General features: G+C 40.4%; 1 protein-coding gene across 1 annotated transcript; it reads right to left on the minus strand.

Annotated features, from left to right (window-relative positions):
• Positions 1 to 39,615: 39,615 nt before the first annotated feature.
• Positions 39,616 to 60,655, minus strand: PKDCC (protein kinase domain containing, cytoplasmic; the record flags this gene model as incomplete). Its single annotated transcript, XM_009869159.1, has 6 exons — positions 39,616 to 40,217; positions 42,457 to 42,630; positions 52,286 to 52,393; positions 53,266 to 53,345; positions 56,981 to 57,252; positions 60,533 to 60,655. Coding segments are annotated over 6 exons (843 nt in total), but the record flags the coding sequence as incomplete, so codon positions are not given.
• Positions 60,656 to 66,768: the final 6,113 nt, after the last annotated feature.

Raw genomic sequence — 66,768 nt, forward strand, 5'->3', positions numbered from 1 at the left:
GACTGCTTTTTTTTATTTCTACTTCACTTTTGTTTTTCTTTCACAGGGAAAAAAATCTTACCAGCAGCTTCTGACATGTTTCAAATGAGCCATTCCACCCCACTACATCACCACTACATCATTATCTTCTACTCTGTAACAACCATTTGGAGACTTTTGTACTGCTGGTGTGGAACTGCTCCTGATGGACACAGGATTACAGGGTTCGCTGTCAAAGAGATTGCAGTTTCAATAGATCATGGCTACTGCATGGGCATGGGCTTCTGCTGTCTTTAGTGTAACTAATGATATGAATTATGTGAATAAAAGTTCACAGAATCTGATTCATGAGGAATACACAAGGGGTTTTGGTAGTTAATTCCAGCTTTGCAGGGACTGAGTCATAGCTCAGCAATCAGCAATTAGTTTGGATACAGTACGAAACTCATAAAGCTACTATGTTTTGGTCACTAGAAGGGACAGCAATCGACGTAGTCACCACCTACCAGCTTCAGGATAGCATCAATGCTCTCAAACTGATGGAGTTGGAGGCAGAAAGACCAAGATTAAAACTCACAGATTTTAACCTGCGTTAGATCGGTTTACAACTGGTACAGACTTAAGATATGGCCAGTAAGCAACATTTACTGCAGCACTGCTGCCAAGCAGTAACTTATTAAGTTGCTCTAACTCAGCTGTCTGTCTGAACCTTAGCACATTCAGTTAATGAGCACTCGTTAATTTTTTTTTTAACCATGCTGAGATTTCTATTAGAAGCATGCAATTTGGTTTTTGAACACAGCTGCGGGGCTTTGGAAAAAGAGAAGGAAATTATTTTACTTTTTCTCATGCATAGAGAAAAAGCAGAGTTGAGAGTTTCTTCTTTTTTTCCTGATTACTATCAAATGGCTCCCATAGCCACTTTCCCAAAGGCATTTATCCTCAGTTCATTGCAGATACTATTTAGCAACGAAAGAAAGGAGTTCCATGAGCACCTTGACTCTGTGTTCTAGCCACCCAATATTGCTAAACTACTAAGTGCAAAATAAAGGGGTTTAGAACATTTGACATTTGGCAACAGAACTGAATATTTGCAAGTATATTCGTGCACTGCAAGAACATCAACAGCAATAGGATAAGCTATATCTCTGCTCGTTGGGCCAAACTCTGCTGCCTGTTTTCAATGCAGTTACCCCAACAAAATCAGCTGAGTGACTTCAGATTTATATTCATGTAATGGAAAGCAGAATCTGACTCACCATATGGAATCCATTTGGAAGAAGTCTAGTTGTGAGTTTTATCTACAACTTATTGAATTGTTCATTTTTCTTATTTCTATTTTTCTTGGTTTCGTTGCAGGCTGATAAGCAATCTGAATGCCTGCTGAGGACTAACGTTATTAAACATCTGAAAGTAAAGGTATCTAGAGAAATGGATGAGCTATCCTATTTCCAAAACACCATCCGAGTTTCTTTTTGTTGTTACCACACAGAACTCTGACCCAAATCATCACCAGCCTGAAGGGAAAGTGTGAGAGTAAAAATAAGTTATAGAAGAGTATTCACCTCTTGAATAACCTATTGAAGACCTGCTGTATGTTTATACAATCACGGTTGTTGTAGAAGGGGAGGAATTCTGCTCCTTGGGCTGAACACTCCGCAGCCCTCAAACAATGGGCTCAGCAGCTCCCGAGCGCCACAGCCCTTGCTCCTGGGGGTTTTCCACACGTCTGGATTTCTTCCACAGCTACAACGCCGGGTTCACCGCAGACCCCAGGCCCACCGCACAGGTTACAATAGGCACAACAGGCTGACAGACCGATGTGGTTCCCATCTTACCGAGGATGCTCTCAAGCATCCAAATAGAAACCTCACGACACCAAGTGCCGGCTGGGTTGCCGTGTCGTGAGTGTCTTTACTGGGGTCCTCTGTTTGGACAGCTTTGGGAACAGAGGACAAAACAAAGATCTATGATACTCCAGCCAAATCAACGAGCATGAGATTTCTGCTGCCTATGCCAGAGGATGCCTGAGATGAAGCTCATGTCAGTATTGCAGCCCTAACTGTATTTTTATCCAGAAAAAGAGAATGCGTATTTGAAAAATAATTTTGAACCTGTGCACTTAAGATACAATTAAAAAGTTCATTAATTCCTTCTTAAAAGCCACAGATATATTAATTTGAAAAGTGAGATCCTAAACCATGTTTTTTTGCCATATAATCTTCAGGTATGTAGAGGTTTTGTACAAAATAAAAGAACAGACAAAATCAGTAATACAAACTATTGGCCCATTACTAAATGGTCAGTAAGGTTATATTTGGAAAGTGCTGATTTAGAGTTTGATAAACCTGTGTCCTAGTTTGAGACCACCTGGACAAAAGTTCTTTAGTGCTCCTGGCACAGGTGGCAAAGAGGATGGGGAGGAGGGGCAGCTGTGGATGGAGGAGAGGATGGACCAATAGTGGTGTTCCTTCCAACAGTGACCTTGTTGTCATCTGGAAAGCCCAAGTCCTGTATTAACATATTCTTTTGTAATTTTTTAGCATATTTTCATACTTGTATCATTGTTATTGTTAGTATTCTTTTTTATTCATTAAGCTGGTTCAAGGGGTTTTTTTTCAAACTCAGAGTCTCTCTCTCTGATTCCCCTGTTATCCTTCCCTGGGAGGGTGGTAGGGGGATGACAGAGTGTGTCTGTCAAAGTTTATCGGTTCGCCCAGCTGTTATCATTCAATGAAAGCAAAATAATCTTCCTTACACAAGTAAACAAGGAACATGACAAATGCCAGTTACAACAGTTAGGCATTTTTTAGCAGTGCAACCTCCTACAAGATTAAAAAGAGAAAAGGTAAGTGACTTTTCTTCAGCACAATTGTAGATTTTCATGAAACTGCACAACTTTTGAGAAATTACTTGGAGATAGACAAAGCCAGTCCTATGTAAATATTTAAATATGATGAATGAGACACAGTAGAAATAGGCCTGAACAATTAGCATTGTACTTTACAGATAAAGAAGTAAAAGAAAGTTATGTAATTAGTGTCAACTAGTTAAAGGAAAAGCCAAAGTCTAATATCCTTTTCTAAACATAGAGGCAAGAAGCAACAAGTTTGATAAAAGTTGTATCAGTGTAATATAACAAGATTTGTAAAAGGCATTTTATGTCAATACCCAGTAACATTTTGAATAAGAAATGAGCGCTCCTTTAAATTTATACAACCTTATGAAAGAGCCTGAAGCCAGACAACTAAGTAGGTATCCAAAGAGAAGCGAGAGAAAAAAAAATTATTAGTTCTACAGAGCTGAAATAAACTTGAACAGTCATATCCCTGACTGCTTACTTGATAAGAAAATTGCAGGTAAGGCAGACAGCAAATATTTAGGAAACCAGTTCATAGATACTGGCACCTGGACCTCTGTGTGAAAAAGAGTTGACTATAAATCTGAATTCCAGTACAGCCAAGTGCAGGACACCCAGCTATGAAAAGTGAACGCTGCCAAGACAGCAGACTACCTCTGGCAAGTTGTAGCTCTGGAAATACTTGGGATTTGGAGGTGTCCTGAATATCATGCTACAGCTAAATTTAGCTGAGGGTTAGATGAGGAAATACAATACTAATAAACAAGACAAAGAAAAGTCACCATACATTTACTTTTGGAATTGGTATCCAACTCTGTATTGAGGAACCCTGAAGAATGCAGAAAAGATATAGAAACATTTAACAGATTTTTACCTTATACTAAACCACTCAGATTCAAGGAGAATATAAAAGGGTGCCAAGGAGAATATAAAAGGGTGAGGTTTTTGGCAACACAAATGTAATTCTTCAGAGGTGCAAAAGATCAAATTATAAGAAGCTTAACTGTCTGAGCACTGGAGCTGGACAAATTCTGTACAGTGACTGATTAGCCGCTAGGACAGCTTAATAAGCTTATAGTGAATTCCCGTCATAGACCATTTTAAATCAGGACTAGAATGTTTTCTAAATCAGATGCTTTTTTTGGGAATGAGAAATAACTTATGAAAGACCTATGTCTAAGTTATGCTGGAGGTCAGACTAAATGATTATACTCTCTTCATCTGGTTTTGTTATCTCCAAGCAGAAGCTTCCAAAGGGAAGGAGCTGGCCTCCTAACATGTCTAGCTAGCATTCTAGCATTTGTTTAAAAAACGTTTAGTTCTGATTGACAAAATGCATCCTTCAATGTTAGTCTGCAGCATTTTTATTTTTTAAAAAAAACCCAACTTACTACTAAATTTTAACAACCAGTCTTTATTAATTTTGATTGTCTTGTGCAGGAATACCGCACTTGTTAGGAAGAAGCTGTCCTCTGAGCAGCTGGTAAATTAGACAAATTTCCTTATAAAAGAAGTTTAAGACTGAGAGGAAGAGACTTTGTGCAAGATTAGATTAACATAACTGTTTACTTCCAAGAGGAAAGACCAAAAGGACAATGCCATAACATGTGTATCAAGTCACTTGTCTCAGTTCCAAAACTAATTGCTATTACAAATATTGACTCTGTGCATCCTGCCAGCAATCCAACAAGATGTCTCTTACTAAATTTTCTGTTGAATCAGTCCCAGCCTCAGATCTGTGTGAGACTGTCCTACTGATGTTTATATAGACCCTGAGCCAAAGCAAGTGATTAACTCCTGCTGCTTTGACTGCTTTAGCAACACAGGATATCTATAAACTGGACCCAGTGACTACATTTACTGAGTTTATTGTTTGTCTCATTGGTGTGTTTGCTGTAGGTGAAGATGTACAGAGGTGTTTATTCTACAATTAATTTTCTAGCTCTTAGAGTTTTCCAATTTATCTTCTCTTAGTACAAATGAAAGGGGGAAAATAGTGAATAATGGAGTGATGTTTTTCCTTCTAGCAACCTTCTTCCACAGGGCAAGTCCTTCCTAAAAAGTTTAGCAAAGCAAAAAGAAACTGTTAGAAAATAATTCTGTCAGAGGATGAAACTCTTCTTCCCTGCCCTTTATGACCTAGACTCCTCTGACGAAATCCGAAATTCTCTTTTTTGACTGGAAAATTTGAAGAATTATATCACTTATTATCATTTGGCAATAGTGTCAACACACTTTTTAGCCTCTGTTGTTATTTTACATTTCTCCATCTTCTGGATAACACTGGATGAAAACAAAATTGTGTGCTATCAATATATAGACTGAAAATGTAGCCTAAGGAATACAAAATGTAGGTCAGATTTGACAACATCGCAGGGGAAAAAAAAAGAAAAAAAAACACAAACAAACAGAAAACCCCATCAAACTATGAAAAAATATCCATAAAAGTCAAAACAATCAGGGCATTTCTAAAATCACGTGCTTTGGCTTTTCTTTGTAAAATGATATTTTGTTTTTCAATTAGACTGACCTAAATCTTTTAAATAGAGTGAAAAAGAGTTAAGTAACACCTCAGGCAGGGTTTCTACATATTAAAATTTAACTCCATTCCTTTTTCTTTTCATTCCTTTTTTTTCATAGTGCAGCTAGGAAATGGAAAAATCCACTGTTCATATGCAAGGCTAGAATTCCTTCACTAAACCAGTGAGAGTATTTTTTTTAGAATAATTTAAATATAGATTCAAACGGATGGGGAAGGTTCATGCTTTCAGTTAAGCGCACATTCCTAAAACTGTCAGTAACAATTGCAGTGGAATGTGGGGTGTACTACATGGCGAAAAAGCATCAGACAAGATTCCTTCTGAAAGACTGAGTTTACCAGTTTAACTTTGGGAAAAGAATTTGTCGGTGTCTAAACCCTGTGAATCTATTTGCCCTGGTACGTATTATCCACCATTAAAAACACTTTAGTTTAAAAAACAGCACATCAGCATGGAGTATATCTAATATTGCATCTGAAGCACTGCTTTTCTTTGCTCAACAAATAATATATATTAGACTATTTAAAACTGCCTACTTCCAGAGGCATCAATTGCTGTGTTATGCTGATTCAGAAGTGTTTAGAAATGTCAGCCTTCTCTGAAAGTGAGTTCTATAATGATGCGTTAGACACAAATACTTAATTTTGCCTAAGCTCAACTTGGAGAAAGTAAATGGAAATTCTAATTTTGGCTTAATTTATTTTATTTCTTTTTTTTTATGGGAGAAATCTTTTCTTTCCATAGGTACTATAGGATCATCTTAACTGTCATTTTTAATAAAATAATGTTTAATTATCCATCAACTAGAGTACTGATTATTTTGGTGATAGGAACTCATTAACTGGGCTCATATGGGCATGTGAATTTTACGCTGACTTCATACTCTGTGAAAAAAATACTTTTACTTTTTTTGAAATCTGCTGCTAACCAGATTTTTAAGACTTCATTTAAACAAAATAATAATATCTGTGAAAAATGCTTGTTAATTAATTTTCTTGAAGGATGGAACAGAAAGTCTAGTCTAGTACTCTTCCTAACGCAAAAATAAGATGAGAAGGGAATAACATGTTTTATCCTAGATACCAAACCTGGTGATGAACCTGCTGGATGGTCTTGCTTTGGATGTGAATTCAGGAGAGGAGAAGCATAATGGTCTGCAGCAAAGACATTGTTGGGAAGGTAGTGTATGCTACCTCTTTGAAAGGGTTAAAAATTACTATTTTTCAAGTAGTTATGTACACCAATTGGGAGCAGAACACTACTCTGCATTGTGTCTGAGACCCAGGAATCAGACTGTAGGGCATGTAGGTAAAAAGGAGTTCATGCTCTTTGTACTGGCAATAGAGAGTTTGAACTTGACTCATCTTTTCATCAAATTAATAGTGGAGCAGACAGCAGATAATTTATCATACAGACTGTCTTACATCTGACACCTAAAATTCACATTGTCCAAATTCAGCACTTTGTTTTGGCAAGCAGATATGCAGTTAGGTCTTTACTTCTTGGACGTTTCGAAGTACAGTAACCCAGGATGTAATATTTTAAATCATCCAGTACAAGAAATGAGGCCACTTTCTCATATGCTATTTGAACCATCCAAAGCTATTCCTTTCATGGTTTAAAAGGAAGGGGAAGGGATAGAAAAATGTTTGAAGAGAACTGCCAGCAAATGCCATACATTTTGTATTTCATTTTTCAGTCTTAAAGAGTGTTCAACTGTCCCAAGGTCTAAAGCATTACATTTAATAAGATGTTATTAATTTTGGAAACCACACCAGATCCAAACTTCTTGCCAAGTAGATAGGCCTGTTTTGGTATCTTAGTAATGAATAGCACCTTCAGCCCTGTCTATTACTAGCTCTTGTAATGCTAAGTTGGCACCATTATAATGTTTGTAGGTATTTTCTTTCCAGACCAAAAGAATGAGAAGATTTTATCAAAGCGTGAAGTACATTCCAGCAGTATGGACAATTTCTTTATTGCTTAAAATATAGTTTTAAAAATCTATAGATCCTACTTACGAATAAAGAATTCCTTGTACAGCTGTATTGTGTTGTTTCCACATTTGTTCAAATACAGGACTCTGGCTAAGGAATATACAAATGATTCATAAAAACATGCCTATGTTACACATGTGTGAACCACATGGAGAGTAGCATGTGGATTTCAAACTTGGGGCATGGGCTTCCTTTTTTATAACTGTCAGAGGTAAGAATATTCTAAGTAGGGACATTTTTCCAATTACATTTTTGAAACCTCAACCTCAGAGGGTATCAAAAATGTCTCTCATGAGATATGGGGCCACACATATTGCAGACAGCTGTTTGGAGAATTTAACACCCGCCTGAAAAAGCAAAAGAGATGAAGTCTCCACAGCTCATTTCTTTCAGTAAGCAAGAACCATACCTGTGAAAAGGTATCCTCCATTCATCTCCATATCTGTTAACTGCACTTTAAATTCCTGATCCAAATGTAAAAGCTTATTCTGTTGACAGTGTACTCTATAAAAAATCAACTAGAAGATTGTAGTTCCCATCGTCACTGGTAGTAATGAGGATCCTCATTTTCATATATGGAAACATTGGGTTTGAGCCTCAGTTCTGTGAAATCAGTGCAGGACTTGCCACCATCTTTGGAAATCATTGGGCCATCCTGTCTAGCAAGATTTTGTACCGATGTTACATGTTTGAAAAACCCAACCTTTCAGACTGGTTGGACTAGACAATCTTTCGAGGTCCTTTCCAGCCCCTAACTTTCTGTGATATAAGAAAAATGGTTATTATTGCCCAAAGAGGTAACATACAGTTGCTGACTCATAATCTAGGAGGTAAGATTGCTCTAACATTATCTCCAACACAGCTACACTCAACGCTCAGCAAAAAGAGAGGTCAAATGAAGTTCTGTCCTGTTTCACTTGTAGTCTCCATTGATGCTTTCCTCAAGCCACTTGACTTTCAGCTTAACATAAACTGTAAATCATCCCAATTTCTTAATTTGTGTGTGTGTGAACTGAATTACTCTGGGTATCTGTGTTTGTGTGTTTCACAGAGCAGTAACAATAGGGACCTGGATATTAGCTGTGGCTCAGATAGGAGTCCTGTGTCCACTTTTGGGACCTGACAAGAAGGTCCTGCACAAGCAGGCATCCAATGAGCACTGGAAGGCTGTTGCTTGTGCTGCAGTATTTTCTCCAGTGTTTCGTTATAGAGCATTACATCTAAGAGTGAATCATTATTTTAATGACTATCCAAGCTATCTTCCAAAATGCTTCCTGACTTTGCCCTCTGCTTTTGCTCTTTTGAAAATGCTTTACCACAGAACAATACCAAGAAAGCTCATTCTGGAGTAGGTAGAAACATAAATTCGGAGAGCATTAACAGTAAATTTGTTTCAGTTATTTCAAAGGCAGTAAACCAAGCCTCCACAGGTTCAGATACTGTGTTAATGAGCACAGCAAAGAGCCTATAGAAAAAAAAAAAACGATGGGAAAGAAGGCAGCAAAGTTAGAAGGAAAAAGAGCAAGAACAGGTTTTGATAAACAAGGAAACAGAAAAGCTCCACTGTCTTAGGTAGCATAAATGAAGTTAGAGTCATTCCCATTTGTCTCAATATTTTTGTTATAAACAAAAAAATTAAGATTATTTTAAGGTATCAGCAATGTAAGCTCCAGCCCCAAGTCCACTCCATTGTTGATGGAAGGCCAAGGAGAGCAATACGGATGGACATGACGTGGGGATCATCACACAAAAATGAAGACTGAAATAATGTCTAATATTTCCTTACAGGAAACTCACAGCACGTTGCAAAAAAAGTAAAGATATGCTGTAACAGTCAGAATAGTGACAAGTGGTAATCCTGATGGCTTCTGCTATTGCTCCTGTTTGGGACTGAGAACTGTGATAACTCTTGACAAAAAAAAAAAAGATTTATGTGGAGACCAATAGGCGCAGCTGTGGAAAACAATCATCCTAAGAGAGAGCCTTAAATCACCTGGCACTTTGAGGCCAGGATAGCTGAAGTCATGGCTGATCCCATGTGCCAGAGCTGCCCTGCCCTGCGTCAGCAGACAGGAGACTTGAGTGTGTTCCCATGGAGACATCGAAAGCTCAAGCCATGTACGTAACTGTTATCATGGAAAGTATATATTCCCATTGGCTCCACTGTCAGATACTCTGAAGCCATGGAAAATGCCGCAAAAGATAAGCCATACACGTCTTTGTTCATTCCACTTGTTTAAATCACTGTCTGCTCTACAAGGTCTTTATCAGAGCCATTCCTGCAAAAGGCATCAGAGGGCTTCTGATAAGTATTGCTGATATTACTGCTGAAGGACTGCTGGGGCATTTAATTCTGAACAATTAACAATGGACCACTGACAGCCTGTAATCAGTGATTTGTCCACTTATCTATTAAGATACTTTAGTTAAATTTGGGGATCCTGCTGCCTGTTTGTGTTTGAATCACAACTCCATCTGGTCATAAGAACACAAGAGCTTGGTGTGGTGGAGTCCTCTGGATCCCACTGCCTCCAACACAGGAGGTCTCAGGACTCAGGGGAGCTTAGCAAGCTGGGAAAGCTCTGATTTACCTTTTCAGGTTTGGCACCGCTTGCAGTGGAGAGCTAAGCAGCAGAGGGAATCCTGGGATCATTATTAATTTTTTAACGGTGTGAAATTTTTATAGCACAAATTGATGAATCAGCAATGTCAGCGCATATATGATAGCAGATTTACCTTTTTGACTTGAATGTTAGCAGAAGAAACAGCAAGAATTTCCTTGGCCTCAGAGGAGACGGGAGAAGAGGAAGCAGATCAGATCCTGTGTTTGTCAAGACAATTAAAGAGAAAGCATCTCTGCCAGGCTTGGTGGACAAGTATGATGTTACCTCAAATACACCAAAGTCACAGACGTGCTGTGAGATTCACAAAAGTCAGACTTTTGTGCTGTCCTTCTGAATGCTTCTGAAAATTGTAACCACAGTGTCATCAAAGGGAGAATATTTTTGTCTGTTCTTTACTAGCTGGTGTAATTTTGGAAAAAATTAAATTGTACTGAAAATTCCCACTGGGCCAAATCTCATTTTAAGACGATGTGCCACTTGGGTTTCCTAGAGTTACATTAGAAACTTCTAGCAGAAAAGTTTACTTCTTGATCTGTATTTTAAAAAAAAATTCTTTCTCAACCCTTTACATTAATCTTCGGAGACATTAATATTAACAATATTTTGTTTAATGTATTTAAAAAATAAAAGTTGAAGGATGATTGGTGGGAGATTATTTTGTTCATAATCACACACTGTCAATAATAGCTCTGTAGCTAAAGGTGTTGTAATAAACCTGGGTTTTAACCCTTTTTAATTATCCAGAGTAACACAGCTGACTAAGCATGTCACTTGGCATAACTCCTTGTAAAGCAGGATTTTCCTGAAAGGTCTGTTTATAAAGGAGGGAGGGAAAAAAGGGGATCTGAAAGTGAAAAACACAAAGCTGGCAAACACCCATTGACGCTCAGGCCCTAATCTTAATGCTGAGCAGCTGAGGTATTGCTGGATGAAGCCATCCAGTTTAGAACCAGGAGACTCAGCCCAGCATAATGGTAGGGCATAAAGTATTCCCACAGAGCTGGGCAGCCGTAAGGGACAATTGCAACTTGGAACTACAGCATTTTACAGAGGTCTTGAGGGTGTCCAAGATAATTTCCTTGTAGTCAGACCGTACTTTAACACCAGGCAATATAAAAATGCCCAATCCATCCTGAAAGCACTCTGAATATTTTTGAGTTCGCTGAGTTTTGAACCTGAACCATTAAATATGATTAAAAGGAGCCTGTTTTCACCTGTGATAACTCAGTTTAAAAAAACAACCAGTTTTACTTTTCTTATTTGCCATTGCTGTGCTTACCAAGATACTCACTGCATGAACAGGTGTAAGAGCAAAGAAAACCTTTAAACTTTCCCTTTGCTATCAAAAGACCATCTAGTACCTCCCACACTCAGAGATGTTTAATTAAAAAAAAATGCATCAGTGTTTAACAGAATAGAGCTAGCTGCATGGGATTTAAGATTGATTTAAATGCATCCTCCTTCTAAAAGGTTTTTAGTTCTTTTTTCTGATGTTAAATTTTAATATGGCCTTAACTGCATGATGCACCAGAGGTTTATAAAGGCCATCAGTTTGTCTGAATAGCAAAAAATCTTTAGGAACAAAAAAAAATCAGGAGCATTGTAAGAATATTTGTGAACTTCACCTTTAATTTTTACATGGGACATTTTCAAATTTGAACAGCTTCAACCACTCTACCCAGGTGAATTTTGAATGTGAAATTTTACTGTTGCAAAAATGTTAAAAAATGGGTTTATTGAGTTTGCTATTTAATTAATTTATTTAATTTATAAGCATTAAATGAGTCCTAGCAACAGGTAAATTCATTGAAATTAGAGTTTCTACTCAGAACCAAAGATGTGCATCTGATTCTTGTTTTCTTAAAATCCAAACAGTTTGAAGTAATATGCAGTTAGCAATGAAAGTGCAGCTATTTCTAATTATTACTGTGTCTGACAGGATGCATATTTTTATGGAATAATCTATGCATAACATGAAAAAGCTCTTTTTACTGTTTTTGAAACAGTGTTTACATCAAAGTAAAACATATGTGTGATAAAAGAACAAAGCAGAAATCCCTAGTTGCTAGTCCTATTTGAGAACTATATATAGGATATTTACAACATTTTTTGGTGTGGTAAGACTCTGTGTGTCAGGATGATTAATTAACAGACATGAAAAGTTAAAGGACCGTGAAGGGCTGAGGAAGATATAACGTCTCCTAAACTACCAGAATAGGTAGGAAGAAACAGCAAGTTTGTCAGGGGCTTGCTGCAAAGTTTTATTATTACTCGGAAGGCACCTGGACCCAAAGCGTCAAGTGGAAGCAATTTTACAAATCAAAGGAGATAAACTATGTGAAAAAAAATATGAGTAACTATTTTACTCAAAGGACTTGTAACAGGATCTGGAGCTTTCATCTTAGCCCAATTAACAGTGACGAAGACTAAGTCTCGTCAGGAATAAATTGGGCAGATGTTCCCATCACGAAATCACCACTACAGCTGACACCAATTGACTTTCTTATTGGTCATGTCAACAAAGAGCCAATGATTACATGATTATGAAATATTGTCCTTCCAGAAAGGCTTTGGGATAGCTGAAGAATGATGTCTAGACTGTGTCTAAACTGGGAACAGACATTGCTTAGGCTCCTGTTCGAAGAACTGTAACTGACCTGACTCTTTTATTGGACACAGATATTGTAAATCAGGATTGCTGATTTACAGCAGCTTCAGTGATCTCCAAGGAAACAGTTCAACATAAAATTTGTGGATGGACAGACTGATTTGGGTTACTGGATAGAGGGGGATCTTCACCATTTTTCCCACCCAATAAGTTGCTTGAAGTGTCTCCTGAGGAAGAAGAAGCTTCCCCGGTGTGTATCCGTCCCATTAAGAGCTCAGCTGTTAAAGCTGTTGAGCAACAGAAGAGAAGTCTGACCAGAGAATTTTGTTGGCAGGTGGGAAATGCTTTGCTCATGAGCCTTTCAGTTCCTTCATGAGATAAGACAGACAATGATGATCATGCCCACTCTAGCTCTCTCATGACTGGGTTTTACCCATTCAGATATAAAAAGGTGATTTTCGAATTATCCTAATTTTCCTTCATATTTTATTTCATGTTTTCCAAAGCTTCCATTAGTTCAATAATCAGAATAATATTTAGTTAGCTAAAATGACATAGTTTAAGTGTGACTACTGTGTCTGGAGATAATGTGAGCAAACGCTGACTTAAAATTTATAGGTACAGAGACATAAATAATTCTTTAATGAGTCCTTTCAATCTTAACATAATCAGTGGGAAACTAAACCAATTGGTCCCCTCCAATCATGGAAATATAAACTCACAGCAGGGTTGGTTGATCGCTGAAAAACTTTGTTTTGGATAAGAGCCATTTTTAAGCAAAGAGTTGTTTACTTAGCCCAGGAAGTTTGGCTGTAGTGAGTAGACATCACAATTGTTTATTATTGGAACCCAGAAGCACATTCATTATGTGATTTGAGTGACTGGGTAGCATCAGCCCTGCAGGTTTTGCATGTCAAGTGCCCTCGTCTCGCGTGGCATAAACTGACCCCTGAAACGTGTGTCTGTGTGCTAGAGGTTAAAGGAGGACCCTCCTCCATCCCCACCCAGGGTCTGCCAGGGTGGCTGTGATGCAAATTTATGGTTTTGGGGAGATCAGAGTGCTTTGATATAGTGCACGGGCAGCAGTGTAGCTTCAATTTCACTTACATGTTGTGGTTTCCTATGAAAGATCATCTGTCATTGAAGGTTCTCGTAACACATTTGCAAATAAGGTCAAACAATTTGTTCAGAGGTGAACACAGTAAGTATAAACACATTGTAAATATTTGAGTATGAGTTTAATGGTGTTTGAGAGGCTTGCACAAAAAAGTCACAAATAAAATCGCTATATTTAAAAACAAATTAGAAACCTGCACATTATTGTAGCCTTTGGTGGGCATTCATCATCATTATGGACACTTCTGTTTATTTGGGTTTGCGTTGGAGGGGCAAAAAAGAAGGTTTAGAAAGGCCCAGCTGGGGCAGGCGATGGGGCTCCAGCCAGCCTCTGCAGTCAGGGATCCAGTGCGCCCTCCCACATGAAAAACCCATTAGGCTTGTCCCAAAAAAGAAAATTTTTGGAGAGAGATTGTGGCATATGGGAGCTTTGGTTTAGCAAGACCCTTGGTGGGGAAGGGCCCAGGGACCGGCAGGCTCGGTGGGCAGTGCGGGCTATGCACCACTCCCTGGCCCTCTTTATATGTATATATACGTATAAAATACATATGCATACATATATTTTTATATATATATATAAAGCACTTATCACTATATTGATAAACATTCTTTAGAACCACTCTGATGGTGTTTTGTGGGAGGCGCTTGATGCTCCAGGGAAGATGAAGTGAAGCTGACTCTTCCAAAACTGCCTCAGTATTACTATTCTTAGGGCTGGAGAAACTCCTGATTTACCTCAGACATACCAATTTGCCAATTTCTGGTAAAGCCTGCTCTGATGTGCCATCCCCAGTCCTGCCACAGCCTTTGTAGAGAAGTCTTCTTGCAGAAACACTGATGGCCATGTTCCAGCATGCTCCTGATGAGCAAATTTTTACAAGGGCTTTCAGGTACCCTTCATAGCATTGCATTTCGAAATGGCTTTTGGAGAGAAGAATTAAGATTATTTCCAGAGTACCTTCCCCAAATTTACATTCCTGAGTAGTCTCCAAGCAAAGCTAGATTTGAAGAGTATTGAACCTATTGATTTCTGATTCTAAAATGGTAAAAAACTATGTCTGAAGTCTAAGAGTCATGATTTTCAGGTCTTTGGTGTCCATCCTCCAGTTGTTTGTATAGGGCCCAACCCTGCAAACACTTTGGCACGTCATGTGAGGAAATCCGCGCCTGAATGTAGACATTTCCACATTCTCCACATATGTCTCCAGCTACTAAAATCACTGAAACAGAGAACTGTTTGTATGTAGAACAGTTTCTAAAGCATCTGGCACTTTTGGGGGGCACTGTAATAAATCATTATATTAACTGTGTATAAAGATGAAAATTGCATTATATTAAAAATGTAAAAACCAGTGTGTTAAAATATAAATATATAGATGGGACTCGTAGCATTGAAAGTGACCTCTCTGTCCAGTTAAATACTATAAATGGTGTAGGTAAAGAATTCCAGTTCATTAATCTTACTTTGATCTTCTTGAGTGATATTCACCCCAGGGTTTCATTTGGTCTCTCCTGAAGCCATACTATAAATCATATGATGCATAGCACAAAAAAAAAATTATTTTACTAAGGTTTAAGCAAACTATTCCACTGCCACGTTTCCATTGTAATTTTTTAAAATTTCTTTTTCTTCTGTGGCATTATAAATAGCAATGCCTGGATAGACTTCGTACCTGCCACAGGATACTGTGTCAAAAAAACCAAAAAAAACCAAACAAACATGGATTCTAGGTGCCAAAATATCAGCGAGCACCAGCAGCTGCTTTGGGATCCCTGTGCTGGTGAGCCTGCATGTGGAAAGCCCCCTTGCCATCCCAGCTGCGGCTGGAGGAGCGAGCGCCGCGTGGCCTTTCGCAGCTCCTCAGGGCAGGGCGAACTGTTGACTGACCTCCCTGTCAGCCCCTGAGACACCGTAAACCCAAACTGGTGGAGGACTGGGCTTCAAACTGCTGCTTCTCAGCCAAGATCACACCCTTCAGGAGATTGCTTTGTCCCAGCACCGAAGTGTGAGTTGCTGCGGTAATTCTGCCATGAATGAGAGCCTTTCTTTTGAGTCGTATGCTTTTGTTTCCAGTCTACAATGTCTTGGCTTACTACTGTGCTGGGGATTATGCCTGCGAAGAGCCAGAGTCTGGAAATTGAGCCATTCTCAGCAGTTATGAAACTAGGTTTCTAAAAAGTGTTTCCCTCTTTATATACATAAATGTACATATATATCTATATCTATATATATATAAAGAATTGGTTTCACTAAGCTGAAACTAAGTACACTACTGTAATAGTAAAAATCATATGATAACATTTTAATACTATAATGTAATAGGAAAATGTCATATCAATACCAATTATCGTTAGTAGCAGTAGCATAATACTTTTATAGTTAAAGCTTCAGTTTTCTGAGTGCTGTCAAACACAATGTATTATACCGTCTTTTTTCCAAATAGCAAATGCCCCAACCTCACAGGAAACTCTAAATCCCAAATGAGCATGGAGGAGTACTCAGCAGTTTAGGGATGCAGTGACTCCAGCAGGACTGGGACCAAGCAATGTCCTTAGGAGAAGAGATGAAGAAGAAAAGGTGGGAACCACTACACAAGTACAAGGAGACATTTATATCAACAATCTGGATTTAGTTCTCTCCTCTCCTACCCTAAAAATCCTACCAAAGCCACATCAGGCAGGAGCAGTCATAAAGGTAAATTTTATGGCAGAATTTGGCACAGGCAGGCAGTGTGTTTCTCCATTCCACTGGGCTCAGATCTCTTAAAAGTCTGATTAACTAATTCATAAATGCTTTGTGTAGTTATATTGCCTTGTATTAATTTTAGTGAGATAATACATTGTGATTATTTCATAAGATCTAATACAAAGTTGGTGAAAAAAAAAAATCCTTGGCACTGAAGCTGTGAAACAATACACACTTAAAAGAAAATACTGTAACACAGAGCAGCTCTGAACTCTTTAATGTTTTTAAAATATTCCTTCAGTTCTGGATAGTCTCTGGAATTTATTTCATACTGGATCACTCCAAAACATTGCGTGTCACATACTGGAGGCTAGGCTGAAATCGTGTCCTTTTCTCATCATTTTAGTGCCTTACTTTTGAGTCTCCCGTGGTTGTACTTTTTTCCCCTCAGGTCCCCTAAAAGAGAATTGTCTATGGCACAAACAAATCTACCTCTGGCTACATCAAATGTTATGTTCCAGCCTTTCATCAGAACCAGACCTTTCAGGGTGTACATTGAAGTCACTCTGTGTCCTGGCTTGCAGACATTAGCCCTCCCTCCTCCCAGATGCCTTCTAGCAGCACCCTGAAGTGCATGTCAGGCTTGGGGCTCTGTAAATGCTCATGTAACTCACTATTGGCTACAGAAATCCTTAAATCCTGCAAGAATATGAATTTTATACTGATGAATCAGACTGAGCAAGGCAACAGGGCTGGAGTGTGCCAGCAGAGAGAGCAGAGTTAACATCCATAAAGAATTTGTTTTGCCTCCTTTCCCAGATTTGTTTCAAGGATACCTGGGGGGATGGCCCAGAAGACATGAGTCAGTAGGATATGCAATTTAAAAGGGGGAAAGTAGGGAAATCTTGATGGGAAAGCCAACTGGAAATAAGAAGGAAAGACAAACAGGGAAAGACCACAGGGCAGGGAGAGCGAGGCTGGAAGAAAGACATGAGGAAAACCTGAAGTTGGAAAGCAGGAAGTATGGTTATACTGTGGTAGGTGCAAAACAGTCAAACTAAACCTCTGGAGCTATTATTGCTCCAACTGTTTCCCATGAAATGAGAGTCAGCTTAAACAACCAGGCCTGAAAACTGCAACAGGTAGGCAGCTGAGTCATAAACTGGTTGTACTGGCTTCATGACACAGAGCTGGAGTGATTGGTATATCTTCATCCATCCAAATTCAATCTGATGCTGTACCACTGTCCAAAATCTAATCTGCACTGAAGGAGAAGGATTCTGCCTTTTTCAGGATGAAAATGAACTTAGGAGAATTAGCTGTCTCACGTGAAAAGAAACCCTGCTTGCCAGAGTCTTATTATTTAAAGCTTTAGTTTGACCTGGGAGGCTTCCTAAATTTTCTTTCCTCTGCCTCCCACTCCCAACACTGTAAGTTTCTATTTAAATTTTAGATATATCATGACAGTAAATTTAGAACCCCTGGATCTCTCAGCTCACTCTTCCTGGTTGGCGCCTCATTTGAGTAATGGGTCATGAAGCTGACATTCCTCCAGTGATGTATTGCGTTCTAGAGTGGCACTGACCAGGGAAGGCAGGTCAAATAGTCTTTTAATTTAATCTTTTACTGCTAGAGATGAGAATGCTATGAAAAATGCAAAAGAGGATATCCATGTGATACTCTCGCTGGAGAGGGTATCCATGGGGGAGAGAGAGAGAGACTAAATCAAGAGCCATGGAGAGCTATATCTCAGGAAACATGGCTTGTTTTGGGGATGAGCCAAAGACAAAATAATAAGTGAGAGTAAAATGATGGAGAGGTTCTGGGGAATTTTTCACTAGCTGATTACCTTTTGTTTAAAGGTTTGGTTCCAACTTCTTTTTAGGTGGCTTCAACCAGAATATGCTGCACAGCAGAGGAAAACTGTTACTTCTGGAAAGTTAAAGATGAGTACGTTAAACTTGGGTTTCTGTCCACGATTTTGATTAATAGTGTTTCTTAAAATATGTGTTGTTTCTGTTAGGCCATTACTCTCAATGGCATGGTCCTGAAGTTTCTTAAATTGCTGCAATTTATTACACAGTAACTTAAAGTTTAGTGTGTCCTCTTAACTTCATGAGGAACTGGAGTCCACAAAAACAAAAGAAAAAGAGTGGTAAATTGTTTAGCAAGGCACTACCACATTACATAGAATTGTGAGGCTATGTTAACCATTAAAATAGCCAAATTCAGGGTAACATGATTGGGGGTTTTTTAATTTCCACTCTACTCAATGAAGTTTGTCTGATGCAATTTTGTTTGTCATACAACTTGAGTAGACATTCCCCAAAACCAAAGAACAGAAAATGTTCCTTCTGAAAGTCCTGAATCCATTTTCCCATCAGTGCTTTGCCGTTTTTTGATTTCTCAGGCTGCATGCAAGGTATGTCCTTTTTTTTTAGCTTCTTTTGGCTTTTCAGCTTTTTTGTCTTGTCAGGAAGCACATGCACCAACACTTGTCTTGAATGAGCAGAGATATATGTGCTTGTACCTGCTAAGGATACTGCTGTAGTTTCAGCAATCTAGTTCCAGAAAGGAGGTTAATAGTTCTGATAATTGTCACAGATGAAGGGCCATATTTCTGTTCAATCCATAACAATACTTTCCCATTTCATTTCAGTCTCACATAGCACTTATGCTGATCCATCTCTTCATGCAGAAAACCAAATGTCTGTATTTCATCTTTGCTGAAGTCACCCTATAGCATTTTAAAATTGAGGAAGAAATTCTGATACTGCTATTCATTCATCACTGACACTGGAAAATTATGAGATATTGTGAGAATGTCTCAAGAAAGAAAAATGTTTATATTTGACTTCTCATTTCTTGACCCTCTGAGGTTATTTGCTTCATATTTTCAACTGTTAGCCACATCCTGGAAGGCTGGCAAGTCGCTCTATTTAATGGAATCTTAGATTCTCACGAACTTCCCATATTCCAGCAGCTAGGGCAAAGAAAAAAACAAATATCACAAGACTTTGTGATAAAATTGAAAAACTTGGCAGCACTTTTGCCTCCTGCTGTTTAGCTCTTTACTCCGTAAGTAATCTGATATAAACCAACAGAGTAAGTCACCAGTAGATAGTATTCACTGTGAGTAAAGCTGGCAGAAACGTATCCTGTTTGGAACAAAACATGCTGAGGAAATCTCCCAATCTGATAGTCTTAGTTACAGGATATACACTGTATAAAATGTATGCACATATATATATATATATATACACGCACATATATCTATATACACAGGTACATGCACTCTTAAAAATACTGCACCAGGTCCTGAACTAAGTAGAACTACTTGGGTTTTCGTTCCAGTATGACCACACCTTGTTAAATAAAACACCTTATTAACTATTTCCTTATTAACCTTAAATCAAGTGAACTGCATCTGTACAAAAAGAAATCAATTTGTTTATGTCTTACCTCTTAAATGCCAAGCTGCCACAGAAAGAGCATAACTGTGTGATCGCAAGATGATGCAACATGAATTGAAGCAAATATGCCAGGATGGCTAGAGAAATCACTACTTGCATCTTACAATTACAAAACCCCATTTTTCGGAGCATTTAGATTTCTTGGTTGTACAGATTCCTTGATGTGTAATAAATACACATGGCAGCCTCTCCTTTAGACAGGACACTTGAAAAAACTCTCTCTCTTCTACTGATTTTGACACTACTTGTAAGAACTTAATCACGTTTTAAATATCAGCTGCTTCTGTCAAATTGACTTGAAATCAGCCAGTGTTGTGAAGAAGAAAATTGTGGGGAAAACTGTGTGACTGGGAAATAAGGGAAAAAAAGGCCTATATTCAGCTAATAGAAGAAATTTGGGCTTCTTTCTGCATTCTATCACAAATCCCCATGAGAAGCACTGGCTGGCATTTGTAAATGGCAGCTGCAGCCCATGAGTTAGCGCAATCAATCTTCATGCTGCTGCAGCTATCCACGTAAGGATAATCAGTGACTGAGAGTCAACAGGCTGAAGCAGGCACCATTTATTCCTAACCACTTAGAAGTATCAAAATAACAGCTCACCGAGGCAGAAAAGAAAGTAGCAGCTTCTTAGTTTCATGTCATATCTAATATGAATACAGTAGTTTAATACAGGGCATTTATGAAGTCTTACCTTACACACTCGTCTCACTTTATTGGTTTGATATACTCACAGACTAATGAAACCAGCCCAGTAGGTGATATCGCATTAATGTCTTAGTCATCCTGAACTTTGATATCAGCTACACTCCAGAAAAACAGTAATTTATAAAGTAATACTTGGTTCCAAACATATGATTTTATTTATCAGTAAAGATTGGGGTATGAATTCCCAAGAGCATTTATACTACTAACTATAGGACAAAGTTCTGCTAAACTGTGGATTTTTACACATACATAGATTTGGAGAAGATGCCATTCTAGGGATAAAAGACAAAAAATAAAGGAAAATAGATGGTAGAATCCTAACCAATCAAAATATTATTGAATTTTATTAGGAAAAATTAAGGAATTTTCCTAAAACTGAAAAGTTGTTATGTAGTTTTGAAAAGCTGAATCAATTCAAACCTTTTTCTATTTGAGTATCACAGAGGAACCATATTCAATTTTTAATGTTACTTCTGTGTTCTAGCCATTACACGTGCCAATGAATCACAAACTGGCTACTATTAATACAAGATACAGTCATATTATCTTTAATTTAAATGTCCTAAATGTATTGCATCTGAGTTCAGTCAGATGCCTTGCTATGTTCATAGGGTAGGGCTAAGAAGAAAGAAATGGATGGTTACTCTTCTCGTTGACATTCATTATCTTGTGTTTGAAATCACATTTTTGTGTTCCTTAACCCACTCATTTTCAACTTATGGGCTGTGGATGAAGGGATCCATGGACTACTTTGTAAAAAGTTTGCAGAAGGTAGCTGCAAAAAGCAGTGTCAATGGCTCTCATGAAAATGAGATCCCATCTATCATGCTGAAAAGGACTGACAGTGCATCTGGCAAGCACATGCTTGTTTCAAGCACATAAGAAGCCCACAAATTTGAATGTAGTCCCTCCAAAGCTTGCACTTAAGAAAGTATATTTTACCTGATATTTTGTTAACCTTGTCTTTTGGATGTCAAATTCCCATCTTTTGGATGTCAAATTCCCATAGTGGAAGTAATCTTTCATGTGAATCTTCATGTAACTTTGACTAGTTTTGTTATTCTTCTCCAAATGCTCTCTGTGCACAGCAAGTCAATTTATACTGAGGAATTCAAAACTGAACAGTGACGCAACTGGAAATGTATCATTCATAGTTTTCTATTAAAGCATTATTACAGTGAGATATTACTTCTGTAAAGTATTTCTCTAATCCCTCTCTTTGTTAGTTTATTTTGGAAAGACATATTCAGTAAGCTGTAACACAATGATTCATATCTGTTTTCTCAGGGAATCATGTTAGATCAAAGTCCATTATGATAATGAGAAGTTTATTATATTTTCTAACTTATACTACTTTTTGTTCAAGCTGCCAGAATGCTGATAGATGGATGGAATAACGAACGCTTTGGGCAAATACAAGTATTTCTAGGGGTGTCTAATGGTCCTCTTGAGTTGTTACTGATCCAGAATCGTTTGTCAACAAATTGCATTAAATCTTTTTTTCCAAAATAATTCAAATAATAAACAGCAGTCCAACATGTTTTCTCATTGTTCTCTTAATTTAAAATTGGCTATCTACTATGAATTCCAAGCATCCTATAGGTTGGCAACATAACTTGCTATTTATTTTGTTTTAAAACCTCTCACAAAGGAAGGGTCCTGTCAGAAGCCTTTGGAAAATTCAATGTAAATTATGTTCAAAAGATACATTTCATCTCTTACTTTGTGCACTTTTTCAAGGAATTCCTGAAAGACAGAGCAGCATAATTTGCCCTTACAGAAGCTGTGTCAGTTGGTCCTTATCATATTGTGCTTATCTTAATGTGTAATCTAGTCTTGAAGTAGATTCCATTTGAGGTCTTATCTTTCCCAACTACAGCAGATTAGAGAGGAAAGTCTTTGTTCATTGAAGTGCTGTGACTTACTTGCTCTCAAATCTTTGGAACTCAGAGACAGAGCCCTGCAAGACCACTGTCTAGCAAAAGGCTTTATGCACTTGCTTAACCCTGAATGCAGTCTCCTTGCAGTGAGCAGCCCCTCTCTCTTGCTTCACATCATAAGTGTGGTTAAATACCTTCCAAGCTCTACCGAGCAAGCAAAAAAGCTGAACCTTGGGTGAAGAAAAACAGCGGAATGCAACTATCTCAGGCAATCGGGACTTTTTTGCCCCTTTCATTATAGTTTTCATAAATCATGTGCAACACTTGGGTCATTCAGAAACTTTCTCTTTTAAATACCCTATTTCATTACTTTCAACTTCCTCAAACACAGTTTCTGTCATACCTAAGGAACTGCCACATGTTTCCAAAAAGAAGGTCATGATGAGAACATTTCTCGGTGAGAAAAATGAAAAGAAAACATGTGCCTGACTTTTCCAAAGCCTGTTAGGAGTTCTGTCTGAATTTTGGGTTTCCTCACATGTGCAGCCTTGAAAAGAACCCTACGCCTAACACCAAACTGACAAAATTAGCCTTTTCGACATTTTTCCAGCAACTAGCGGAAAATATGCCCCCTTTACTTCACCTTCTGCTATATCTCTTACTGTGAGGTTGTTTAGTTTCGCTCCGTTAGCATCCAATGCAAGTCATTTTTGCTGCGTGTAACTGGGTCTTTTAGCTGTTGTAAACCCTTTGAAGTTTCCTCTTTCTGCAAAGAGGTCAACGCGGTCTTTCTTTTGCCCTTTCAAAAGGACCTTTCATTCATTCCTGTGTTTGGTCAAGTTGTTGTGGGTTCTGCTCTGGCCTGGCACCGTGAGTCCCTCCCCCTACATGAGCAATTGCTGCTTTCGTTGCTACTGCTGTTTGTACTCCTTATTGCTTCTTTCATTTATCTTCACTGACACACCAAAGGAAAGAGGGGGCTGAAAGGGGAGAATTTGGCTGTAAGCTAAATTGATTGCATGTTATATTTCATGGAAGTCTGGCAGGAAGAGTTGAGTGATCTCAAGAGTTTCGGGAATATTTTTGTTCCTATTGTGCAAATCAATCAAAGCGCAGCTCGGCCCCGGCTGCCCGCCCCCCCGGCAGCCCGTAGCAGAGCTTGCCGTGTTGTCAACAAAGGTTTGAATAGAACAAAAGTCTCCCAAGTGGACACTGCATTCACTTGATGGGGTCACATATTATCCAACATTTAATAAAACTCACATGAGTTTGAAAAGGATTACCAGATAGATCAATGACAGAGAAAGTAGTAAATTTAGCCAGTAGAAGGGATGCCCAATAATCAAGGTGATGCTGTTACATGCGGCAGTTACTCTTCTGTTTAAATATCATGGGTGTCTTGGGACTATTATAATGAATTCTTGCCAAATAAAAGTATCTAATACTTTCCTGTGATGCTTTTACGCACCCCAGACCTGTCATGGAGAAATTCCTTTAGAATGGGTTGCTTTTTCCTGAGCCTTCATCCCAAGCAGGCTGGGTTAGATCCTCTACAGCTTTACATGCCTCTGTGTGGTACAAGCATAAACCTGGCAGTACCAGCAGCTTCGAAAACGGTGAGGGTCAAGCAACACCTAAGCGATTGCCCCTGAAGTGCTTGTGAAGAGACGTCTCCAGCTGTTCCCACACCCTCCTTTTGCTCCAGAGCACTGTCTCAACCTTTTCTGAAAAACAAAACAACCACCGTCCTGTCCCTCTCACCCTACATTCTCCTTTTAAGCCCAGGAGATCCCCAGGCTCTCCTGGAAGTTATAGCCGTTCTGCTAAAACAGTCTTCCACCAGCCCCTGATGAAAAGGTGACCTCAGTAATCCTGATTGCTGGTGAAGTAATGAACTCCTAAATTCTGGCACAACATGTGAGATTTCAATTTCATGCCTGAAAACAGAGAGTGAGAAATAATGACTGTGCATTCTTTCTTAGCGAATGCACGGCCTTAGGCTATCTAAAGAACATAAGGCCATATGGTGTGTCACTGTTCAAAAATTCAAAAGGAATCCGAAGCAGTACTTTGTGCTTGTTCCTTCCACCTTATCTGGTTCACCACTAGCTTTGGCAATCACTGTCACAAGTGAGAGCTGACGGAATGCTGAGTCTGGAGTCATCACTCAGCCAACAAGTTAGTCCTTCTGCAAGATACACGGCAACTTGCTGACTGCCAGCACCTTATTTTGGACACAAGTCAGACTGGAAAGAGAGGACAGAGGCAAGAGCTCACAAAACCCCATGGCTCTGGGCAGGCCTCCGTTTTGCAAAAAACTTTTGCGCCCAGTCTGAGTTTTGAAGGGCAAAGCTTGTAATCCTATTTGCCAGAACCTCTTGCATCTGGGGACCATGTTAATCGCCCTTCTCTGCGGCATGCCACAAAATGGACCATTCATTTAGAGTGTTTGCTTTTTTAGAAACTCTTTTTCTCAGTACAGATGTATGTCCCATTAACATATTTATGAGAAAAGGAATAAGCAGGTACAATTTTTAATCAACGTAATTATGGGGATATGGGGAATCTTAAGATGGGAAGAAAATCCCTGAAAAGGTACATGTAGGGACATGCTTTGAACATAAGAACTATTACTGCACTGTTTGCTTCTTTATCTTTGAATAGCAAATATTTATTTTTAATAAAATATTCAGGATTCCAGCTGGCTGCTCAAATTCTTTTCACCAGTGCCATGTATCTGCAGCCAGAAGAGCAATAGTGCACAAAATGTGCATAAACTTGCCCTTTACCCATTGTTATGCACAGTAATTCCATCTGGACAGTTCAGAACCCCAAATTTTGATTTTATTGGAAATGCTGAGATTTTCAAAAGGGTTTAGGGACTGACCTGCTAAGTATAGGTGACAGTTACTATCTGGCTGCAATAATTACTTCAAAAATCTCGGCCCAAAAAGCCAACGTGACAACTATCAGTTCAAGGATCTCGCAGGAAAATTGTATTCTTGCTGGGAATTTGCAGAGGCAGTCAGAAACCCACAGTTAAGGAACATTTAAAAGCAGAACAAAATGTTACCGTCTTGCAAAGCGAGTTCTCTGATGCCCAGCCAGTGTATTTCATAAACACTGAATGAAAACACAATCTCCGAGCAACGTGCATTTCCCAACAGAACGCTCTCACGCCACCACAGGGCAGCCCCTGTTTGAAGCCACTCGATTCATTCCAGCCGTGAGCATTAACACTGTAAAAAACAAAACCCCAAACCAACACTGTTACCTAGTACACTTCTGCATTCCAGCAAGGATGCTAGCTGTTGAGTGCACAGATGCTAAGCTAAATGTTACTAGCCAAAAGTAAATAATCTGCCTAAAGTGCACAGCTGTTTTCAACCTCTTGGATCTATAGGTAGAAGAACAGGCATACAGGATATATTTTTACTGTTAACCTGAGTCAATTGTTGGATTCTCTGCCTACACCACCAGTTATCAAACCAGCTTTGTTGACTAATACTGAATGAGCTGCTGCGTACCAGAGTTCAAAACAGAGGTATGCCGATGAGAAAAAATGTGTGCCTAAAACCCATCTGCTGTTCAAAAACTTCACAGCATAAGGTAAACATTTCTTTCATTGTGTCTTAAAAGCAATTTATGAGAGAAATAAAGAAACAAATAATGAACAAACAAATAATGAAATCATAAAAAACACATTAATATTGCCATTAATGCATTTAATGTTTAAACCTGTTTCTGATTATCTTACATGCCTTCCGTTTGGCATTTACTGCTCCTGATTATCTTACAAGTTTTCTGTTTAGCATGTAACAAACCATCTTGAGTCTGATTAAATGTAAGCTAAAATTAAATACTTCCTACTTCCACCAAATACAGTTTTGATCTGTATTGGTTTGTTCCTTGGTTAGTTTGGTAAAGGAGGTTGGTGGATATTTAGCAATCCGTTCTCATCAAGAGCTGGCACACCTGTCCAGGGGCAGGAGCAGGGCGAGGGAGTGCAGGAACGGGATTAATGAAGACATGCGTGGGACACGCACCACATCCCAGGTTGCAAAATCCCACAGGAGAAATTACCTTCAGACTCAGTCAGGGCTGCAGTAAGCCCCTGAGACTTTGATGAAATTTGCCTCTCTTCTCAATACACGCAACCTGATCATAACTCAGTTCACTTAATCAGTCACTAATAGGCGTGTTTTGCTTTGAGGAGGTTGGCTTAAAGGCCTTGGTTCAATCTGCATCAGCTGTTTCTGCACTGAATGTGTGAAAAAATACACCCGGAAGGAATCTTTTCATGTTTGCGTTGAACTGTGTTTCCTCAAGTTTTCCAGTAATCTACTTTCCGGAAATATTTTAGCCAGTAAAGTCAGATCACAAAAACATTAGGGAAAGCAAACACCAAGCAGCTGGGAGCCAAATAAATTCATTTAAAATCTGGGGAGGATATCTGCAGAATTCAGCTGATACCACAATCTATAGTTGCTGAGAAAAAGAGATCTCAGTTCCTCTTCCTGAATGTGCACTGTTTGGTGTAAGTAACTAAGAAGTTGGATCAAGGATTTGAGCCCTAGGTCAGATATAATGTGAGGGGTGAGTGGTGAGGAATATTTACGTCTACTTAAGCTTGGGCTTAGCCTGCAGTGCAACTGTAGTCTCACAGGGCTTTTTTGTGTAGGTGCTGTGCTAAATCTAGACTGTGCAATTATAAAATATCATTAAGCAGCCATTTAAATGTGAGTAATTTAAACTAGGCCTTCTGCATTGGTGGTTACTACAATTTTCCCTTTCTCTTTTTTTTTTTTTTGAACTTTATCAATTTATTTATTTTCTATTCAGATTCTGGAATGTAATGAGCTGGAAAACCAGACACACAGAAAAGAGCGTTGTGGGGCTTCCAGCCAGGTCCAGCACTGCCCCAGGAAACGCTGGGGCACCTTGGCTTTTCCTGGTATCAGGAGGCACTCAGCACCTTAGCATGACTGGCCAATGTAAATGAACACTGGCAGGAGACTGATCCACTGCGATTAAAGGTGATATATAATTAGTCCATGTGACTTTTGTTGATAATAATTGCAGGTAACTGGCTAATCCAAATGACTGTCACCATGAGCTGAGGGCGTACGTTATCTGCAAAGGTTTCACATTTCATTTCAGACGAGGAGTTACCCATTAATATAACCGAAAGCGACTACATTAATGTGCTTTCTGCCAAGGCTGCCTAGCAAAGGACGTGGAGGGCTTTTTGGCCAGCGCTTCCCTGCAGAGCAAGGCTGCTCCTGCACCTCCCCTCCACAGCAGAGCCAGGCATGGGAGGGCTTCCAGGGAGTGGTAGAAACGCCTGAGTAATTCACTGCGGGGAAACGCAACAAGTAAATACTTGAACTATGTTGTCCAGTGAAAAGGGAACAAGACCATCTTGCGGTGGGAGAAGGGGCATGAAAAGATGTTAATCGCATGAGCAGTAATCTCTTTGGCTGTTCAGTGTGCCACACTTGGCTTTGTTTGCCTTGACTTATCTGGCTTACTTATCCCAATCCGTGTGATCACGGAGGTGGTGGAGGGCCTCTTTAAGTGCGCACAAGATCAGCTACTGGAAAAGGGCAATGAAACGTTAAGGAGGAAAGGTGGTATCATAAAAAAAAAGCAACCTTCAAGGCCACCTATCTAGACCAAAGGGCTCAGACAGGCAATAAAAGCAGAAAATCATCGAGACAGCAATGAATTATGAAGGCTATTAAAACCCACAACTGAATTTACAGAACCGGCTTCCCCTGATGTATTATAAAAATGCTTTTCCCCAGGAACTGGAGATACCCAAATTTGTACTGCAGATTAATTACAGCTTTATTTCACAGAACCAGGGAGGGGGAGTTCACCTCAGTCAATATAGCATGGATATTAATGGTATTAAACTTGCTGAATCTCAAATACCTCCAGGAAATCATTAACATTACAGTTAACAATTTCAGGTACTCTGGTTTTGAACTTCAATTTTATTATTTATGGAATCTTGATCACAGAAAAAACATACCCAGCACTCGTATTTATATTCTGTTTACAAAGGAGCTCTGTGTTCTCCCTGGAAATTGCATAAGAACAGAAAAGTAGATTATGTGGTTTCTTAATAGTTCTTCACAAAGAGTCTTCTGTTTCTGACAAATGGTTTATGCAAATGTATTCTCTGTACTGCTTCAAGCAGTACTCGTGGAAAAATGACATTTTGCAATAGGGGAGAATGAATATTCAATGCATCATTTCTTAGGTGAGCTAATGGACAGCTTGAATTCCATGGCCATTGCTGTTCCCTATTTTTGAAATTTTGACAGAGGGCAGGAAAGCATCAACTGGAGGTGGGAACTCAAAAGCACTGGTTTTCAGCCCTTCCGAGACTATTCCAAGAAAAGCAGTTTGGGACTTTAAATTGCAGACTGGAAGAAAATTTTTAGTTTCTGCAATCTCGACTAAAGGGCTGTTTTACAAAGGGCAGTACAGACACAAAAAATAAAAAAAATTCTAGCTGCATCCTTGAAGTCATAGCCACTGCTAGACTGTGGAAGGGCAAGGGGGCAAAGGCTCCACAAAAGCCTCCCACAAGATATTAATCCCTGGTGTGAAAGGCACAGAAAGGAGGCAATTTGGAATGTACAGGCTGTATCTTACAGGCCTTATTCATACAAGAAGGCACACTGAAGTCAATGGCTTTGTTTGTGTTGGACCAGGATTCGCCTGAGAGCCAAGGCTGCATGAGGAGCCCTCATTTTGCAGTCCAGTGCAGAAAGGATGGGCTGGCAGTGGGAATTTGACCTTTTCATGACAAAACCGACTGAAACCATCCATTCACATACAACTGCTATATATAAGTGATAATTTTAATTTGACAGGGAGCAAGAAACTGAAAGGAATAAGAAAGGCAAGGTAAACTAGCTGTAACATAAATTTTTTAAGCCTCTCATGCACCTCACGTGAGACCAGTAAGCTTTCTGAGTTTGAGTCCCGTGAGAGAACAGTTTAGGGAAAATAGGCAAGCTTCACCCTCTCTGCCTCACTGTTCTCCACTCCTGCAGTTTTCCACAAGCATTTTTTTCTGGTTAGGAGATAGAATGTGACTTGTTCTCAAGAGTAAGAGAATCTCAGCTTGTCCAATTCCTAAGCCATTTGTATTTTGTTCTTAGTAGTCTTCTACAGTTACCAGAAAGATGGATAACTGTATCTTTGAAACTTAGACATTTGGAGATAAAGAATTGTTCATAAAATCTTCATGCAGATTGAAAAGAGGATCAGATCTCTTATGTTCTTTTACAGCTAAAGTATGCAGTGTATGAAGCAGAGTAATTAATATGTTTGATCACTGGGCTTTTCAAGTTTATCACATTAAGTGCAATTGGAGATTGGAAAACAAATTCATGCATTAAATGTCTTCTAGTAGGTACATTTAATTATCAGGTGACCTCAAAAGAGAGATTTTGCGCATGTGTTAAAACTTGCATTCCAAACAGTGAATTTAATAGTAATGTTGAAAAAAAACTGAATAGATACATTAGATATTTCATTTCCACATATTCATCTGAAGATAATAGGCCCAAATTCAGTGTTCAGTTACCTTATTATAATTCCTGAATTAGTTCAACCTATAATAAATTCATTCAGTATGGTAATTGTGGACCAGAACTCAGCATCTGCTTCAGTTGTTTTCACAAACCATGTCCGGAAGAATCAGAAACTTCTTGCTTAGTCCAGATCAATATAACAGCAATATATATCAAAAAGATCGCAGTATTGCACATTTTTCTAGTTCTATCAGCATAGGTGCTTCAAGAAACTTTCCTAAGTAATTGCTGAAGAAGTGAGTAGTAAAAATTCCAATGTCCATGTACCAATATTGTCCACTGCTACAAGTTTAAACTAATCTTCAAGGATGGTGAAAAGCCCTATCTTCTTTGGTGGAGGTTGAGGTTTTGCAAAATATGTGTTTTTAATGACCTTATGTGGACTGTATGTGCTAATATCAAGATTCTTAGCTGAGCATTGTTTAAAACTTCCCTTGGACCATATTTCTGGCTGATGAACAAACAAATATTGAAAGTAATTCATAGAGGGAAAAAAATACTGAAAACACCGAAGACGCATTCCATTTGTAGATTTAATTAAGATATCATGTCAATAGAAAAGCACTCAGTCACAGAATAATGATTTCCTGCTGCTTTATATGCACCAAGCCAAAGCTGAGAAGTTTACTTTCAAAGTAGGAGATTCTAGTAGTGCCACAACTGCCAAGACAAGTGATACAACGCTCTTGTAGATAATGACTGGAGTTGGTTTAATAAGTTAACCTCGTGTAAGTCCTGAGCTCCTGTGTGACAGAGAGGGGGAGAGTGTCAGAAGAAAGATTGTGTCTTGGGTTCAATTGCTGGTCACTGCCAGACGTCACAGCCGGGGTGACTGGTTTTTTTGGTCAGACTGATCAGGGTCATTCTGGAGCAGATGAAAGTTGCCTGGGTGACAGACTCTCAGTGTCACCACAGTTATGGGGACCTGACTTCATGTGATCCTTTGAAAGCCAACAGAACCTTTCTAATTGCTGCCTAGTGTGGGGGAAGGTACTAGAGTTTGTGTCATCTCCCCACTTTGTTTACCTGGCACCATTCAGGAGAAGTCCATTATGTTTAGAAGTCTAAACATAATTCACATGGTGAAGCTGGGGTGTTCTCACAGTGTAAAAACAGAACTGAGAAGCTTCAATGTTCACAATGGGTCACAGCTGTGAAAGAGAAGGAAATTAGAGAGGACGGAGTAGGTGGAGCACTCCAACTACTCCCCAGAGAGGAGTATGGTCCTCTGAGACTTGTAAAGAGCTTAAACAGGTAAGGAAAACCTTTTGCAACATGTGTCTAGGGCCAGAGTGGAAAGAGATTTGGGATGCCAAATCCAGTCCCGATCACTTTTTCCCTCACTGGTACATTCAGCTCAGGCTACACATGGCAGAGGCTTGAGACCAGCTAACATATTTTTAGCAAGTAAAAGGCCAGCTAGGTTATTTTCAACAAATAAAAAGGAGTTGCTATTTTGATTTATGATTTCCAGGGACTATTCCCTTCTGACAAATAAATAAAAACATATATGAACATTTAAACAGTAAATTAAAATCTTTACTTTGCCCAAATTATTGCATGTCAAGTTGCAGCTAAAAAACCAGTATTCTCACCTCTCCATTGGGCTACTTCATATGTTATAAGGAAAACCTTGCTGCAGACAAAGCCAGAAAACACTACATGCCAATAACTTTCCCCAGACAGGCACAGATAGGTGCTATGATGTTTCAAATCACATTTCCAATACTGAGCCTAACATGAAGAGAAAATGGCTTAAAACTTGACCAGAATTAATACCAAGACTGTAACAAAAATTGGAGTGCAAACTCAAGCTCCTGTTATTGTAACCTCAAAGTTTCTCTCAAAGTTGCTCTCAAATTCCATCTTGGAAGTCATGCTTGCCCTACTTAGAAAGATACTGAAATGTTTTTTAAATAACTACTCAGGAAAAGCTGTACATGGGGAATAAACTACTGAGCTGGCATTAATTTCATTTTACTCTAGTGTTCTGCAATATGACATATTTTACATTAGCTCCACTGCGTAAGGTTCTTCTATCTTTCAACTTAAAGAGAAATGTTTGACATTAAATTTATTTCTTGGATAATATACTGGATGCTTCTGAAGTCTACAGTGAAGCATGAAGTGATAGTGTCTGTTGAAGCCATCAGCTCTTATTGACAAGTCTGGTTAAATTATCAGGTTGTATGTAATTTTATTTGAGCGTAGGAAAATGAAGGTTATAGCCAAGAGCTTGGTGGGGTTTTCTTTCCTGAGATGATGATTTATTCATTTTGGCTTCAATAGCTACGGTGTCAGGCGTATTTTATTTTTTTCCAACTTTGACACTTCAAACATTTGATTTCCCTTTGCAACTTCCAACCTAAAACATGTTTCCCATTACAGATATTCAAGTGACTGCCTTGCACACACTGACTCATGAGGCTGGTTTTTATTTTCACAAAATATATAACCCTATTTGAATAAAATACAGATGGTGTCCAATACATTAAACACAGCAAATTTGCCATTCCCTCCTTCATCCCCTCTGTGTTCCGTTCCCCAGATATTTTGTGGCTGTATGAAATCTTACCAGCCTCAACAGCTCCAAGAGGACATGGCAACAGAAATTTGATGCCATTCATGTATGCTTTGCTACAATAAATAATGTGCAGTGTTTTAATTATCAGTGTTTTTCTGTAGAATTCTGCATTTGGAGCTCTGCTTTAAAGTCAGCTGTGTGCCCTTTGGAAGGTACTGAGCAGCCAGCTTCACACAGTCCTGTGGTGGAGTTTGAATTAAGGGCAATCAACAAGGAATATGGCACCAAATAACTTTCCTTCTCAGGTGACAGCTGGAGCAGAGTCAGCGGCCTTTTACATTGCCAAACAATTCACAAGGGGGAAAATAAAGAATGCACTAATAGTATAGTAAATTAACTGAGTATATTAGTAAAAACTGCTGAAATGAGGGGAAGAAAAATTGCTCCGGGTTTGCTATGAAAGTGGAAGTATACACCGTAGTATACACACACATAAAGTTTACTTGGGATGCACAAGATCTAGGTTTTTGAATAAGATTCTACCAGCATCACTAGATGGCATTGGAGGGTGCTTTATCTCATCACAGGAAAAAGGTAGCTTTTGTCAGCAGCCCAGTCGGTTTTACTAGGAACACTAGTAGTTAAGGAATTTATTCCAAGCAAGCTGCAGGCATACTCGATCCATCTTTGGTGAGGGAACTGCAACATGAAGCAAGAACCAAGGCTGGCTGAGCAGACACTGCGTTGCTGCAGTTTACTTCTGTCACACACAAGGAGTCCACCATCTCTGAGCTAGAATGTGAAGACTGAAATTCAGACAGAAATAAATTGCAAAAGGTACCGAAGAAACCAAGAACCAATACTAGATGGACTGGTGACTTCAGAGAGGTAAGTTAATCTGTTCCTGAGATTTAGGGTGGAATTTTTGGCACTGCATATTTATTCCCCTCCCCAGCAAATTATACAAATATTATTATATAAATGGTATCTGTTTTTCTTGCACCTTTTTAACTGTGTGCTTCTCATGTCCCTTTCCTATTACCTTTAGAATATGTTTGCCATCCTGGGCTATTTTTGTTTAGCATCAACATTCACTTTGGAATTACTGCTGATTTTAGTCACCTACTCTGATCCATTGATTGTTACTGCAAAGAATCCATGCAGAATCAGTTGCACCACAGATACAGTGGTTTTTGAATTGCAGGCTTATTATTACACTTTTAGAGTTCTCTTTTATTCATAATTCTCAATAGTTCATAATTCTCAATAGTTAGTTAAAAGAAGCAAAGAGGACTTTGTTCCCATATGAACACAAGCTTCTAGGAGCTTGGTCTTTAAGAAATGGACTGTATAGCAGAATAATTATAGGTCATGGAACATATGTTGCAATATAAAGCAGCAAAAAGGTGATTTCTTTTCACATCTGCCACCTTCACCCACACGCTAAGTCATTAAACTTCTCAGTTTTCCAGGTAGACTTTGCAGAGTCTGTCTGCAAATTCATTACATGTACGACAAAACAAGCATTATTTTTTGCCTCTGTAATTTTCTCTCTGCTTAAGACCTGTCTTTGATAAAAGTTCTGTAATGAATCAGAAATCGGAGCTGCACACAGATGAAAACCTGGCATTCAAATGAAGTTCTTCAAACAGGCTTTAGGTTTGTTGCTCTTGGGAACTAAAGGACAGGATTATAAAACATGTAGGAACAGTAGTCTTCATGCTGCTCAACAGCTTGTGTCCCAGAGTGAGGTAACACCTGCTGGTAAGTCATATAAGGCTTATAATAGGTCATGAACCTGCAGAAAGCCAAGGTCTTGTATAAAACATGAAGTACATCAGCTTTTAAAAGTGCCGCTGGGCCTCTGGTCATCTATTTGTCTGACTGGCTGCTCCACATGCCTTCCAGTGTATTTATAGAAAGCTGCAATTCATAAATACCAATTTGCACCATTATCTCCATACATGTCAAGTACTTGTAATATCAAAAACTGGAGATTGTTCTTAGGGCATTCCTGAAGTCAGCAGAAGGGTGACAAATAGGAATGGCATTATACCTGGTAAAGACTGAGCGTATATGTGGAGAACTCATTGCTTTCCTGAGATTAAACAGTATGTCTTTACCTTGCTGTGTCTTGCTAAACCTTCCACTTTACAGTAAGATATATCTTCATGTTGTCATTGTTTAGCTCTCACAGGAACCTACACATGTGCTCATACACACGTATATATGGAAAAATCAGTGTATTTTGTCCTCATTTATATGGTCCAAGATAAAGGTTTTATTAAGTTCCTACTCCACAGACACTTTAAAATCTGATTCTGTTTTGTGTGAACATAAATCAAGGATTAACTGAGTTATACTGGTAAAGTCAAGCTAAGTAAGATCAGATTCTGGCTTTATCTTTTCAAGTAGCCAAGTTTAGTCTTCCTTCTCAGCTTCACAGTCACTTGCTGAAAAAACTGTGGTTAGCAGGGATTTTTTGTTTAAAAGCCACAATTTCTAATAAATGTGTTTTTCGCCCTCTGGCTTGACATCAAACACAGTTTCATAATGAAAGTGGCTCCTACTGAATTATATTTCCTTCGGTTTGCATGAGGAAGTGGGGCACCTATAACACAAAGGCAATTCTTGACTGCGTGCAACTACAAAGGGAAGAGGTACAACGTTTTATTTCTTTTGCGTTTTTAAAATGCAGCTCTTAAAAGCATCCATGACAACTTAAAAAAAAAATTAAAAATCACTTGTACTTTCCTGTAAACAACTTACCCAAAAGGGTTAAAATGCCAAGGTCCGTGTCTGCGCTGAAGGAAGGTTGTGGAGCTCTGTGAGCTCTCAGAGGCAGTCAGCTCTAGTCAGCCCAGTGTGTCTCCCTCCTGCTCAAAACTCGGAGGGGGAGAAAAACATGTTTTCTTATGAAAAAAAAAAAAAGGATCAAATGATCAGCTCGAGAAACATTAAGCAGAGTATGATTGTAAAGTTTTTATAAACTGCCTGTTTTTCACGGATCTTCCTCTTCTTTTTTGAGTCTCATTTTCTTCTTCCTGCAGCTGATTGATGAAAACTTGAGTCTTTTCAACTTAAATCTGTTTGACTTCTTTCAACACTGTTTCACATTTTGACCAAAAGGTTAGGGATATGCTTTCCTGGAAAAACTTGTGAATGGTCTTGCCACTCAATTTTTCTCTTTTTTTTTTTTTCCCCCCCCCTAGTAGCAGGTTTTAGTTAGTCTTCACAGAATTTAGTGCTAAAGAATACAAGATAAAGCCCTCCCTACTAAAGTTTGAACATCCCTGTATTCATATATTTCTTCCTGACAGGAAACATGGCATGAGCTCTAGATGTTCACTATCACCTTCCATATGCTTTGAGTTACAAGTCCTCTAAATCATTTGCTTAATCTAAATTATTATCAACAAGAGTGTCTTCTTTGCTCTAAATAGCAACAGTGCATGAAGGCACCCGGGCCTTCTAAACATTAATAGGGTCAGCACCAGCAGAAGTGGAATAAGGGTACAGATTTTCACCTTCTGTATGTCCCTGGGTGTCTGTTAAAGTGGGGCCATGGAAGAGCAGCCGTGCAGGGCAGCCCTGTCAGGAGCTGCCGGGGCTCTGCCAGGGCTCTGCCCTCCATAACCATCGTAGAGAGAGCCACACAGGTACCTACATTTTTTCAGGATGCTTGTCTGTGACTGACTAATCAGTCACCAAGTCTACTCCTCTGCTCACCTGGTATGAACACAAGGCTGCATTGACTTATCACAAGCTGTGGTACAAGCTGGTAAGGTGAATTTAAGAGGCAGGGACAAAGTCTTCACCATGCATACACCATGGTCAGGTCCTGCTCCAGGGCAGGTGTCGCCAGCAGTTACCACACCACATACAGAACTGGCAACAGCCTTCACCCTGAGCTGCTGTCCTCACCACTCTGCCATCCTTCACACAAATCTTACGTGAAACTTGACGGTCACGGCTGGCAGAAGTACTAAGCGAAACACCTCAGTGAAGCAGGGAGACACAGGGCAAAGCACCTTAGGGATAGTCATGCCTGCACTCCATTATTTCATTTTGGAAGAATAGCCCTCTGTGATTTTTCTCCAGCATCTTGATGCCCATCCAACTCCCTTCACTCTCTATATAAGCTTATCTGAGCTCCTCAGATGGCACCAGGGCTCACTTCTTCTCATGCTTTCTCTCAGAGTGATGAATGCTAGTGGTGATATCACTAATTTAGAGACTTCTCTTTGACATGTTGCAAGTTGTAATAACCTTTTTCTGGAGCTGAACACGCGAGACCTCAGCTTTTCACTTAAAAAGATGCATTGAAGTTGGGGAGAAAGCTTTGAAAAATGACCAGAGAGAAAACAGTAGACTCAGACAAGATACAGAAAAATAGAAGACGACATTTTTATTTTCATCTAAGCTCTCACCAAGTCTCCACTACAATCCTGAGGATATCAGGCCAGAGGAGATGCCAAGTCTGGAGTCTATTCCCAGTGGTGGGGCTACTGTCACCCCTTCACCAAAGCACCACAGAGATTGGGGGAAGCTCTTGGAGGTGTTCTGAGCCGCATCCCTGGCTGGGGCAACAGGGTGCTGGGCTGGACCCAACATTCAGCACCCACGACTTCACACAGCCCTAACTTCTCCAGATGAATGCAACATCCTGCTTAGCACTTCATTTTGTGCACAGCCAATGGGTTTTTCGCTGAGGAAATAAGCTCTCCCTGTTCAGCGTGACACGTACATAAATATGTACACACATAGGCACATGTGCACGCACACACGCGGACATCAGCCGTTTAAAACCCTGTGGGTGTCTTCTTTCATATTTCTACCTTGCAGCTTGAGGAAGCCAGGAAATGTAAAAAGCAGTCAAAATGCTAGGGAGGGGGGGAAACCAGAAATAAATGCCTTTTCCGCAGAAAATGTGGAGCAGCTCCCCAGGCTGGCTGGCCCAGACCTGCCAGCTCACTCTGTGCCTGCCTGCCTTCCTCCTCCTCTGGGGCTTCCCAGGGGTTTCCATGCCACAGGTGCCAGCCAGGCACTTTGCTGAATCAGACCCACCACTGCCAAAGACACTTCCACCCCATAAATTCAGAATTTTAGCAGTGCTTATTGCTGCTGTTAAAATCACTTATTGTAGCATCATGGCTCTCTTATTAAGATTTTAATCAGCATTTCCACTGGAAAGCCTTACACTCAAAGAGTTATAAAACTGCCTGTGTAAAGTTGATTACCACTGAAACGCAGAATCCAGCTTCTTGGCTCATGGCTGCATTTCTTTCCTGCTTGCTTGATCTCTGTTTGCAAAAGCTGATGTAAATCGCATTGGCAAGTTTGTTTAATTCCAGGGAGAAACAATTCCTGACTTAAGAGGCATTTTTTCCAGCATGCGGAAAGTGATGGAATTAAACTATCCCAAGTTACCTGACTACATTAATGAATTACTCCAGATCGTTTCTTTTTTTTCTCTTTCACATGTTGATATTTTTTATGTAGGAATGCAAGTAAAGAATTTAACCATTCGTATTGTTTTTAAACACGGAGTATTTTTGGAAGGATGTACAGCACTTAATGGGAAGGAAATCACAGGAGGTTAAAGACTTTCAAAACACATACCAGCACCTCAGCGCCAACAACCCATATCACTTCAATGAACTGTGCAGTACGTGTTGGCATGATTTATGTAGCAATTTTAAAAGAATCTGTAGTGTTTGTTTATTAGCACAGCATGACTGATGGGTTCCTAAGTGCATGGCGACACAATCAGCTGAGCTATTACGGACAGGAGTCTGATAATTTGTGAGTTACAGCCATGACACAGCACATCATTTCAGTCCATGGCCAGAAGCCGTTACAGGGTATCAGTGACCTCAGAGAAACCGTGGTGAGACAAGATCCGCTGTCAACGGTGTCACTGCCGGAACATCTCTCCTGCACGGTTCACGCTGCTGCCCAGCTACCCTGGCTCTCTCTTTCCTTTCCTGACCCTCCTTGGTAAAGAAAATACACCATTTAGCCCAGCGTGCAATTCCTTCAGGAACTTCCTCTCATCCTCCACCCCTCCAAATGTTAAAGGGCTGGTACCACTGTGATTCAAGCCACAGAGCGGGAATGGCTGCTCAAGCGTTTTCTTCTACATCACTCACTTCATCACTGGCAACCACATAGACAAAGCCACCACGTACCCCGCAAAGACACCCTTCACTGGGAGCCACTGGAACAACATCAGTTCCTTCCTGGAAAAAATATCCCAGGATTAAATTTACATAACATATTTACGTCTAAGTCTTGACTGGATTTGAGTATTTATTTGCAACATAAAAAAATCAAGTATGAAAAAATTGTGTTTATCTTTTATTTTATTTTTTTACAAAAATAAACAATTTGAGAAACAAAAGCACATTTTTTTTCCTGACTGTACAAACTACAAAACAGTATGACATTGGTCACTTTAGCATTTACTTTATTGCTTTCACTGAAAGCAAATTCTTTAGACACACCATGCCTGTGAAATGCATTTTATATAGAATTAAGGCTAGCATTCATTTGACTTTATTAAGGTCATTTACTTCATTCACTCTAAGAATTAGCAAGCGGTGCCTTAGAAAACCAAGGGTTTGATGTTAAAAATACAAACAACTGCAAGATAGTCATTAAATTAGTACTGTTCCACCAGCTGGATGGCTCCGCCAGTCTGTCAAAGATGTGGCTTCCTGAACAATTCAAACTCAATTCAACAGAAGTCTTAAGCACAGGCTTAATTGTAAGCATATGCTTAGGCCTATCCCTATTCAGCAAAGCACTCGGCACTTGGGTAAGTCCCTACCCTTTCAGCGGGCCTATTCATATGCTTATGTGATTTGCTAGACCTACAAAAATGGTCCTTTTAAATTAAAAATGAAATTTTATGATAACATTGGAAGCAACAAGGAAAATTACCTACAGCCTTGCAATTCTAAACATAACCAATTCCTTTCTTTTGACAAACACGCCGGCATTGAATATTTGATAGCTTTAACACAAATGCTGATTGTCTTCAGTAACGTTTGCTATTCAGCTTACAAACTGATATGCTTCGGTTACTCTGTTGTGATTGTACGTGCCCAAATAAATATCAGTGAGGAGGATACAAGCTTCTCGTAGAAATGATCAACTCTCAACCCTGAACACACATGTACAGGTCAGAAACATTATGCTAACCTTGGCTAGAAAAGCCAGAGCTGTCAGCTGACTTACAACTAAAAATTATGCCCTAACAGTGTATCATATCCTGTATTTTGCTTTGTTTTGGTTTTTTTTAAAAAAAAAAAAATCACATTTTCAAAATGTTGTTCTATTGCACATTCATCCTGGTCACGCAGGTTATTTCTTTAAAGTTTTGTTTGGCACTCTATAGATTAGAATGAGTAATAGTGCAATTATCTCTCCAGCCACAACCGCCTTCTACCTAACAGCTGCCTATATTTATACACAAACAGCTCTTGTCACTCACATGCCAGACTGAGGCACTTTAGGTGTCAGTCTGTCACCTTCACATATGTTATCTTGTCAGGATCAGGCACGATATGATTTGAGGCCATCTTGAAGAAGACAAGCTGCCGACCTGCACCGAACAGGAAAAGGAGGGGGGAAGGAAAAAAAAGGAAATACATGAGAAGTAATGAGTAAAAGGCTGCCCACCTGAAAACATTGACATTTCATATTCATAACGCAACCAAGACTGAACTCTCTCTTAACTTCAACTGGTATAAACCTGAAATGCTTTTGTCTAAAACGACACCGAACCTCCCCTGCTTTCAGTATGTTTACTCTTACCTAATTATTGTCAAGACAGGGCTGTGCACAGCTAACATAGTACATGAAGGAAAAGTCTGAAGATTTTAACACAAATTTCACACAAACTTCAAACAGGTATTTAAAGACTCTCACACTGATAAAAATAGGCCTGAGTTCAGGGCTTAAATGAAGGATATTCATTTGATGGTACAGGAGTAGAATCACCTTTGCGTGTCTGAATCTTCGCAAAACAGATCAGCGTAATGTACATTAAACACGACCTTCTCTGAAATAGCTCTCGCTGGTCACTGCGTAGCTCTGGGTTTTAAATAAAGCTGGAACAAGCCTTCTACTCCTCAAAAAAAAAGGCACCAAAAAGTGATGGCAGCCTGGGTGGTGTAAGGCACCTGCCATACATACACCTGAGGACAGTGGGGGCTGAATTTGGTGAGGGTTCACTCACCATAATTTGTGGGAGTGGGAGCACAGTTCTTCTGTCTCCCCATGCTTACTGACCTGGCACCACACTCACAGCCCTGCCCTGCAATCAGTACCTGCCACCACGGAGATACTTTCCACATGTGTTCAACCTCTGCCTTCCACCTCTCTAAAACTTCATGAAATCAAACCCTATCTACTTCCAGCTGCCTCTCTAGGGGGCTCCCAGCATGCTGTTTCCTTAAAAAATATCACATGGCAAACAGAATGCCTCCAACACTTAGCAATTTTCCGTGCTGCGAGTTTTGGGGACTTACGTGCTCATGAGTCAAGAATGACAAGGTAAAGGAATGATAAATAACACTAGAAATATTGCGACTATGTCTCACTTGCTTTTAATATTGTAACCTGAGATAGGAGCTGAACCTCCTATGAATTTCCCCGTGCCACAATAATTACTTCTTTAGTATATTAATTAACTTCAATAGTCCGACTATAGATAGTCTGACATGGTGACCTAGTAGTCACCGGTTAGCCACAGGCAAGGTTAATATAAATTACTCTTTCCTAGGTTCCATGGAAGTCTCTGTTCACACCTCCCAGAAGCCATAGCAGTACACTGCCTAAAACACTGAAATGTTTGAACTATCTAAGGTTTCCACTCATTTGTGATGCTTTCAGAGCTGGGCACCTGCTAGGCACATATATAAGCCTGGCTGTGGTGTGGATTTACATTGCTCAGCTAAGCACAGCTAAAGCACCCAAACCCACACAGGGTAGGTTTGTAGATTTTTCACTTCAGCGTTAAGACATGTTGCGATCACAGAAGCACAGACAGAAAGCCGAGCCCCTGAGCCTAAGTAACTTGCAGTCTGTGGCACAGTGAGGACTTCAGTCAGCTTTCCCAAGGTGAGGTTAGCATCATCACAGGAACCACACTGGGACTGCCAGGCCCAGAGACCTTTTGGAAAATATATTTCTGTTTTCAACAAGTGTATTCTGTTAGACAAGAAAACTCCTTGTAACAAACGTGATTTTCCCCTGGAAGCTCTGCTTCTACTACTTCTGCTTCCACCTCCACTTCTACCTGGTTTCAAACCCTCCCTTCTCACTGTCCTTTTGGCAAAGCCCAACTGCTGGAAGCACAGCATTCCCACCAGCAGCAGGGCATCTCTGGCACCAGCCAGGAAGTCCCAGCTAGATGCAGGGGAAAACCTGTTTGGTTTTGTGTCAAACTCCAACAATCATATGGATCAGAAAGATTTATTTAAACCCAGATATTGGACCTTGTCCCACACGTTTAACTGCGGAAGCAAGTCACAGGCTTTTGTTGCTGTTTCTGCTGCTGTGTTTTAAAATAAAACTTCAGACCCTGTGGTTGGGAGACCTATGGTCTATGGGCTGTATCGCTTTGATGCCAGCTCCTCTGAGTCTGTCCACAGGTCCCCACTCCCCTGACAGCTGGCAAAGAGAAGCCCCATCAAAAACAAAACTGCCTCAGCTGGAACTTCAGAAACTATCCCACTTCTGGCTGCTGCTGATGGCTCCCACAGCTGTATTAAAACAATTAAAGCAGACAGAATACGTGACTCAGCTGCTGCTTCTGCTCCACAGTATCTGCGACCTACCTGTCCAAGTCGTCTGATTAGTTAGAACAAAAGCTTTGCACTGGGAGTAGCTGTCACAGATCTCAATTGCTTCACCGATGTCAAACACGGAGAGGAGGCAGCCCTTATGATGGTAAGATGGCCAGCATCTGTAGTTCTCATCAGGAATAAAAGCTTCAGGCACCCGTCTGTATTCTGCAAATAACCAGAGCAAAGCGATCGTTTTGAAACCTCCAGTAAACCGCTTGTTTTTAAAAGGCAAGGTTTATTATAACTGCTTAGGAGTGGGATATATGACGGAAAAGGTGACAGGCTAGACTGTACCAGCCCTGGTTTACTCCCAAACGTGTTTATAGCTCCGCACCTTACTTTCCTTTTCCTTTCCTTCTTTCTTCTTCTCACCTTTTTCTCCAGAAAGTGCTCATAAATAAACAGTCTGTGCACAAAACCCTTTCCCCTTCCCCACTGCATAGGCGAGGCTTTGGTTTTATTAGGAGTTTTACAGGAAGAATGTCCCATTGAATAAACAGCATCCACTTGAATGAACTGACTCACTGTCCTACTTCTTAACAGTGAGCAGGATTGTCGGGGTGAGACCTGACCAGGCGTTCCCAGCCCTCCCTCTCCCTCAGAAGAGCATGCTATTTTCCACCGGCTCCTTTAGAGAAAGAAGAAAAGACAGGCTTTTAATTAAGCAAACTTTTTTTTTTTTGCTTGCACAAAAGGGGAGTTGCTTGATGGGCCTCCGAAGAGAAGGAAAAAAAAAAAAAAAAAGGAGCAGAAGCATGTCAGCGTGGTCCTCGCCACGCTGTCCTGCCCATTACTCCTCTCCCTTGGCTGCCGTTCAGTCTCTCTTGCCTTTATGAGCTGCCTCTTGTTCTCTGTTCACAGCTCCTCTCACTTTCCCAGCCGCTGACGGGGTGGGTTTCCTCTAATGAATGCATCAGCAAATTCAGCTAATCATTTATAAACATTTCTATTTAGCGTCCAGACACACAAATTGATGGGTCCCTCCCTGTCTCTCCCTCCCCCCCCATCCTATTCAGAAAGTAAATAACATTCTATATTTCTTCTAATTGTATCTATTATGGAAACCAGAGCTGCTGGCCCTGACTCACAGGCGATTCTCGAGTCACTCTGGTTCAGGCATTTACTGCCTGACATTGCAGATTCAGCCTGCTAATATTTCAGGCAGCACATTGTACGAACATCACCGAGTCAGAGGCCAGTGTGTCTCTGACTCTAAACTGCCAGTATTTCAACTGGGAAAAGACGTACACATCTACAAGTGCTCATTCACAGCATGCAGTTTTATATAGTGGGAAACAAATGCAGCAAATGCATTTTTCTTTTCAGCCCGGCTCATTAAAAGCATCATAAGAAACATTCATAAATAAGCAGCAAAATCAGAGCTGATCATGTCTCACTTAAAAGCAAAGAAGGTTTCATTAATTCAGAAAATGCAGACTCACACAGACAAAGGAAAAAACTCAACAAAATTAAAATGCGGTTTCGCGTTATGAACGGTCACATCTGCATCAAAAATACATATGTATTTCTTCTGAAGAAGAATCTGAAGAAAAGTCACAGCATAAATGAAACTGCTACTGCCTGGATAAGTAAAGTCCCTTTTTTCCCACATTTCTGTATCAATCGTACAGTGTAACAATAATTGAACGTAACTGGATAATATCCCTTATCTCTGTATGGTAACTGCTGAGTATTGATTGGTACCTCACAACCAAGGTCAGTGCAAATGGAATGCAAAAAACATCAATTCACCATTGACGGCACCATACACAACTACCCGTTTCAGCGTGCATGCCATGATGACGAGCTATAAAATGTGATTTTTCACAACTTTTCCTTGCATAGTTACAGAAGTGCCACCTAACACTGTGCCAAACCCCTACGCCACACGGGATATTTGCAGGATGATGGCACTGGCTGCAGTAGCAGAAAATGAAGCATCTGCCTGATGCTCCACGTCAGCAGGGAGAGTGCCCCAGCCCTTCCCGACAGTGCTCGTGAAGCCTTGTCAGACTCCGTGCCAGGGCAGGGAGGGAGCTGCAGCATCCCTCAGCATGCCATCCGAGCACAAAGCAGAGCAATCCCATGTCACATCACGTATTTTTCTCCACATGAGGCAGAAGTCCATCTGGAAGACCCTCATTTTGAATTGTTGTTCAATTTTTAAATTCGTCTGCACACAGATATGCCTCTTAATATGCTTTTAGCATTATCGTTCTTCTCAACACTGTTCCTGGCACCGCTGTCAGGGGTTAGGGTCTTGGCTGACGTAAGCAGATTTCAAAAGAGCAGCAGTGATTTATGTGACCTGAGGCTCTGTCAGAGGTATAAGATAAAGTTCTCCATTTACGTAGACTTTTTCAAGGTGACAGAGCCTGGTAACTCATTTAGGCAGCTTCGACACATTAATCAGTTGGGCCAGCAATAACTACAATGGTGATGGTGAGGTCCTGACTTGTGGGTGCACAAGAGGATGGAAACCTCCATGCTGGTACTTAGGGTGGTCTCACCATGCAGCAGAGTCCTATGGCTGTCCTTGCTCTCCTTGCCACTCCCTGTCAGTTCCTACATGAGGGAAGCCACCAACATCTGCAACAACTCATGGGAACAGGGCATCATGACCCACACACAAAGAGCATTTGCCTTGGCTAGGAGATCGCCAAGCAGTAGACTTGCAGGGAAGAGAGTGGGATGCAGCGAGGGGGAAAGGCAGGAAGGCAGCTCTTCTCCCCACCTGCATGGGAGGCAGCAAGGGTGGCTGCCCGGGAGCACCCTGCTCCCTGGCTCACGTTCCCAAACCAGCCAGGCACTTCCACCACCCTGGGAAGCCAACATAGGATCTCCTCTCAAACTATTATAGTCAGAGCTGACCTGAAATGGATTGCAACACCAAACAAGCACTGGTCTGAGGAAACTGTATTTCTCTCCGAAACCCACTTTATCTCAAGCAGAGCAAGGTAGCTGCCTTCCCTGTCTGCACAGCGAAGGCAAATATCCCTGGAATCTCTTGTTTACGCACCGACAAATTAGGGAGCTGACCCCTTAGCCCTTATTTGTACAAGTTGTGAAGAAACAAACGCCTCTCACATGAACTAGAAGGGCACTCCTGAAGGATGCTCCTCCATCAAGATATGCCCTGGCAATGACATCAGTCCCAGTCCACAGCAGAGCTGGGATTCCCCTACACCTTTATATGACCTACAGTCACTACAGTGCAGTTACTTGCTCAATTAAGTAATACTCCGTGGGGTTAAAGACAGCTCCACCTCAGGTTTTTGTCCTGCCAAGACCTGAAACTTGCTTAAATGGAGTCTGTGGAATTCAAAGGCTCATGGCAGTAAATCACATCATAAAAAGGTCAAAGTTCTGGTCGATTTCCAGACTAATGGTGTTTAAAACCAATAAATACTTGCCTAATACTATAAATGCAGCCATAAATTTACACTTTTGCGTACGTACACATAGCTTGACACAGAGTACATAAAGTCTATCAAAGTAACGGCAAGGAATAGATCAGAGAAATGTAGGACATTCCTCCCAGTATTCCAAAAGGAAAAAAATCCTTTTCTCCATCTACTGATTTTGTGAGGATTGAAGCAAATAAATGCAATGCAGTAAGCCTCATCTTGATGTGACAACAGATTTACTCCAGCCTAGAATAATGGAGCTGATTCCCTGCTCACAGTTACACAAATAAATCCTACTAGGAAACATATCTCCTGCCATGTAATCATTTTGAAACTTCAAAATATCTTGCTATGTTGCATCTGGGTAATCCTCAAAAGTCTTTGTTTTATGATTATTCTAATAGTCTTAAAATATTTTACAAGTTTGCTCTGGCCAATCAAGATACATTTTGATCAGACCAAAATCTTCTTAGAAGTGTCTTATGGTGCTAGCCAGCCTCTGTAATATTCGAACTGAGCAGGTTTTTGTGATAGGTAAGACAAGCATCTTTGAAAGTAATCTGCAGCATCACTGACTAGTGCAATAGCTATAAAAGGAAGTCAATGCTTAAAAACTTACTCTAAATTTTTTCCATCAAAAATCACCTGTGTTGTCCCAAAGCTGACTACAATCTATAAACATACTCATTTTCACTGTACTAGACTGAATCATACAAATAACTCCACAAGTATATAATAAACTATGTGAAACTGCCTGTGGTTTCCCCCTTTTAACTTGTTTGAATCACCCTAAATCTGACTTTAATCAGGCCTAATGACTGTTTATTTCTGCCACAGCAGCCAGATTGCATTTTTCCTACCAACTATAGTAACTCATTGGAAATTTGCCCAGTTCTTTTTTCTAGTTATCACCTGCGAATACACCATGGGTCAATGACACAGACTCAGTACTGTTGTTCACCCTTGAGAGCGAAATCATGTTGTTCATTTTCCTCCCTTCTCTTTTCCTCCCTTCTCAAGAGGAACACTGGCAGTCGACTCAGGATTTGCTTTTAATTGCTTTGCTTACAAATAAACAGAAATAGCCTGATCTTGCCAATCTCAGCAAAAAGTGGTATTGAGTAGTGTTTTTCTCCACAAACCAACCCCACCAATTCCCAGGGAGCTTACGGAGAACAGAACCGAATCCTAAATAGACAGTCACATACTTATGTTTTTAGTGCATTTTATGCTGAAATTTTCCTCATGCTTCAATACCTCACATTTAAACACGCCTCTGACAACAAGCCCCGCAAAGGCGTACACGCAGTCGCACTACGGAAAGCTCTTTTTTGGTATATCTGAGATAAACGGCATGCTAGGCGTATCCCGCGTGTCTCTGCTTTCAATCATTTCTGACGAATCCCAACTGTTTGGAAGGACAGACGGTCCTGGCAGGACCTGAGTCTGCCGTCAGACAGGGAGATAGCCTTGCTCCTCTGGTGAATATTTCCATCCTTTGGCTGTTACCCGCGCACACGCTGGAAGCAAAGTAAGGCTTGCCTCTTTTTATATGCTTCCATTGTGCTTACAGTAGAGCCATATTTAAATTGGTATGCAAGCTGTCACCGAAGTGCAAATAAATAAGGAGAGGAACGACATGTTCCCTTACATTTTATTCCCATTAACATGACACAGCTGGAGTGTTTTTCCTGCCTCGTGCCCCATGTCCCAGGGCTGCTCACCGGGCTGTGGAGCTGCTCTGCACCCGCAGACACCTCTGCAGTGCACACTGATTTACTGGAGGCAACTAGCCCAAACTACTGTCACAGATGCTTCAAAGCTGCATCTGGCCAACTTGCTCATAAAAACAACGATGCTGATGACAGATGAGCCAAAAGGTGTCTCATGTGATATGTGTGGGGTATTTAAGCTTAAAGACAGGTGCCTGCAGGACTTGTAAAGGTATAAAGGTGGCTTCTTTAGCGTTCCTGAAAGGCAATGAGGACCTAACCCATCAGCTGAAAGCACTTTGCTGTGTGCTGCCAGCTAGGACCTGGAGAAGCTCAGCCATGGCAGAACACACTCCTCAGGAATCAGGCCATACGGCTTGCACGACAGCAGAGATACGTATGACTAACCGGTCATTATGCAGCTCTACAGCCCCACCATATTTCCAGTGCAAAACTAATTGCTCCTCTCCTCCTCTGTGTGCTCACTGCCCTTCGCTTCTCTTCCCCTCGGCTGGCCATGAAGCAGCCCTGGTGTCTCTGAGAAAGAGACACCAGATGCACAAGTGCCAGATAAAAGCAGGAATTTGGGCTGCAAGGTCTGGGCTGCTCTATGTTCCCGGCTGAGCTTTCAAGGGCCTTCAGCAGCACAGTTTTAGCCTTGGCATTGTGGCCTGATGCAAGATATACAAACTGCCTCAAACAATATTCCAGCAACCTTGCAAAATTTCCTCTTTCTCACATACACACATGCACAAAATACACACATCCTCCGCTCCCCTGCCTTGATTTCAATAATTCTTGGGTGGATTTACAATTTCCTAAGCAGGTTGCTATAGTGACCCTGCAGAATATTTTTTCAAAACACTGTTGTACTGTAAATGTTTACATACAGCATTATCCTGCCAAATTATCTTAAGACAAAGGAAAAACACAAAGTGTCTTTGCTTTATGTCCAGCCTTCTAGCTTTTTTAGCACTGAGAATGCACTTTCAACTAACAGCAGCAGCTAATTATGCCTTTCTGTGGACTTGCACACCCTCGGGCCTAATAATGGGTCATCTATTGGCTTTAATGAATAACAAAACTATCCGATTTACTAGTGTTAGCTGATTTCACGCATTTCTGAGTAAATTCTGAGTTAACTGAAGGGCGGGTCTTAGCTCAAGGGCCAGACATCCTGTTGGTACAAATCAGTGTCACTTGATTGAAGTAATAAAAATCTTGATACTTGGTCAGGACTTTACTGATGAACATCAGTAGATTTTTTTTTTTTATAGTCTTCTAAATCTGGATAATTAATTGAATGATTTAATCAGTTTTAGATAACATATGTCAGAAGAAATACATGGTTCCTGTTTTAATTCACATTCTTCTGGATTCCAGGAAGAGAGACCAAAAGTCAATGGAATATAAAAGTATTTGTTCATGGTGTTGTTTTAAACACTGTAATGTTCCTATATCAACATTAACAGTATTGTGATTTATGATTACAGAACACATACATAGCTATCAAATGACTCCCGCGCCTCTACTCTGTTTCTAAGATACTAAACCAAAGTCCAGAGCATAATATAATTTACAGCACTATAAAATCTTTTACAACTGAAGCACAATGAAAGCTTAATATCCAAGACCTTCTGTAATATGACTATGTCATCTTGTTAAACTTTATTTATGGGAACACTAGGGCTGACAAGAACTTTCTTCATGTCACTTCCCGACTGGTTACCAATATCACCTTTCTCACTTCAAGGTATTCAAAGGAGGAGGTCTTCCTTTCAAAAACATAGGTTCAGGTAGTTAACAGACTGTTTCCTTAAAGTTTATGTTTTAGTCATGGCCTTAGATCACTTGTCCAGGATCATGATCTCTTCTTTCCTAGTGAAAATTTACGATGTTCTACACAAGACAGGAGAAAATTCAAACCCTTTAGACCCAAGACCAATTCTGACACACCACCACCTGAACCTTCCGTAGTTTCTTTTTCCACAAAACAAACCGAAACACAAATCTTGCAATTCTTGGACCTGAATCCTTCAGTTCTGCTTTTAGGATTTCAAAATAAATCATACACCAGAAAGGCTTTATTTTATCACAACCCTTAGATGCCAGAGAAGACCAGCACTGTTAAATCTTGTGATTTCTACTGTTTGAGAGAGCAAAAATCCTGTGAGCCAGCTACTTTGTGAGATTTTCATCATCTGGAGCAAAACTGAGGTGAACTTGTGCCTGCCTGATCTTGGCACACGAGTGTGCAAATGCAAAGCTCTGATTAACTCCAGTCCGGCCCGAGAAGCAAAGTATTATCTCTAATTTTTTCTTACCCTAAAACTGGGTTGGAAAACGCTCTCCTTGGACTTTCATTATGTTGCAGAACAAGGCAGAAAAGGTGTAATATAGCCCCACAATCTTAAAAATAGTTTTTCTTTTCTTTCTGAGAGTAACAGAGTGTCCTCCTAGACCCCAAACAGGGCCAAAGCAGGACCTCAGCCGACAGCATGGGAAAGCATCACCATTGTTCCTTCTCACCTCTGCCTCTCCCTATACTACTCACCAAGACTTGTGCAAAATATTTGACCTGCTCAGCCATTCAGCCCTGGTTTTGCTGGTCAGGACACCAGCTCAGCTGGGAACGTCCTGCCAGCAGAAGAGGTTGATAACTAGGACATCAGTCCCCTCCAATGTCACTGTCACCCTCTCCTGCAACCTCACTGTATCACGGGAGATTTTCTCATTCCATAATCTCTGGATAATTTCTAATTAATAATTCCTAATTCCATAATTTCTGGATTGAGAGTATTGAAAATTAATTCTAATATGGTATTACCAGTCACATACCAGCTGAGGAAGAAATCTGTTAGGAAAAAGTTATATGAATGAGTAGGTAGGTGTATTTTCTCCCTCTTGATACGACATTTTGGCAACAAAACAAAGAGTTTAAACAGAAATAAATAATAACCCTTTTTTTGTTTGTTTAAAGTAGCCTTAGAACAAACAAGAAACAGGCCTGCACATCATAAAGGCATGGCAGCTAAGTCTGAAAATATACCTCATTTAAGTGTAATTTCCACTAAGATACCCGATTCCTCAGTCTTGCTACTGGTCAAGGACATTATCCTATCAAGGAATTCAATATTACACTCAGGGTTTTAAATGCAGATTGGCCAAGTATGTTACACAACGCATCTACAGATTTTCAGCATTTCTGCTCACGCTGTAGAATTCCAAAGTTCATAAGAAGTGCCCTACAAACAAAAAGGGCTCCTTGCACAGAAAGAAGTTACTAACCATGAACACAGGTTGTGGATTCTGTGTTATATTATCCAGCATGATATGGAATTAAACTAACACAAAAATGTATAATTATTACAGTAGCCCAATACACACAATGCTCTGCTCCCTATTAGTAGAAACCTGCACAGTTAGATTTACTACTACTGTCCTAAGCTTCTCTCCATGAAATTCTTTATAAACATGACAGCTCTTTAAAATCAAAAACTTCCTCTTGTCCTGATATGGCAGTGAAATCTGGAATCAGCCAGCATCACAGAAAACCTGCAGCCCTCCTGGCACTTCTTCAACAAAGGACGTGTTTGTACTATTGATTGTACTGCTGAAAATAATTTTGCTGTGTTGACAGCCATCACTCAGCACAGATTGCGATGAAAAGCTGAAAATTAGAAAGTTAAATGAACACCTGCAACAATTTTCCTGCCAATTTTACAACAAAATAAATATTGAATTATTCTGATAAGTGGGTCAAATTCATCCCTGGTGTCATGGCCCTTTGAGGTTAACAGGCACTACGACAGGAATGAATTTGGCTCCTGTGTGTCTTTCACAGAGCAAATGCTTCACTGAACTTTTCAAATCCCTTGTGCCAACATTCATCTTCATTTAGAACATATCTTTCCCTCTTTACTGAGTTTTTGCAGCAAAGCCATAATTTTCCTATCAACTTGCAGTCAATTACATTGACAGTTTGACATGAATACTGTACATACACAAAAATAATTTGCAAAACATCTATTTTGATTGTTAGACTTAACAGTCATTTCCATCATACGTAATCTTCTCTGATGTGTATGATGCCATGAGCTATCCTTCCAGGAAGGATATGCATCCCTCCTTATCATAGCTGCTTGAGCAACATTTTACATACCTGTGGTGCTGCAGGGATTTTATTAAAAAGACACTATCATTCAGCTCCATTTTCATCTTGTCAGTTGTGTTTTTTTTCCTTTTTTAGTCTACTGCTAGCAGAAGCTGAGGGAGATACAATTTTTCTCTAGCAAAGAAAGTAAAAATTTTGTTCTTCCAACCTGCAAATGCTTACATTGCAAGAAATTCCCAGGAAATCCACGGCGGGCTATGGCATCTTGATTAGATTCTCCTCAACTCATGCTTTCAGCAGGTTCTGGTATTACTACAGCAGAGAAGTGTGTGGATATGATGAAACACATTTTCCACAAATCTGCTACAGAGGGCAAAGCTCCACTGGATTTCCTTATCCCCTTGGATGTCCAGCTATGTCACTGAGTGAGAAGGGCTTCAAAAGGCTCCCAGGAAGCAACAAGCAGACAACTGATTATCATGGGCATGATTTCAAGGGCCACTGAGACCCATTTTCTGTGCATTTGCCCTTTCAAACCTCTAAATAAAGAAGTCTTTGATTTTAAGTTTCAAGAAAGACCACTTTACCAGTTTTAGGCCTCCGGGTTGTGTTCTGTAGGTACTCTCCACTCTTATACAGATTCAAAACTCTCTCTAGCTGAGCAGCCGTTTCATCTATTCCCCAATGAAGTTCTCCTTTAAAAGCACAGAAAAACAGTGAGTTAAACAAGGAGCAGCCCACACAGGACAAAAAAAAAATAAGGTTGAATGTAAATAAGGCCTGAAGCATCAGAGCTCAGCGGTGCCCTGCTCTATGCCACTGTTCGGACATGGACCATGAAATCCTTGAGTTACTACAAGCTGGATTTCACATCTGACATGATCCAGGCGTGTCAAAAGCTGGCTTGTCCAGCTGGGAGCCCCATGCCTGCGGGCAGAAAACACCGTGATGAGGGACCCCAGGAGGGACCAACTTTAGCCAGTATAGGGAACTCCAAAGGCTTTGCTTGTTAATTAGCTATAGCCCAGCATCAACTTCCCTGTGGAATGAGCACTATACAAGCTACAAAAGCCCTAGAACGATGCACCAAAAACCCTCAAATCAGATTTACAGGCACATGCAACTAATCTTGTCTCAAAGGCACTACCTCGGTGATTAGTAAAGATCTATGGTAATGTCACTTGCCTCTGACTTCTGAGGCCTAAAAGCGCCACTGGTACTGTTGGCAACAGCGAAATATTCTTGGTTTACTATTAAAATTCCCCTTGCCAGAGCCAGTTTTTTTTCCAGAACCCACAAGGAATTGCACACTGCTGCAGTTCCCTCCAGTGCTGAGGTGCCAGGAGGAAGTAAATACTTCTGTGAAGCCTAGATAAAACCTTGGAATGGGATTTCTCTGGTATACGGGCCATTCTCACCTTCTCTGTAAGGGAGAAATTTTACCCTGGATAGAAAAACTAGCAGGTTCTACTGCACTGAACACAAAACACAGCATCCTCCCCATGCCAAACATGCTAGTAACACTGAAAAAGGAAATACTTGGCATCACAATGTTTATCGCAATTACCTGTTGCATTGACTATCTTATCCAGTAATGGTCTCAGTGAGGTTGGAGCACTGTGTGGAAGAAGATACGTAAAAAAAAACCTGCAATAAAAAAGTAACCCATATTGAAAAAAAGATTTAAAAGAATTTACAAATGCCTGATAAGTACTGAATAACACAGGGAATAAAATTCTTATTGCTTATAAGCCACTGACCTATTCGGGAAATATAATCATATTCTACAGTTAAATAAATATATAGCTGAGACTATTCACCCAGCTGTCTGGCATACCTAGACCACACTGTTACATACAAGGCTGCCTTGTAACTACGTGTAAATGTTCCATTAATACAGAAATTTGCTCTGAAGCCCCATGGATTGTGACCATTTGCAAAGCCATCTATACTTTAACAAACTAAGAGGAAGCCATAAACCCCAGAAGTCTTGGGGTTTTTATCAAACCTTGAAAGAGCATAAATCAAATTTCTGCTCAATTTCAAATAATTAGCTACTATTTTCTTTTCTAGAGTTATCTTAGACTTTCAAATGAATTGCCAAGTGAAAGCCTTCTTCTATTGTTTAAATGCCACCACAGTTCAGAATGTCTTCTCTGTTCATAGAATTATAGAATCATAGAATGGCCTAGACTGGAAAGGACCTTAGAGATCATTTAATCCAACCTCCCTGTCACGGGCAGGGACACCTCTCAACTAGATCAGGCAACACATGGGGACCAAACGGGGATCGAACCTGCGACCTTGGTGTTATTAGCACCATGCTCTAAGCAACTGAGCTAACCAGCCCTCACCATTTATCTAAATTCAAGATGTATTCATGTAGATATTCATTGACAGATGTATATTCTCCATTTTAACATTTTTATTGAAAAAAGAAAATCAATATGCCTTTATCATCACTTGAAGTACAATTAATTTTCAAATTGTTCCTTTAGATTTCTATTACTCTGCCTATATTAATACCTATTGCAAATCTCAGTGCCACAGCAATCTAAGATAGAGATGGACAGTTCAGGATCTGACAATATAGACAGAACTATCAGACATAAATTTTAGGTAATGAGCAGAACAGGAGCACAACTGGGAAACTGCCCAGCTTTACATCTAACCTGCAAAGCAAAGTAAATGCTTTTTCATATACAGAGATCACACTGCCAAACAGAAACCTCCAGCGACTCTTGCATAGGAGGTAGAATAGCAGATGTCTTACATAAGTACAAATTAAAAAATTAAGTTACTGATAGCAAAAAATTATGATAGATACAAGTATTACTGAGTTGACATATTCTATTTACACAGGGAAAATTTCCCTGAGATTGTAACTCCCTTTTTCATCCCTTACAAAAATAGCATTTATGATTTTCCCAAGTGGGATTATCCCCTGGAAGGTTTTCTTAGCGATTAATATGAAATAGTCAATATAAATACATACAGAAACTGAAAAGGAAGCATAACATTTGTAAGGAATAATTTGCCTGGTAAATTTTGTCCCACTTTTTTTGCTTAGAGGTTAGCCATAAAGCAGAGTATGACTGATCATGAATAGTTCTTCACAAAAATTCAGTAGCTGTCATTTGCTTTGCTAAACACTGGATCAATGCGAGTCACAGAGATTATTGTTTCTCCATGACTACAGAAATGCACGACTTGTTCCAACGCAAACACCCATATGTAAAATTCTGACATGTAGAGACACTGGTGCCTGCACAACTTAATTGCAGGACCATTTGTTATTCATCAATTCCAGGGCCAGTGACATCCCTTGTGATCTGCATAACACAGATTGTCAGATCCTTTTACATTTGTTCCTACAGCCTTTTGTTCCCCCTTTCTTTTTTTCTTTTTGAGAACGATCTGATCTTAATTTAAGAATCATCAGAGATGGAGAATTCATTCCAGCCATTGCTTAATAGTTCAAAATATTAATAAAATTTTAAAACTGTCTGGTGCTTTGAAAATTATTCCTCTAAACATTTGGAGAAAAACACATAGAGACATGTTTGTGATAGGAGGTAACCCCCTAAAAGTCAAGATGGGGCCAGTTCTTGCATAGTAGAGTTTTTTTCCAAAATGTTTTCTCTCCTTTAATTATTTACCTCATAAAGAAACCAGCTAGATAGGCTAATTACACTTTCAAGGCTAGGGCCTGCTATATTTTAAAATTACTAGGGATTTATGCATTGTTTGACCTATCACTGCTTTTGACTTCTACCTTACAGCACTAGCAACGCTTTAACTGAGGGCAATCGCTAACCCTACAGCAACAGAGGGCATCCACTGAAATACAAAATTTAGTAGCCTACCCCTAACAAAGTGTGGATTCAGCTTTCCAAGACAAGCGGGCAGGGTTTTGTTACTAATACCCTAGCAGGGGTGGTCACAGCCCGCTACAACATGAAGCTGCTGTTGAACAAACACCCACTGTCTCTATCAAATTAAGCAAAAGAAAGAGCTGAAAACACTGGGGCACTGTGCATGCCTTACACACTGGCACATGGTTCACAGGCAACATTAAGAACTGTAACAGAAAAAGATTGTTTCCTTCAGCGAGAGCAGCAACCTGCCGCGAGCCCACCACGCTGCTTACGACCGGGATGGATGGGTGCCTATTAAAGGTTTCATAGCTAGACCAGGAAAACAGTCTTAACCAAAAGCTAGCAAGCTAAGCAAGATCTTTAAGCCAAGCAAATGGAAACGGAAAATTTTGCAGGACACACTAAAAAACTGTGCTGCGCAACTGCAGATGGCTGTCATGTGGTGCAGCCCATTTCAGTGTGGTCAGCTAATGCAACACACATGCTGGTGGGCGCCCTGGGACCAAAGCAGAAGACTCTCTTTGGAGCAGCCTCTCCTCGCTGTGGTCTGGCAGTCAGCGAACAGCACCGCACTTGAAAGGAAGTCTAAGAAACGAGCACACCACTATGGCATTACTTTGAGATCCTCCATCCTCCTATCTGGACCGCACAAGCCAGCCACAGTGCTGAAGGCTTTCTTCAGCATGGCCAGCTGGTCAGTGTGACCTGTAACCTACATGTCCCCCGTCGTATGGGCAAGGAACAGCACCAGGAGTAAGTCCCCCAGTGCGTGCCCACGTATACAACAGGGGCTGGGAGAGGGTGTGAAAGGGAGCACCCCTCGCTTTAAAAGGTTTGGGATTACTCTCCAGATCGTCAGTGACTGAGGGCAGTCTCAGCAACCCCATGGCTGAACCAGGGATTGTTATTTATCACCCTACCGTAGCAGGCTCTGGCATCAAAGAAGCATCCACGGCAGGAAGCATCAAGCCAGAATGCAGGATAACTAACTGTGCCTCTGAGGCCAGTGCTTTGCTCAGCCAGTGGTGGAAAATACGGGATGACCTCTCCTAACTCACACTGAAGAAGAGCTGACTGAATCATCTCACCACAGGGCTAATGGGCCCCCATCTCCATGGGCACCTCTGTTTCACTGCTGTGAAAATTGCTACTTGTGCGAAAAATTTAGCGAGATTAAGCCAATGTAAAATTAGATTGAGTGGTGAATCACACTCAAAGTATGCAAAACATTTCTAAAGTTATAAATGTTATGTATTTTCACAAATGAAACAATTCTTCGTGGCTCCACTTACTCTTGGTTAATGGTTCTGAGACAACATGTACTTGTTGACGAGAATCACTACAGAGGATGCTGGAGACTTTTTGCCCACTTTCAATGCTGTTTTACTTTATTTCATCACATACCTGTAGGCGTTGTAGAGATTCCTCTTTTCGTTCATACTCTGACACCGTCCCTCAACTGAACAGGGAAGGGTGAAGTTTCTTGCGGGGAATTCCATGAAGCAGTCACTGTTACTGGTGCAAGAGGTCTCCTCAATGCTGGCATCGTCCAGATCCGTCACCTTCAGTTCCCCATCCACGATCACAAACTGACGAGGGCGAAAATCCAGTAATGTCACGGAGCCAAGCGGAGAGTGAGCCAAATAATGCAGAAGCCGAACTAAGCTGAGACATATCTGAAATGCAGAAATGCAGGTACTTTGCATTATTATCTCAGTACAAAGTATATAAATGAAATCACTTTAGCCAAAGATACATTGGTAAATATATGACTTAATATAAGCATTATAACTTATTCTCAAAACTGAATCTTGCAACTAAGATATTTTTCATAGGATTAACATAGTTGATTGTAAAACCCTTAGAGACTTGAAACAAAAATAAGCTTCTTTACCAGTGCTTTCCCACACTATTCTTGAAGCAGGGCTCAGTGTTGCTATTCATACTTTTAATAGAAATAAAAGCATTAACTTGTAATAACACATTACGCACAGGCCTTGGCCATGCAGCCTGATTACACACTCCAGGTCTGGAAGTTTTGGCTGGACTGCTCCACACACACGCCTGGAGCTCCAACTGCAGATGGTGTCTGTATTGCCCCCATACTGATCCTACCTTTTGATGGCTTTTATAATATTTTTCCCACTGGTTCCTCTTATGTTTGCCTTTTTCCAGGGAGAAGGAAGCAAATTCCCAGAAAGAGGTGCTCCGCGGCTCCTCTGTAACTCTTCATTGTGCCCAGGATAAGCAAATATGTCCATCTACCTTGGTGAGTCTACCTTGGTGGACCCTCATGTGTCACTCTGAGGCTGGGGTGGGAGCTCTGTGCTGATGCTGCACTTTTCAGCAGAAGGTTGGAAACTTGAGTAACTATTACTAAACAGAAAACTTGATGGATGTTGAACTCAGTCTCCTTACCAAAGCACTGTTTTCAATTCTTGCATTCATTTGGAGTCCGTAACGTATTAATGTAAATGTAGTATTAATATGAACACAGTTAAATACTGGAATTCTTATTCTGTGTATTAAATTAATAACAGGCCTTATTCAGTCTAGCAAGCTTTTTATTGTTTATTTATAATCTTTGTTTTCTGTTAAAATACACTGTTAAGGCCACGTGCATTGAAGTAGTCAAACCCAAATTCAATCTTAGGGCATAAATGGTATACTCAGGGGAGCACCTAAACATGTCCTTCATAAGAAAGCTGAACATATCTGAAATTATGTCTCACAGACCCTTTGTCCTTCGTAAGAAAGCTGAGCATGTCTGAAATTATGCCTCACAGACCCTTTGCCTTTAGGACATTAAGACTACCTTACACTTCTATAATCATTTCCCTGCTTGACCAGACTAGAACATTTTAATCCTACTTACAGGATGCCATAGTTCACAGGGAGATGCCTGCAGGTAGAGATGAACAGAGGCCTGGTTATGGGATGCCAGACTTGACCACCCTTTCCTACTCTAGCAGGACATAGGATTCATAGAATCATTTAGGTCGGAAAAGACCTTCAAGATCAAGTCCAATCGTCAACCTGGCAATGCCATGTATGTGCCATCCCACAATACACTGTATATAAAAGGCACATTCAGCCCAAACAAGCCTGTAATACACAAATCCTCTGTTGCCAATGAACTGAGAATTTAGCCTGAAGAAAACCACAGATTGTCATCTCAAATTATTGTCCTTTTCTCAAACGCCCCTGCTCCTGCACCGGGAACCTCTGTGACCAAGCCCAGTGGGCTGCTGCCCTGACACCTGCTGCCAGGCTGGGGCTGCCAGTGTCCCCATAAGACACACTCTGAGCACACAGGTGAAGGCTTTGCTGAGTGCAGACGTGCTGATCTGGGGAGCAAGTTGACTGCATAGTCCTTCAAAACAAGGAAATTATTATTTGTAGGAACATTCCCGTTCGGTCCCCATGTGTTGCCTGATCTAGTCGACAGGTGGCGTCCCTGGCAACAGGGAGGCTGGATTAAAATTATCTCTGAGATCCCTTCCAGCTTAGGCCATTCTATGATTCTATGGTCAAATATTTATGCAACCACTTTCAGGACTGGACCACAAACAAGTCTCACGTATTAAGAAGACATGATTTTATTTCCTCCTTCTCTGCATTAGTTGTGTCCTAGACAAGCAAAAGAGCATAACATTATCTAAGACTTCATTACAGCGATTACAGGTATGTTTTATCCCTAACTCCACCTCTGAATCAGCTCAGCAACCTCCCCTAACTCTCCTTCATCTCCCTTTGCAATTGCTCACTCAGAAGTACACATGCTGGAAGGAAACTTCTCTCTTTATTAACTATAATCTATCTCTTGGTCATTTACTTTGTAGGCAGCTGCCATCGTGGTCCATTATTTGCATTGCCTGGGTGAGACAAGCTGAAGACATGTCCTATATTTCAGGAGGCGTGACAAGCACTCTACCATTAAGATCATACCTTTTTCCAGAAAAGGGAGATGAAGCTTAGCGTAGGGAACACACTTGCTCTATCTATATTAGTAAAATAAACTCTGCCAGGGAACATTCCTGGCCATGGGAACTTAATCCCACACGCACACTCGTGAGCATACTCTCTGGCTCGGGTCTGACTGGGATCAAGGCTGTTCTCCTGCATCGTCTCCAGACATGATCCAGAAGCCATTAGGGCCTGGGGTGCATGTCCAACCAGCATCCCCACGCAGTCACCCAGCCTTCAGTGAGTGCCAGAATTCCATAGTAAAGGTGTGGGCTGCACCTTGCTGGCATCTCTGAGGTTAGTCAGGCTGACTTTTAATTTTCTGGTACAGATGTAGGCATACAACCCAAAGTGGTTTAGATGAAGGCTGCTGCTGCCTTGCGACATCTTAAGGGAGTTAACCTCAGCTGATGACACATCCCAATATACACTGAGACAGTATGGTCTTGATCAAAGCACTGCCACAGTCTGGCTTCATTTTGGACAAATTAAGTGTGACCTTCATGCTGCTGGTAAATTGCCAGCATGGTGGACAACCTGGGATCAAGACTTGTGTACATTTAGTTCACTCTTCCCCCAGTAAAAGATGAACAGAGCAGGAAGCAGCAGAAAACAATTCTAAAACCAACCTATGATAAGGATCAGGAAAGAAATGTAACATCCTTCTATTGTTTAAATCCCAGTCACAAAGCACAATGCTCAAAGCCAAAAATCCCAGGCCTCGAGCTTTAACAAGTAAGAAATGTTTGAAGATATCATGTAAAAAGCATATAACCAGCTACAACCAGATAACATCAACAGATAATATTTCTTAAACACTGCAGAAAGGGAGTGCTAAATGTTGTTTCTAAAGCAAGATGCAATCATATGCAAAGCAAATGCTTAATAAATGCGAATTGCATTGCATAGTACATAACCCCTGCCTCATGCCCGATGTTATTTTGTATTCATTGCTCTCTTAAAAGTCCTTTTAAAACAGCTGCTACTCACTCGAAATCTGTCTTCCCAGGAAGTCTGTAAAAGCTGAATCATCTCTAAAGGCGAGCCTAGTTCAGTGATGGTCGTCAGCGTGTCTGGGATGTCATTGCTATCTTGGTAGCAATAGCCATAGAGCTGAAAAAAAATCACAACCAGGCAATATCAGTGTAATGTCTCTCGGCATGCTTTTACATTTCTCTGTGGATGAGGTGCAAAGTAAGCATTTCTCACAAGGCTCTAAGCTCTGCACATTGTATTGCCTTGAAGTTGCCTCCCCCCAATAGATTTTGTGTCCTCTCATTTGAGGAACACTCCCTTGACACTCCAAAATTATCTAGCAGAGTCTTTTGTGGGCATCCCACAGCAAGAGGCCAGTGAAGTGCTCCCTGCATACTGCGCTGTACAGAATCTTATCTCAATTAATATTGTGCTGGGTTTAATTAGTAAGGTTTTGGCAGCAGGGGGCTACAGGGGTGGCTTCTGTGAGAAGCTGCTAGAAGCTTCCCTATGTTTGACGGAGCCAGTGCCAGCCAGCTGCAAGACAGATCCACCACTGGCTAAGGTCAAGCCCATCAGCAACGGTGGTAACGCCACTGGGATAATGTATTTAAGAACGGGAAAAAACAACCTGTGCACTTGTAGCTGGAGAGAGGAATGAGAATATGGGAATATGCAGGCACCAAGGTCAATGAAGGAGGAGGGGCAGGATGTGCTCCAGGTGCCACAGATCCCCCTGCAGCCCATGGTGAAGACCATGGTGAGGCAGGTTGTGACCCTGCAGCCCATGGAGGTTGATGGTGGAACCAATATCCACCAGAGCAGGTGGATGCCTCCAGAGGAGGCTACCACTCCACAGGCAGCCCACACTGGAGCAGGCTCTTGGCATGACCTGTGGCCCTGTGGTGAGAGGAGCCCATGCTGGAGCAGATTTGCTGGCAAGACTTGTGACCCTGTGAAAGAGATCTACACTGGAGCAGTTCATGAAGAACTGCAGCCTGTGGAAAGGGCTCACGTTGGAGAAGTTGGTGGAGAACTATCACCCATGGAGAACTATCGCTCCACCCCACAGTGGAGCCAGGGTAGAGTGTGAGGAGTCCTCCCCCTGAGGAGGAAGGAGCAGCAGAGATAGAGTGTGATGATGAACTGACCCCATTCCCCATGCCCTGCGCTGCTGGTGAGGAGGAGGTGGAAGAAATTGGGAGTAAAGTTGAGCCTGGAAAGAAAGGAGGGGAGGGGGGAAGCTGGTTTAAGGTTTAGTTTTGTTTCTGATTTGCCCATGACAGTAACTGGCATGTGATCTCTTTCTGTCCTTATTTCAACCCGTAAGCCTTTTGCTATATTTTTCTCCCCTGTCCAGCTGAGGAGGTGAGTGACAAAGCAGCTTTGGTGGGCACCTGAAATCCAGCCACGGTCAACCTACCACAAATGTTTAAGAGAAAAAAATACAATAATTGAAAATATCCATGAATGAAGAAAGAGAATTCTATATGAGGAAAATTAGTTTGGCCTGTGCAATATCTGGCTAAATAAGACTGATTTTCTGCTTAAAAGAGAACCCAAAATAGGGTTTAATGACATTTCCCATAGGACTACTGCTTGTCCATTGGATGGCAATGTGTATTTCAATGACATGGTAGCTTGAAATACAAGCGAAATGCCCAAATTTATCTTTTGCCAGCCAGAAACTGCATCTCGGTATACTGGACTTTTCTGTGCAGTACCGTAAAGGGCAAATTCTCAGAAAAACTATCTGCCACTAGCTTCTTCAATTTAAAAGCATTTAAATAGCAATCTCAGCTATGCTCCAGCTCCTTCTTCTATTTGCTTTCCAAGGACATTCAAATGATTAATTTTCACTTGCACAAATAATCACACAAAAATAATATTTAAAGACTGTGGAGACGCCTTGCTTTATATGGAGTAGGACAATGTCTGACAGGACTGGGGCACTGGCTTCAAGCAACTCCTTGCCAAGCCCTGGCAGAGAGGCAGTTAAATGAGACTGATAAGGATCTGATTGCAACTTTCCAGCCAGAACAACATGCACATGAAATAAAATTAAACCTAATCTCTGCCCCCGGCCAAATAAACCGTACAGTAAAAGGGTCTGTGTGAAAATGCAGCATTTAAAAAAAAAATGCCCTGCTGCTACTCATCTACAGCCTTGCCCTATGTAATTTGACATTTCAAACCTCTTTTAGTTTTAGCAAGCTGAGGGTGGGTCTATGGGCATCTCCTCTGAGCTGAGGGGACTCGGATAGGGCCTTTCAGAAAAACCCAGGCTCAGGCAGAGCAGAACGGGGACTGACTCTAATTCACGGGGGAAGTAGAACTCCAGGCTAGCGAGTGCCATCGACTGAGAGAGTGCGGTGAGACCGGACCTGACCCAAGCAGATTCGAGTATCAAAGCACATTCTTACAGCTTGTGACCCTCCCAGGCAGAAAAGCAAAGAGCAGGCTAAAGTCAGCAAATATGGGATTTGTTATGAACCATTCTGCTAGCTCTGACTCGGGCTGTCTAAATGCAAAGGAAAAAAGGGGTGCCAAAAAATGTAAAAGAAGTAAACAGTTTTTCTTCTTGGTGTAAAAATGGCACTGTATTTCAAAACAGCTGCTTAAACACGGACATTAACCCAAACAAAAAAAGAGCTAGAAGATTTTATTTTAAAACATGCTGAAAAGATTTTGGCATCGATGCACAACAGAGAATTTGTTATAGACGAGGACGTGAACATTTGAAATAGGAAAAGGGACTTCTCTCTTTACCACCACAGCCATGACAAAGATAGCAATAGCAATCGTTTCTTAATCTTGAGTCATTCAGACTGGACTTGGGTTTGTTCCTTGTCATCTGTGACACCATTTGTGTGCAGCTTATTGAAAGGAATTAAATTCTCATGTGAGAGTTAAATTGACAGGAGTTAAATTCTGTGTAAGCCTTCTGAACTAACAAAAAAAAAGAAAATAAATTAAAATAGCTAATACAATATCTATCTTTTCTCAGAGACAAGCTGGATTCCTCAGTTCTTACTGGGTATTTCACATCTCTCTTGTGTGGGAGCAGACTAAGAAGGCAGAATGCAGCACAGCAGGTTTGAACACTCTCACTTTTGAGTGTCAAAATCGAGCATCCATTTCTGCATCATCTGCAGAGTTCAGGTTTTGTCTTTAACACAGTAATACTATCCATACTATGGGGAAAAAGCCAGAAGGGAAATTAGCAAGCAATTCAGACTGGGAAATGACATTATGGCAACAACTGTTGGATCACAGTAACATGGAATACAAAAAAAGATATCAGTCTTCATTAGACATTCTCAACGCTTGTGAAAACCATTCCAGGAATAGAAATTCGGAAGCCAAACAATTATACATAAATTTGATTATAAAACCATAATACATACATATCCATACACAAAAAATACCGACGAATGAGTCTTATTATCTACTTATATGCACATGAACACATAAACAGAAATTAATTACAGTATCTATTTGTGTCTATTTTATCTCAATCCATGAATGCCAATAGTAATGTTAATGCTTTAGATTTGTTCTCAGAAAGCTGGAACTTTGCTTGTGAGTAATTCTTTCATTTTAGTATCCTATTTATACCTTGGCAAAAGTCTTCACTACCCAAATATTTGAGTATTTGGTGTATAATTTACTATTTTAATACCTATTTAATCACTTCAGGCATCACAGAAGCTTAAATGACCTGATCTTATTTTGGTTTCATATTAACCTGCTCTTTACTCTTACAAGAAAATTTTCTTGCACGAGTACTGTTCAATTTCATCAATATTACAAGCTGAAAAACACAGTACTGAGAATGTTAGTGTAGGTCTAACTCAAAAAATATATAATCTAACCTGAGCACTTTTTTCCTTTTACTTAAGTGAAACCTCTCCAGATGCAGTGTTATTACATAATTATATAGAGTTATAAAAGCATAGAAGTCTGAGATATAAAGGACTTATTGGGCTGCATTTATACTTTTGTAAATGAACTCCTGAAACTAAATGCAAAAATGCACATATAATTACATGGCCATATTTGTATGTGCAATTACCATGATTACAAACTGGGCAAGTCCCAACAGCCAGTTAAGCGTCTAAAATGGTTACATTCATCCCCTGCTGATGAACCACCACCCAGCATACAGATGTTACAAAATACTGAGCATATACAGATGCAAAATATTCCAAGAGAGTATTTCTTAGGCCTTTTGTTTGAGAAGCTGACTTATTAAAACACAGAAACAAGTACAGAGGCACTATCCAAAATACAATCTTTTTCCTTCTTTTTGTTTTTGTCCGATCCATTTTAAGGTCTGAAATGAGACAAAATTGTTTGTATTCCCAGACGGTGAAGTAAGAAACAGATAGCTGGATGCATACAATAACAAGAGAAATAACCACACGGGGAAACTGAATATAGCTGGAAGCAAAAGATGAGCCAAAATATCTCCTTTATCTGAAATTCTATTAGGTTGGACATCATTCCCGGCATCGCAAAGCTACACTTTAGATATATTTGGGAGTGATGGTTTTCATACGCCGTTTCAGCATGGTTCCAATTAAGCGAATGGAAGGAAATACAATCCCACATCTTTTTGCTATCTCGAGTCACTGCATTTAAATGCCACCCCAATATATATTTTTTGTAGAACCTAATAGCAAACAGCCACAATATTCGGATGCCTTTCCGTCTGTTTAGAAAAAATATAGGCCAGATATGAAATGTTGACTTGTTCTCACATTGTGTGCCATAATTCATTTCGAGTAGCCCTGTTTACCAAATCCTCCCCTCAACTGTTTGGATTCCCTCAGTCATAAAGGCTGGGTCCCGCATCAGTCTTTACGCAACCCAAAACTCCCACCCCCTGCAACAGTTTTCAGGCACGCTGGGCACACAGGGTCAGCCCCTGCGAGAGTTACATTGCTTTGCTGAGCCCATGTCCCCAGAGATGGTCAGTTCACCTCCCTTTGCAACTCCCTTTTACTACAAATTATTGGGACAGAGGTGCCCCTTTCAGAGAAGCTGAGGCCGGGGCGGGGAGAAGGGCAAAAGCAGAGGTCAGCCCCCTACACAAAAGCCGACAAGCTTACTGAATGAAAAACACAACATAAAGGAGCTTATTAAGCTGTCATCAGCAGGGTAAGCCTGCGCAAACAACGAGCCCTCCTGCATTAGGAGGATGATTTTCAGAAAAATAAATGTCAAGCCAGGACATCCGCCAAAGTGTTACATTTCATTTACAGAGTGGGCTCAGTCAGGAGCAACAGGACCGGGCACCTTCCCCAGCCAGGGCCATTCTGTGCCCAGTTGCTGGGCTGCAGCAGAATCACTACACATGGTGAACTTCTTTCTTTGCCCTTCTAGATTTTAGCCCTTCCTGTTGACAACCTCTTGATTTATGTCCACAACCACAAAAGCTGGAAATTTCCCCCTTTTTTTTTTCTTTAATGAACGCGAGATTTCCATGACTCCAGGCACAGGAACTTTGGGAACACTGCTACCAGCTGCAATGTGACAGGCTCAACTGCATTACACCAGATGTAACTTTTAGAAGGCTAATTCTCTTCTCTTTTAATGCTCCAACTTGCTACAGCAAGGTCTAACTGCTGCCCACAAGAGACAAGTGAAATTAAAAAAAAAATTAAAAATTTTATGAAAAGCAACAGCAGTCAACACCTGCCACAGTCTTTCTTTTCAAAAATACAGGGTTAGTTAATCAAAACTGATTGTCTCAGGGTGGTATTTTGTAGTCACTTGGTACCCGGGGAAATAAAAAGCTACCACTGACGCTGGTAGCCATTTGACGAGCTACCTGTTTGAGTTGCTACAAGTAAAAAACAGAACAGCACCTTTTAGAGGCTCTTGATACTTTATTGCTATCAAAGTAAATACCGTATTTTTCACATAATCAGTCCTTGCATTCACCTTTCATTCCCGGAGCACTGGGACAGTCCCTTCAAGAACCAGAATGGCCAGCATGATACAGCTACAGTTTACCAATACATGATCAGAGATGTTTATGTCACTCTGAAATCTATTCGTCACTTGGGTTTTAAATATTTCCCTTCATTGCTAATTGTGTGTGTATATATATAAACATACACATATAAAAAATGGCACAAATATATGTATATATATGTGTATATGGCATATATGTGTATATGTGTGTTTATATAACATATATACATAATATTTCATCTATTTTTAATATGGTTTTGTATTTTTAA

This window comes from Apaloderma vittatum, unplaced genomic scaffold, assembly GCF_000703405.1.
Source record: "Apaloderma vittatum isolate BGI_N311 unplaced genomic scaffold, ASM70340v1 scaffold170, whole genome shotgun sequence".
Classification (NCBI taxonomy): domain Eukaryota; kingdom Metazoa; phylum Chordata; class Aves; order Trogoniformes; family Trogonidae; genus Apaloderma; species Apaloderma vittatum.